This window comes from Panicum virgatum, chromosome 5N, assembly GCF_016808335.1.
Source record: "Panicum virgatum strain AP13 chromosome 5N, P.virgatum_v5, whole genome shotgun sequence".
In the NCBI taxonomy this organism is placed as follows: Eukaryota; Viridiplantae; Streptophyta; class Magnoliopsida; order Poales; family Poaceae; genus Panicum; species Panicum virgatum.
The window spans coordinates 43,325,420-43,386,367 of NC_053149.1; the positions used below are offsets into that span (position 1 = coordinate 43,325,420).

General features: G+C 49.6%; 2 protein-coding genes across 5 annotated transcripts in view; one reads left to right on the forward strand and one right to left on the reverse strand.

Moving 5' to 3' along the window:
• LOC120672764 (regulator of telomere elongation helicase 1 homolog) overlaps nucleotides 1-4,778 on the reverse strand; it is an 8,919-nt gene extending 4,141 nt beyond the window's left edge. For both annotated transcript variants that reach the window (XM_039953334.1, XM_039953335.1), the window contains exons 1-14: nucleotides 4,625-4,778; nucleotides 4,164-4,510; nucleotides 3,827-3,966; nucleotides 3,397-3,484; nucleotides 3,140-3,290; nucleotides 2,839-3,001; nucleotides 2,505-2,681; nucleotides 1,946-2,070; nucleotides 1,697-1,748; nucleotides 1,236-1,377; nucleotides 967-1,121; nucleotides 801-892; nucleotides 616-723; nucleotides 468-536 (exon numbers count right to left, since the gene is read on the reverse strand). In XM_039953334.1, the coding sequence (XP_039809268.1) occupies nucleotides 468-536; nucleotides 616-723; nucleotides 801-892; nucleotides 967-1,121; nucleotides 1,236-1,377; nucleotides 1,697-1,748; nucleotides 1,946-2,070; nucleotides 2,505-2,681; nucleotides 2,839-3,001; nucleotides 3,140-3,290; nucleotides 3,397-3,484; nucleotides 3,827-3,966; nucleotides 4,164-4,510; nucleotides 4,625-4,726 (1,911 nt within the window). In that variant the 5' untranslated portion in view covers nucleotides 4,727-4,778. The remainder of the gene's footprint in view (nucleotides 1-467; nucleotides 537-615; nucleotides 724-800; nucleotides 893-966; nucleotides 1,122-1,235; nucleotides 1,378-1,696; nucleotides 1,749-1,945; nucleotides 2,071-2,504; nucleotides 2,682-2,838; nucleotides 3,002-3,139; nucleotides 3,291-3,396; nucleotides 3,485-3,826; nucleotides 3,967-4,163; nucleotides 4,511-4,624) is intronic.
• A 21,005-nt stretch (nucleotides 4,779-25,783) lies between these two features.
• On the forward strand, nucleotides 25,784-60,712 carry LOC120672765. Of its 3 annotated transcripts, none has more exons than XR_005674301.1 (36): nucleotides 25,784-26,650; nucleotides 27,095-27,239; nucleotides 27,542-27,814; nucleotides 27,932-28,096; nucleotides 28,179-28,394; nucleotides 28,598-28,692; nucleotides 28,994-29,168; nucleotides 30,239-30,642; nucleotides 32,068-32,191; nucleotides 32,958-33,053; nucleotides 33,145-33,216; nucleotides 34,114-34,251; nucleotides 34,568-34,718; nucleotides 34,800-35,161; nucleotides 36,075-36,541; nucleotides 36,613-36,915; nucleotides 41,417-41,729; nucleotides 42,020-42,097; nucleotides 42,208-42,498; nucleotides 42,587-42,784; nucleotides 42,952-43,434; nucleotides 49,986-50,147; nucleotides 50,228-50,557; nucleotides 50,638-50,720; nucleotides 54,848-54,952; nucleotides 55,620-55,851; nucleotides 56,190-56,534; nucleotides 56,629-56,730; nucleotides 57,032-57,175; nucleotides 57,274-57,362; nucleotides 57,773-57,855; nucleotides 57,990-58,105; nucleotides 58,418-58,503; nucleotides 58,693-58,792; nucleotides 60,015-60,177; nucleotides 60,305-60,677. XR_005674301.1 is itself a non-coding variant. In XM_039953336.1 (35 exons), exons 1-35 carry the CDS (start codon nucleotides 25,935-25,937, stop codon nucleotides 60,078-60,080), a joined length of 7,308 nt encoding a protein of 2,435 aa, XP_039809270.1. In that variant the 5' UTR covers nucleotides 25,784-25,934; the 3' UTR covers nucleotides 60,081-60,712. The 3 variants fall into 3 exon arrangements, 1 of the variants encoding a protein (XP_039809270.1); XR_005674300.1 differs by having other exon boundaries at nucleotides 60,015-60,201; nucleotides 60,305-60,636; XM_039953336.1 differs by having other exon boundaries at nucleotides 60,015-60,712.
• The last annotated feature ends 236 nt before the right edge of the window (nucleotides 60,713-60,948 follow it).

The following is a 60,948-nucleotide window of genomic DNA, read 5'->3' on the forward strand; positions in this document are numbered from 1 at the left end:
CCATCTAGTTCTAAGATTCATAAGTATACTATTTGGCCCCTGCCATCATATTAAAGTAACTTAGAAAATTACCCCTGCCCCTTTTTGTCGTTAACTCTTTTCTGACCTGTCACCGGTTACTTCTATAGCTCAATGACTTGTATTTTATAAGATCAGAAATAAGCCTTACTTGTTCATGGTCTCGTGCTCCTGCTATCCGCAGGGCATTCATGAAATTTCAGCTTTATAAATGTAAAATACATATCATCATTACAGTACCCATAGATTTAATTCTATGATGTTAAGCATGTTTTATCTTTCAGCACATGAAAAAAAAAAGTGAACATAAGGGTTATAATAAATCTTCGAATCAAGCAGACTCGCGAAAAAAATATCATTCAACTCAAGAACATTGAAAACGAAAAACTAAAATCAAGAGAAGTTAGAATAGAAAGCAAAGGAAGCTGTTATAGTGAAAAAGAACAAACTTTGCCACGACAAACTGCAAAAAATATTGCCCCAGAAATAGAAGAATCGCGTAATTTCGCTGCATAATCCTGCAAATAAAATGGTTCACAATTATATGAGCATATGAAGTGTTTAAATTCATGTCGGTTTGGTAAAATGTTTCATAACCTCGATTGCACTTGGAAAGTTTGATGACTGCCTAGGCTCTATAACTGGCTGCTTGTGCTTACAGATTCGCTGCCAGATCGTGTTCTCAGATGCTGAATTTGAATGGTTCTGTAAGAGGTTAAATTATAAATGTCTAGGATAAGTACTTCAAGTGGTTAGAACTACCAGTCAGAAATTAGGAATACCCTAGTTTTCCAGAATTCGACACACTTATCCATCATAGAATATGAAGGGAAGAAAACAAGGAGTCCATCTGGCACAATGCGTGCAAAGTTTACTGCAAAACGAGCAAATAAGTCAGCAGAGTTATATCAGAATAAAAGCAGCTGTATTTTGTTACTATCGGCCTACCTATAGCAGTACCCAATTCTTGTTTATATTGTATAGTCTCACGCGTACGATAAGAAGAATTAAGTGCTTGTCCAGAAGGGCCAACAGGCACTACTCCAACCCATATTTGATCTGGGGAAATGACATGAGGATTCTCTAGTCTAACTGGGAATTCACTGGATTCATGGAAAACAATGTTATCTTGATAATCAACATCAAATAGAGAAATCAATATCAATAAGCAACCAACAAAGCTCAAAGTCAACGATTATCTAAATAGATTTACTTACAGGTTTAGTTCCATGGCGAGTGAATCCAAGGGAGATAAAGTGCCAGAAGTTAATATAATGGAGCGCACACCCAGCTTGAGAAATTCTTCCATCGCAAGCCCCGGGTTGAAACACCACCAACTAAGGGTTCTTGAAGATTTACCTGGGAATGCAAGAAAATTGTGGATAATTGGATGCATAGTTATTTAGTTACTGAGGAGACTAACTAAAGAGTACATTATCTTATTTGAAGGGACCGTGTCTGATGGGAATCAATGTAATTATTCTAGTCATGCAGTTTAGAATTGAGCAGTGAACTGTACCACGTGTCAAATGTGGTTTTTCCTATATCTGAAAGAAGTCAGTGGAGTAATACTATGCGTGCAGTTCATAGTGAGCAATGAACTGTATCACTGTATCAGGGATTAGACATTTTCGTTCATATAAAGAACATATATGTTACATATCAACTTTGGACTTACCCAGAACTTTCAATGCATCTCCAGATGTTTGCTGAGATTCATTCACATGAAACTGGAAAGATTAAGTGTGGTTGTAAGAGTCTTAAAGTATGCAAAGCTTATGCTGCAAATATGAAAAATAGGGTTGGATGACAAAAGAAGAGTGAAGCCAGAATTATGGGGAGGCATGGAAATAACTTAATTGAATAAACCAATAAAAATGAATGGAGAAATGCAATCAGAGAGACAAAGAATTGAAGAGAAACTTACACGATAATATTTTGCATGGTCTTGACCACCTCCCCTAAAAATTATGTCTAAAATGTCCCTAATTGACTCCAATCTAGACACTGTGGCCTTTGCCTGGGCACCTGGTCCAGTTTCAGCAGAATTTCCTAAATATGCAGGAACAAAACAACATTACGGAACCACTTCGCATGAACCATCCAGATATTTGTTAAAAGTTCAATGTGTTCAACTAAGTCCCTGTTCGGATCCTCCACAACAATGGCGCTAGCAGTCAGATCGTGTTTGGTGCAATACAGAAAGAGGGTAGAAAGGTCTTTAAACACCATTAGCTGGGAATAGCTGGGTTTCACCAGCTAATGGAATACTATAGTTCCAATTAGCTGGATGGCAATTAGCTATTCCATTAGCTGACCTGTTTGGATCCCTAACAGCTAAATTTAGCTAGCTAACCATTAGCTAGAGGATCCAAACAGGGCCTAACACAACAGAGCTCCAAAAGATGGACAACGTTGGACTCACTAATTATCAAGAATAATAGTGCACTGTAATATAAAGAATAATACAAGAAAAATCCAATTACCTTCCTCTAATAGCAGTGAAGCGCAATCAATTGTCTCAATTAGTTTTTTGGATGTGTCAGACGTAATATTCAGTTCAGAGAGAAAATCGTATATGTAACTCCCAGCTTTTGTGCAGCCCAACTCCTTGGATTCGATTACCAACTCACCAATTTTTTTCTCAAGTGCCATTAAGAGAGCTGGAAAGAATGTTTTGATATTACCAACAGGGAATCAGTCTCAAAATCGTCAAAGTGAAGGTACAAGCTTTCTACATAACAACAAAAGAAAGGCATAGTAGTTTAGAACCATATGGATCCGAGTACGGCTATGAGAGTTGAAATAACTTTAGCTCACCTTTGAGGATTGCATAATTTTCGGGGTCAAATTGTTTATCAGCAGAATTTTCAGTCGACCTCTTTGCTGAACACAGTTTGATGCATTCATTAGCTTCTGCTACACAAGCAGTTAGATTATTTGGATGTAAGTCAAAAGAAGCTGCATCTGCACATATACTCTCCTGCATAAAAGAGTTGTGCTCAACTTAAGTCTAGAGTATAGATGCTTTTACATTCAGAATCAGAATTTTCAATTTAAGTTTAAGGCTATAGTACTGAGAGTTCAATTGCCAAATAGATAAACAGAAGGAGGCCCTTACCAAGTTGTGTGCTTCATCAAATATAAGTACTGCATTGTCCCATGGTATGCTATTTAAGGAACGACGGTTTCCCGGATCAATAAGATAGTTGTAAGGAGCAAACAAGATATCAACTGACTTTGAAAGTTCCCGGGAGATGTAATATGGGCACCTTAAATGGTAAAGAAAAAGATGCCACTAGTGGGTCAAAAATCCATGAATATGTTTTCCATTGATCTGTAATAATGGAAAATACAGAGAGAAAATATGAAACTTACGGGCCGTTAGATTTCCCTTTACCAATATTAACTAAATCTTCTATGTCAAAAGGCTTGCTCCCAAAGTCAGGTTTGTTTTTCATGAACTCTGCAGGAAGTGCCCTTCATGAGTTATGTATTTTTCTTTAGAATAAAAACGAAAAGTAAGTAGCTAAAGGTGGATAGAACAGAAGTATTCGACCAGCATTGAATAGGTGGGTAGAACATAAGAATGGTCTCCCACTTGAATAGACATTTGCAAGAATCAAACAACAATCATGGCATTCAGAGAGATAACACCCTTTATCAATCAGAATGGATCAGGGTGCAGGCAAGAATTTATGCATGTCTGCGTCCTTTTATGGTTGCCATTTATTTTTTGTGCAGCAAGCAGCATGCAGAGCCAAATTTAAGGCTTATCTAAATGAGAATAACTCTCTGTTGCAATTACCAGAGACATTGTTATTATGCTGGCACCGGCGTTTCTTGCAGAGGAAGTGACAGGCATTGTTCTGTGCTCTTCCACGGAGTTTGCTCACTTCGCTATGGATGCACATCTGCTCACGGGAGCCCAGCACTGCCATTTTCGGCCTGTGAAACATTATACACCAAATTGATTATGAACCATCAGAGGTTATAAGATCAGTCAATTTACAAATGCAGCTACAAAAGACGTTTCCAGCCCTCAGCACCATGGAATTCATGAGAAATTACTTAACAGCAGACAGTCCGACAAAATTAGCTCTCAAATAAGAACAAGGTACTGAAGAACAAGTTCAGTTGCTGACCTGTAGCTGGTGGCCTTGAGCTCCTTGATGACCTGCCGGAGCTGGCTGTGCGTCCGGGAGGCGTATATGATCACGGGGTACCCCGAGTGCTGCTGCTGAGACACGGGGCACCCGGAGTGCTCCTGCGGAGACACGGGGTCCCCTGGCTGCTGGCTCCCGGACAGCTGGCTTCCATAGTGCGGCTGCTGGCTCCCGTAGTGCGGCTGCTGGCTCCCTCCGCCGCCGCGGCCGCCGCCGCGACCTCCCCGCAGGAACTCGCCGAAGGTGCGGCGCCACGCGAGCGAGGCGCACAACAGGCACAGCGTCTTCCCCGTCCCAGTCGGGCTCTCCAGAAGCGCGTTCTTCCCCTGCACATCGATCCGGCGGGGCAACGCCAACCCGAAGCAGTCAGAATCGAGCCAAAATTTGGGTAGGGTTTAGCACGTGGATTTGGAGGATTTGGCGGCGGGGAGATTGGTTACCTGTTGCAGGGACTCGATCACGCGGTCCATGTAGGTGATCTGGCAGTCGTAGGCATCGAAGGGGAAGTCGACATCGACGCCGCGGATGTTGTAGACCGGCATTTCGCCGCCGCCGGCGGTAGAGGCGGCGGCAGGAGGAGGTGTGGGGGCGGGAATGGGGGGGGGGGGGGCGCAGCTTGCGAGGGAAGGAGTCGGAGAATGCGCGCCGAAGAGGGAGGAGTCGGCTTTGGTCGCCAAAAGGCCGAGCCGGCGCTGTTGGACAGTCGCGGAAACAAACTTGGGCCGCCGCATCGCACGGACGGGGCCTGCTGCATTTCGTATCCCCGGTGTGAACAGAAACTATCTTATAAAAAAATGGGTTTGAACAGAAATTTGGCAAACACCGCAATGGAATTGACGTGGTACAAAATAAAATCTGGTAGCATTTTCTTTTTCAAGGGAAACCTTATTAGACTTTCGGCTTAAGTCTAAACATAGTCTATTTGTGCTAGAGAAACAAAAGTGGCTTTTTTACATGCCTTGATTATCGTAGGCCGACGAATATAAATCGTTAAAAGCACTAATTTAAGAGTGTAAAATGTGGGCATGATGCTTAACCGTCTAAAGAACTACCATCGTTTTTATCACGCTCCATGCTAAGAATATTGTAAGTACAACTAGATGTATTTGAGTAGGGGAGCTCTCTATGCACCAATAACCATGGTTTTTTTGTCTCACTTTGTCTTCTACTAGCTTTGTGTTAAAATTATAATTCATTTTAACTTTGTTCAAGTTTATAGAAGAATATCGACATATTCAATATCAAATTAGTTTGTTTTCTATTATATTTCACTATAAAATTATTTAAAATTAGATAGATTTAACTTAGGGTCTGATTGGATAGGTTAAAACCATGGCTAAACTTTAGAAAATTAAAAATAGCCTTATCGTGTTTAGAAACCTGAACTAAATTTTATCTATATATCGGTGTCCCGACTTGGGGCCTGGATCCCAACTAGTAATGCTACGTGTTTCCTCGTCCCAGATGATGATGCAAGAGGCAATCACAGTAACGCACGGTTTATCCTGGTTCCGGCCGCGGGGCCGTACGTCCAGCAAAGGGGGTGTGCGAGGGCACTGTATTATCTCGCACCCGGAGTGCTTGTAGTAGGGGGTACAAGCAAGGCGAGAGAGGGAGGGAAGCTCACAAGTCTCTGCTAGGAGTGGAGTCGGCTTGGGATGAGTGCTCAGTAGTCCCTGAACGTCCTCTTGGAAGAAAGAAACCAGAGAGCCCGCTACCAACCCGGCTAGAGGAAGCCCACCTCCTCCTTTTATAGTCACAAGGAGGGGCGGCGCACATGAGTGGGGGCATGGAAGTCGTCGTTTTCCCCTGAATCGCGGGGTACAGTGGTTGGATACTGTAGGAAGTACACTGTGGGAAGGCGGCGCGTGTCGCTGTCGTCCTGGATTTCGTCCTTGGTTCTGCGAAGATCGCGCCGGTCGTCCTGCAGTGTCCCTGCAGGTGGCGTGGTCGAGGTTGATGTATGGTTTATCCTATACGGCGCGGCGGCGCTCAGTGGGCCCAGCGGACCAGGGCCCTGCATGCACCAGCGGCAGCAATGGTGCGCGACGGCCCCTGACCCCTGGTCGGAGCGCGGGCGTGCACACTAGAAGGTCCGGGGGACACGTGGAAGTCCCGCACCCTTAAAGGGGAAGGTCCAGGACTCTGTTTATTTTGTACTGGGGGCCCCTCCCGGAAGGACACGTGACGTCGTCGGACCCCTTCCCCAGAGGGAGGCGGGTTCGGACGGTCGGTGTCGGCAGCATAGTAACGGGAGCAGTGCCGAGCCTGTCTTGTCCCACGTTGCAGGTCCCAAGGTGCTGCTACAGCATCCGGGATGGTGGAATGGCGACCGGAGTCAGCGGATGGGACGCCGGTCACATCCACTGTGGAAATGGCGGCCTGACGCCGCCCGCCCATGGTGCCGTGGCGGAGTGGCTGGCCTTTAATGCCTTCGTACGGCGGGCAGTTGGGCGGCGAGGCCGTTTGTCCCTTGTGCCGTGAGACGGCCTCGAGCGAGGCGGTGATGAGTCACCCGCTCGAGGGTAGATCCGCTACCCTCGAGCGAGGCGGAGATGAGTCACCCGCTCGAGGGTAGATCCGCTACCCTCGAGCGAGGCGGAGGTGTGTTGCGCGGTCGAGGGTCCCGAGGGGGGCCCTCGAGCGAGGCGGAAAATGAGTCACCCGCTCGAGGGTAGATTCGCTACCCTCGAGCGAGGCGGAGATTGTCCGGCGGGTTCAAGGGGGATGCAAATGGGCCGCATGCTGGGCTCCTTTGAGTCCTTTCCTTTCTTCCGGATGGGAAGCAGGCCGTGGGCCTTCGTGGGCCCAGTTGCCTTAACAGGTGTTTGTATTTTAAAGCGATCTTAGTACCCCGATTAGGGTGCCCCTAATCGTGGTACCCGACAGTAGTCCCCGAGGCTTTGGCCGAGTCAATGGATTCGACCAAAGGGTGATTCGGCGATTTCCCCTTTGACGTGATCAGTCAATGCTGCGCACCCGCCAGACGCGCCTAAGCGCCAGCCCGGTGGATGTGGCAACACGCCGGTCGGGGTAGTACGCCCGTGGGGGGAGTACTTCGAGGCGCGCGCCTCTTTATTTGTTTGAAGGTCAAGACGTGTCCGCTCGCTGAGAGGGGCCAGGGCGACGGTGGCGCCCGCTGCTCGGCAGCTGGTGCTCCCATCGCGCTGTCACGCACGTAGAGCCTTGGCCCCGACGTTCCTGGTTGCCTTGCGGCGCGCCGTTCGAGGGCAGCCGGCCAGAGCCGACACTGCCCCGCTTAGCGTCCAGGGCTCAGCTCCGCTTTATTTCGCTTGGTCATGTCTCGGCGCGGGGACCGAGGACATCCTTTGCTCGTGGAGCGCCGCTTCGTCACGGGCGATACAAGCCTCCGCTCTTTGATAAGCTTGAAGCTTTGTGCCCGGCGCAGCTATAAATAGGGGTCGTGGGGGTTCCCTTTCTTCTCCAACCTCCCAGCTCTTTCTTCCAGTATCACCCTAATTTTGTAATGTTTTCTCTGCCCTTTTGTGACCGGCCCCCGGATGGGGTGGCCTGGCTTTTTTCAGACTTTTGGCGCTAGAAGAAAGCTTGCGAGCGGTGGAGGAAGACCGGAGTGGGCGTGCGCACCATCCCTCAGCTTCAGTGGGATCAGCAGAAGAGCATTGGGCCCATGGGGTCCTGCTCCTGCGATGTCCCCTAGCCTGAAGGGGGATGGTGACGCCTGACCGTGGCGTTGGCGCCAGGTCCGGCGGCTGTTTTTCGCATCGTCCCCCCCCCCCCGGCGACAAGGTTGCTCTCGGGGAGACGGTGCGGAGGGCGCTGTCCGCCAGCTCGACCCCCCGCATGGTCTTCGGTGGAGGAGACGCTAGAAGAAGGCTTGCGAGGAGAGCGTCCCGCTGGACCTGTGAGGTCTGGGGGCTGCTTCTCGCATCCCTAGCAGCCTGGCCGTTGCGTCAGCCAAGGGCTTGGAGCCTTTCTTCGTCACTCGTTCCTCCCCAAGATAGGGAAAATTGCCACATAGGTGGCAATGTGTTTGTATCTTTCGATGGTTTCGTGCCGGTAACCCTTTGTAATCTTTACTTGCATTTGAGCAATAAAGTCCCCTTTCTCCTCTGCGGGGAGGATTACCGAGGGTATAGGGGTGTACATAGAGTTACGACCCTCGAATATGTGTGAAGTTATCCTTCGCGGGGGCGCGTCAGCGCACCCGCGGGTGTAGCCCCCGAGGCCTTGGAGGAGTGTTTGTGCTCGTCCAAGGGCTACAAACGTTGTCCCACTGGGTAGCTTTACTGGGGTGGCCGTCCAGCACCTTTTTCAGCCGGCATCGGCGCTTTTTCAGCCGGCCTCGGTACTCTCAGTGCTGGTACAGCGACCCGGCGTTCAGCTTAGCCGTTGGGGGAACGTACCTTAATAGCGGGGGGTTCGGTTATACACGTGGAGCTTCACAAGTGTCGGTTGCCGATTTATTCGAGGGTGCGGTTTTGAACCGTGGTGTGCGAGGATCCCCCGAGCCCAGGCCCGTATGAGGGTGTTCAGGGGAACCCTCGACTTTGATTACGACCCTCGTCACCCTTCCGCAGGGAGGAGGGGTGAAGCGCACCATGCTACCCATGCCCGGGCCGCGAGCTATGGCTACTTCAGTGAGCTATTAGCGGGTTGTTCAAGCGGACGTCCGTGCCCCGTTCGATAAGGGTCGGCTCGTGGTCCATAGACACGTCACATAGAGCACTTGCGAAGGTTCGCTAGGCGGGGCTCGGACCCATTCGGTAGGGTCCGAGGGCTCGATGCTCTCCCTCGATGGGATCCCCCTTCTAGGCACCCTCGACTGGCCTTGAACACTGCGTAGGATGTCTCGAACTCCGCGTTTGAGGGTAGCTTGTATGGCACATCCCTGCAGTCCCTGACTCTGGTGATCTAGGGCGCTTGTCGAACCCCCTGAAGGGCCAGGCTTCGACCCCCTGATCAGTAAGGCCTCGAAATGCGATTCCTTCGAGGGTAAAGAGACCCCTCGAAAGAATATTCCGTCGTGATTCGGAAATGACGCAGAGTCGCGAGTTATGCGCGCGGGTCTTCTGCTGGTGGTGGGCGACGTGGCCCGATCTGTGAGGTGCGGCGTGGGCGCGCCATTTCAGGCGACAGCCTCGGGCAGACGAAGCGGCACGGGCGGCGGCTGACGGATGGGATAGCGCAACAGTCGCGCCGTGCCCGCCGGTTACCGTGCCGCAGTTATTGTTGCGTGCGCGCGTGGGAGACTCCGCGGTCGTGGGGCCCAACCGTCAGCGAGAGCAAAATCTGCCGCACTCAATGCGGTAGATTTGGGCCGTGGCTGCGGCTGCGTCCGTCGTGGTGAAATAAAATGAAGAGGAATGGGTTGTTTGGGCTCACCTGGCCATTTGCCTTCATCCCTCTCCGTCTTCTCCGCCTCCTTTGCATTCTGAACCCGTAGCCAAGAGCGAAAAGGAGGAAGAAGGAGGAGAGAGAGAGAGAGAACCTTAGCCGTTTCGGAACCTTCATTCCCGCATCCCCCCTCGAATCGAAGACATGTCTGACATCCAGGAGCCTTTGCCGTGGGGGAAGTCCTCCGCCACCGTGGCGGTCCTGCAGCAGTTGGTCGCCGACCGACTGCTGCCGCGGATCACCGACTCAGGGGTGCCGGTGTGGATTTCCCCACATCCGGACGAGACCGAGCCGAAGCCCCCGCAAGGCTATGTCGTGAGCTTCGTGCGCCTTCACGAGCGAGGCTTCGGCGTCCCCGTCAGCAGGTTCATGAGGGCTTTGTGCGAGTACTACGGAGTGGAGCTGCACAACTTCAGCCCCAACTCCATCTCGCAGGCGGCGGTCTTCGTCGCCGTCTGCGAGGGGTACCTCGGCATCGAAGCCCACTGGGACCTCTGGGTCCATCTGTTCCACGGCGAACTCTTCGTCGAAAACGCGCGGGGCCAACCGAGGCGGTTCGCGCGCGCCGGGGCCTGACGCTCCACGTCCGCCCGACCCGGAGGAATCTTTACATCACGAGCAAGATGACGACAATCAACTCCGGGTGGAGCCGAGGGTGGTTCGACCTTCGGAACTACAGGGGCGCGCTCCCGGCGTTCACTAACAAAGTTCTTCGGGAGTGTCCGCCGAAGTGGGACTGGGGGGTGTCAAACCCATCGCAACAAGCCAAGCTCGAGGGCCTCACCGACGCGCTGGCGCGTCTGGTGAGGAAGGGGCTGACGGCAGCGGCCGTCATCGCGAACTTCCACCGGCAGAGGGTTATCCCTCTCGTGGAAAGGGCCCTGCCGATTTTCGAGCTCACCCCCGGGAGCAAGGTGGAGGGCTCGAGGACTTCGAAAAAGCTGCTTTCCCACACCGCCGCCACCCGGAGGGTGAAGTACGCGGTGGCGGACTTCCCTCAAAATCCCGAGGACCTCTGGAGGATCAAGATGCGCCCCGAGCCGGGGTACATTTCTCTGGTAAGTTTTGATTTCGAATGTGCTGTATGTTGTGTGGTCCCTTTTTCCTGACCCTATCTCGGGTGTGCTTTGCAGGGGTTGAGGTGCGGCTCCTCGAGGCCCCCGGTCCCGGAACAACGCCTAATCAATCGTCTCCACGCGGAGAAGATGAAAAGGCGGAAGGATGCAACGGAGGCAAAGGCCGAGAGGAAGAGGAAGAGAAAAGCGAAGCATGACAAGGAGTGCAAGCTTGCTTGTGCGGAGGGGAAAGCACGGCCCGCCACGCCCGAGTCCTCGGAGGAGGAGGAGGAGGAGGAGGAGGAGGAGGCCTCGGATGCCGAGGACCACGGTCTGGGGAGCGACGGGGAAGCCGCGGGCGCGAGCCCCCCACCGTTCTACCTGTGGGATGATGACGAGGGGGAGCCGGTGGCACCGGAGGTGACGAGGGCCATAGCAGAGGCCTCGGCGCACCCATCCCTCGAGGGGGCTGAGCGGGGGTCGTCGGCTCTGGCGGCCGGTGAGGAGACGCCTGCGCCCCAGGTGCTGGTCCGTGGCGACGAGGCTGCGGCGGGCGAGGAGTCGTCCGTACTGGCAGCCTCGAGTCACCAGGCTGACACGAGAGGGGCGCCCTCGGGGCAGTCTTCGAGGGGTGGCACGGCGACTCGGGCCCGAAGAAGCGCCACGAGGAAGCGGAGCATGAGTGCTCGATCTGGGTAAGCAGACCTCGCTTTCGTTTTTGTTGCGTGTTTGGTGGGTTTCTCGATCCTGTTGTCCTCTACTCGTGTTCTTCGATTTTCAGCCCCGGGGCTGTCCCCAAAGATGCGGTGCAGCTTGCCCCGGCCAAGGCTCTCAAGACCGCAGCACGAAGCACGCCGCACACGGCGCCGCAGCCCCTGCCTGCTGTGGACCTAGAGGCGGCGGCCGCGAGGCTACGGGAGGCCATGGCTCGGGGTGCCCAGGCGGCGCAGCAAGCTCGGGCACAAGGAGGGTGACGCCGGCCAGATCGGTGCTGAAGCAACCGCTCCGGCTTCCGACGCCGGGGAGACCGGTCAGGGCGGTGCGGACGGCACCACCCTTGCCGTTACTGAAGTTGAGGCCGGTCAGGGCAATGCGGCCAGTGCCGCCCGACCGGACACAGGAGGAGAGACCGGCGGGGGCGCGCAGGAGGCCCAGCCGACCGTGTGGAGGAGGAGACCCTCATCTTTGAGCCCCCGAGGGCCGAGGGCGAGGGCGTCGCAGAGGAGGAGACGGCGCAAGAGGCGCCGATGGTGGAAGGAGCTCCCGTCCCGGGGCCCGCGGAGGCCCGGGACGAGGGTACTGTCGTGGTAGCGCCCGTGCCAACGGCGCAAGGGGGTGTGACGGCGGTAGTGGAGATGCCAGACAGCAGCGAGGAGTACGGGGACTCGATGGACATCGACCCCGCTGCTGCGGCAAGCGCCGCCGCGCACATCGCCGAGTTCGCGTCAGCCAGCGCGGGGCATGCTCGAGGCGGGGACGTCCGTGGGGGGCCATCTCGGGGCGATCGTTCCATCCGGGGTCCCCTCGGAGTTCCTCCGCAAGGAGCAAGAGGAGGAGGAAGCCTGGAACAAGCAGATGGGCGTGGGTCGCGAGATCTTGCAAGCCCTCGACCGCGCCTTTACGCTTCACCAGAATGCGGATTACCAGGTCAGCCAGGTAAACTCCCCCCCCCCCCCGAAAATTGCTCGGATTCGGTTTAACTTTTACGCGTCTTCACCCACGTCCTCCCCTTTGCAGCAGCTGAGGGAAATCTCGCGCGAAAAGAGCGCCAAGATGAACCGGCGGTACTCCCAGCTGAGCCAGCTCGGGCAGCACAACGCCGAGCTGGTACTCAAGAGTATTGACGCTAACGCGAAGATGGCGGATCTGGGAGCGCGTCATCAGGCGCTGGAGGAGGAGCTGGCGCGGGTTGCTGGTGAGCGGGACGTCCAGAGGGCGGCAGCGGAGGAGAAGGCCCGGGAGGCCAAGGCACAAGCTGCCGAGCTGCAGCGCCTTCGGACGGCGCTCAAGGATAGATCTCGGGAGGCAGAGGCGCAAAGCGCCGAGCTATAGCGTCTCAGCACCATGCTCGAGCAGCAGAAGGCCGAGCTCCTCCACAGGGAGGTAGCCGTGGTTGCGCTCACCGGGACCCTCCAGGAACAGGGCGAGGCCCTCGAGGAGAAGGAGGTAGCTCTCCAGAACATGGGGGCTACCCTTAAGGAGAAGAAAGCCTCCTTGTCCTCGCTCGAAGAGGCCGCTCGAGCCCAGAGGGAGGAGGCGCAGAGGAACATCACGGGTGAGTACCTTCGATTTTTCGTTGATTTGTTACTTTTCAGTAACTGACGTTGGTTTCCTTTGCTCAGAGCTGAGGCAGAAGGTGGCGGACGAGACCGCGGCGAAGGAAGCGGTCCACACCGCGCTCACGACGGCGCAGATGGAGTTTGCTGAGCTGGAGCAGACCGCCGTGAGCGTGTGTTAAGAGCTCGAGGGGGAGGGTGCCGTCTCGGGCAGTTCGGTGATCAGCCGCCTGCGCGCGCTAGGCGGCCGGATTGCCGAACACGCCAAGAGCACCTTCCGTCTCGGTGTCCTGCGGGCTCTCGCCGTGGCCTCGACACACTACCTCATGGATCTCCAGAGGGTGTCGTCGGGGTACGTCGTTCCCGATGATGCGGATGCGGACGCCTCGTCGGTCATCATGGATGAAGCTAACGCAGCCGCGGAGGAGTTTGCCACCGTCCTCGCCGAGAAGCTCGAAGCAGACATCCCTCCCATCGCCGAATTCGACGCCCCTGAGGGCCCGCAAGGGGGGATGGTAGCCTGTAGGAAAACTGGGCCTCGAAGCCCATGTAAATAGATTAGTGTTTATCATAGTCGCGCTTTGTAATCGCATCCTATGAATATAAGAGATTTTATTTTCGTAATTTGAATGTGTGGCCCGTCGAGGCCTTGTGAGTTCGAGCCTATATTTCTTTACTTTATTTCCGTGTTCTTCGTATGCGACTTAGATAAACATCTGCGAGGAAGTTCGCGTTCATAAGCAACGTAGGCGTAGGGTGGTGAGGGGGGTGCCGTATCCCGGAGGCGTAGCTGGCCCCACGACTCGGCCAGCCCCGTACCGTAGTTGCTTACGCCTCACGTCCGTTTTTTTCAAGGATACGAGAAGCTTAGGGTCGAGACGGAAATATTTCGAAAAAACATTGACGACTTTTTGGGGACGTTCGGGGGTTCCCCCCGTAGTAGCCCCCGAGGGGGGCTCGGCTTTGCCGAGGGTAAAGCCGAGCGTACCTCAATGCTCGTGTGCATCCGAGCCCTTGAGGGTCCTGGAAGGTTCCCAAAAAGCAATAAGTAAAGCGTACTTCCTTATTATTTTGGGAAATTGAAAATGCGAGTACGAACAATATACAAATAGCTTGAAATGCTAAGAATAGAAGCGACGTAGCTGTTGTATGTTCCAAGCGTTGGTGTGGACTTCGCCGTTTTTGTTCGCCAGCTTGTACGTGCCGGGTTTGAGCACCTCGGCGATTATGTACGGCCCTTCCCATGGAGGTGAGAGCTTGTGGCGGCCCCTGTTGTCCTGTCGGAGCCTCAGCACCAAGTCCCCTTCGTTGAGGTCTCGGCGCCGGACCCTCTGCGCTTGATACCTTCGTAAGGACTGCTGGAAGCACGCAGAGTGGAGGAGCGCCACGTCTCGGGCCTCGTCCACTTGGTCCAGGGAGTCTTCGCGAACTCGCTGGTTTTGTTGCTCTTGGCGATCCATATTCCAAGTCGGTGGGGAGAATGGCCTCAGCGCCGTAGACGAGGAAGAACGGAGAAAAGCCCGTGGCTCTGCTTGGGGTCGTCCTCAGGCTCCAAATGACCGAGGGTAGCTCCGTGAGCCACCTTCGGCCGAATTTGTTCAGCTTGTTGAAGATTCTCGGCTTCAGTCCCTGGAGGATCATGCCGTTGGCACGCTCCACTTGCCCGTTCGTCTGTGGGTGTGCCACAGCCGACCAGTCCACACGTATGTGGAAACTGTCGCAGAACGCCAAGAACTTCTTGTCTGTGAACTGGGTGCCATTGCCAGTGATGATCGAGTTTGGGACCCCGAACCTGAAGACGATGTCGATGAAGAACAGAACTGCTTGCTCGGATTTGATCTTGCCGATGGGTCAAGCCTCGATCCACTTGGAAAACTTGTCGACCGCCACCAGCAAGTGGGTGAAGCCCCCGGGCGCCTTCTTCCGTGGACCGACGAGGTCTAGTCCCCACACGGCGAACGGCCACGTGATGGGGATGGTCTACAGAGCATGGGCCGGGAGGTGTGTCTTTCGAGCATAGAACTGGCAACCCTCGCAGGTCCGCACGACGTCGGTGGCGTCAGCGACCGCGGTGGGCCAGTAGAAGCCTTGCCGGAACGCGTTACCCACGAGGGTGCGCGGCGCAGCGTGATGGCCGCATATGCCGGCGTGGATGTCGCGGATCAGCTCCTTGCCCTCGGGGACGGGGATGCATCGATGCATGACGCCCGAGGGACTGCGCTTGTATAGCATGTCGTCGATTAGAACGAAGGACTTGGCCCGCCTAGCGAGGCGCCACGCCTGAGCGCGGTTCGAGGGTAGGACCCCTCGAGTCATCTAGTCTATGTACTGGACGCGCCAGTCTCGCGAAGTGGGGGCCTCGTCGACTTCCATTGCTTCGGCCTCATCAGTGGACGTGGTCCCGAAGTCAATGTCCATGGGCTGGACCCCGTCCGCCGGGGGGTTCCCTCCGTGGGACCCGGTGGACGAGGGGCCCGGCTACGCCGGATCTTTGAATTCGGCGGAGGGCTCGGTGATGTCGCGAGCGAAGATGTTCGGGGGGACGGTGGTCCACCCCGACGCGATCTTGGCTAATTCATCGGCGTCCTCGTTGTACTTGCGCGGGACGTGATTGAGCTCAAGGCCGTCGAATTTGTCTTTGAGGCAGCGCACTGCGCTACAGTACGCCACCATCTTCGGGTCATGACAACTAGACTCCTTCATGACTTGATCGACGACGAGTTGAGAGTCGCCGCGCGCGTCGAGGCGTTTGACGCCGAGCTCGATGGCGATGCGGAGGCCACTGAGAAGGGCCTCGTACTCCGCCATATTGTTGGAAGCGGGGAAATGCAAGCGTATCACGTACCGCATGTGTTCTCCGAGGGGTGAGATGAAGAGGAGGCCGGCACCGGCGCCAGTTTTCATCACCGATCCGTCGAAGTACATAGTCCAGCGTTCGCCCTGGATTTGTGGAGGGGGTAGCTAAGTGTCCGTCCACTCAGCCAAGAAGTCAGCCAAGATTTGGGACTTGATCGCCTTGCGGGGGGCGTAGGTGAGTGTTTCTCCCATCAGCTCCACAGACCATTTTGGCAATTCTACCCTCGGCTTCCCAGTTGCGGGCTATCTCTCCCAAGGGGAAAGACGAGACCACGGTGACGTGGTGAGCCTCGAAGTAGTGGCGCAGCTTGCGCCGAGCCAAAACCACTGCATAGAGCAGCTTTTGAATCTGCGGATAGCGTGTCTTAGTTTCAGACAACACCTCGCTGATGTAGTACACCGGTCGTTGGACGGGCAGAGCATGACCCTCCTCTTGTCTTTCGACCACGATCACCGCGCTGACCACTTGGGTCGTCGCAGCTACGTACAGATAGAGGGGCTCGCCGTCCGTAGGTGGTGTGAGAATAGGGGCGTGAGTGAGCGACGCCTTCAGCCTTTCGAGGGCTTCTTGGGCTTCGGGGGTCCACGTGAAGCGCACGGTTTTCCTCAAGAGTCGATACAGGGGTAAGCCTTTCTCGCCGAGACGCGAGATGAAACGGCTGAGGGATGCTAGGCATCCCATGACCCTCTGTACCCCCTTTAGGTCTTGGATCGGTCCCATCCGAGTGATGGCCGAGACTTTGTCAGGGTTGGGTTCGATGCCCCGCTGGGAGACGATGAAGCCCAAGAGCATGCCTCGAAGCACCCCGAACACGCACTTTTCGGGATTGAGTTTCACCCCTTTGGCCCGTAGGCAATCGAACGCGATTTTGAGATCGGCTACCAGGTCGTCCGCCTTCCTGGATTTTACAACGATATCATCGACATATGCCTCTACGCTCCGCCCGAGATGGTCTCCGAAAACATGGAGCATACACCGCTGGTATGTGGCTCCGGCGTTTCTGAGGCCAAAGGGCATCGTAACGTAGCAGTACATGCCGAAGGGTGTGATAAAAGAAGTCGTGAGCTGGTCGGACTCTTTCATCTTGATTTGGTGGTAACCGGAATAGGCATCAAGAAAGGATAGAAGTTCACATCCCGCAGTAGTATCTACAATCTGATCAATGCGTGGCAAAGGAAAGGGAACCTTTGGACATGTCTTATTTAAACTGGTGTAATCTACACACATCCTCCAGTTTCCATTCTTTTTCTTCACTAATACTGGATTAGCTAGCCACTCGGGATGGAATACCTCTTTGATGAATCCGGCCGCCAGAAGTTTCTGCAACTCCCCGCCGATCGCCCGGCGCTTGAGCTCGTCGAAGCATCGCAGGCGCTGCTTCACCGGCTTGGAGTTGGGTCGGACATCAAGGGAGTGCTCGGCGACCTCCCTCGGTATGCCACTCATGTCCGAGGGGCTCCACGCAAAGATGTCTGCGTTGGCGCTGAGGAAATCGACGAGCACCACTTCCTATTTGCCGTCGAGGTTGGCGCTGATCTGCAACGCCTTGTCGTCGGAGTGGTTCGGATCGAGGGGCACCTTCTTGATAACCTCGGTGGGTTCGAAGCTCCCAGCGTGTCGGTGCGTGGAGTCCAAGGCCTCGCTTGCCATTTTGTCAAGGGTGGCTGCGAGGGCCTCGTCCTCCGCTTGAGCCTCCGCGCGCTCAACGCACTCAACGTCGCACTCGTAGGCGTGCTCGAACGAAGAGCCGATGGTGATCACGCCCTTTGGACCCGACATCTTGAGCTTAAGGTAGGTGTAGTTGGGGACGGCCATGAAATTGGCGTAACAAGGACGACCCAGTATGGCATGGTAGGATCCTCGAAACCCAACCACCTCGAAAGTGAGTACCTCCTTGCGGAAGTTGGCTGCTGTGCCGAAGCACACAGGTAGATCGATCTGGCCGAGGGGTTGGACTCGCTTCCCCGGCGCGACGACGTTGAATGGCGACTTGCTGGGGTGAAGCTTGTCCAGTCCGATCCCCATGAGCTCCAAGGTAGGGGCGTACATGATGTTGAGGCTGCTGCCTCCGTCTATGAGCACCTTGGAGAAGCGAGTGTTGCCGATGATGGGGTCGACAACGAGCGGATACCGTCCCGGATGCGGGACGTAGTCGGAGTGGTCCTCGCGGCCGAAGGTGATGGTATCCTTCGACCAGTCGAGGCAGGATGGCGTGGCTTTGGTGACGGAAAAGACTTCGCGGCGCTCACGCTTGCGCTGCCGAGAAATCATATTCGTCGTTGCTCCTCCAAAGATGAAGAAGGCGTTCTCCACTGGGGGGAACTCGTCATCTCCACCTTTGTCACCAGCGTCCTTCTTCTTATCCTCCACGCGATGCGCGACGCGGTTGTAGTATTTCTTGAGCATTTCGCACTGCTCGAGGGTATGATTGACCGGGCCCTTGTAGTAAGGGCACGGCTTCTTGAGCATGTCGTCGAATTGGCCACCACCGCCTCGAGGGGGCCGCGAGGTCCTTTGCGGTCTGGGGCGGCGGCGAAGGCCTCCTCGGAGTCCTCTGCCTGCCCCGACCCATGCTGGTTCGGTGGGACCGGCTTCTTTCCCTTCCTCCCCCGCTTCTGTTTCTTGGCGGGGGCGTTGGGCTTGGCGTTGCTGCCCTTCGCGGGCACATCGTCCTTGCGCTTGCTCGATTTGTCGTCGAAGATGGCACCAACGGCCTCCTCACCGACGGTGTAGTTGGTGGCAGCGTCGAACAGCTCATTGGTGCTGACGGGTCGGTTTCTCACGAGCTCATGCACCAGGTTCCTGCAGGTCGTACCCTCGAGGAAAGCGTTGATGACCTCGACGTTGGTGACGCTAGGGAGCTCGGTGCACTGCTTGGAGAAGCGTCACACGTAGTCACGCAGGGACTCGCGGGGCTTCTGGCGATACCCTTTGAGATCCCAAGAGTTCCCAGGGCGCACGTACGTGCCCTGGAAATTGCCCACGAAGATGTGGACCAAGTCGGCCCAGTTGTGGATCTGATCCGCAGGCAGCTGCTCGAGCCACGTTCGTGTGGCGTCAGCAAGATGTAGAGGAAGGTTGCGGATGATGACCGCGTCCTCCGTCGCGCCGCCTAGCTGGCACGCTAGGCGGTAGTCATTGAGCCAGACTGTAGGATCAGTCTCGCCCGAGTATTTGACGAGGGTGTTGGGTTGTCGAAAGCACGGGGGAAAACACGCAGTTCGAATCTCCCGGCTGAACACCGGGGTGCCCGGAGGCTCCGGTGACTCACCCCTGTCGTGCTCAGGGTCGAAGTGTCCACCCCGTCGAGGGGCGTACCTCCAGCCGTCGATGACGTTGCGGACGTCGCCGTCGCCAGCGTGCCCGCGAGTGTCATGGATTCGCTCCCTTATGGGAACTCTCCCGATGCGCTCGTGCACCGAGGGCGCCTTCGCACCGGGCGCTACGGCTGCCTTGCCCTTCCCCGCTGGGGTTGTGTGCACAGAAACCTCGTAGTCCTGGTGCGCGGTCCCATCACACTGCTCCGGGGCTTTCGAGCGCATACGAGACGCAGAACTCTCGGCCTGCTGCACGGCAGCTTGCTCGATGAGCTCCTGTGCCTCACGGCGCAGGTTGCGACCCGAAGGTGTCGATGGCTCGGGCATAGCTTGGAGTAGGTAAGCCGCAGCGACGAGCTTCTCGCCCGCCATCTTCAGCTCCGGAGATTTGTCGACGTTGTGGTCGGCCAGGATGCGCTCCCGTGCAACACGTCCCGCCTCCTGGGCGTGTGCACCACGCGCGGTACGCTGCTGCTCGAGTGCGGTGCACAGCTCCTAGGTTTGTTGACGCTGCTCGTCGAGCTTGGCTTGAAGCTCATTGAGATGTGCCAGCTGAGCTTGTCGCGCCGCCGAACTTGATGAAGAAGGGGCTGCAAGCGGCACCACCGGTGGGTTTGCCTGCGCGTCCGCCCCGCCGTCCGCGTGGTTGCTCGGGGCGTTGTCGTTTTGCTCGTCCGCGAGGTCCGCCATGAAGCACTCTCGGGAAGGATCGAAATCCCCCTCGCTGGAGTCTTCGGAGCAGGTGAGGCAAGTAAGCCGTCGCCAGCTGGAACGTGCAGAGAGCGTCGGGGTCGCGGACCCCGGAGTAGTCCTCAGCCTCCTCGGCCTTGAAGTTGTTCATGAAGAAGCTGATGTCGTCGGCGATCGATCTCGCCGTCTCGGGGTAGGATTCGTCAGGAGACGACGCGATGAGGCGGCGAATCGACAGAAGATGATGACCCGGCAGACCCTCATGCTCGATGAAGTTAGCGCTGGTTGATGAGGCGTGGGCCGCAGCATTGTGCATCCCAAAGGGGAAGGGCGACGCCGAAGTTGAGCCCCCCCTGGGAGGCACTAGTGCCGCAGCAGGTGACAATGTCGACGTAGATGACGCCGAGGCACGTGATGACGAGGCGGTGGCCCCGCTAGTCGTGATGCTGAGCAGCGACATGCCAGCCTCGACCCACGTGGGGGAGTTGTGGCGTGCCGCACGACGCCGCTCCGCCCGTGCCTGTCGCGAACGTTGGCCCGAGCGCCTGTTGCGCTGGGCTGGTAAAGTCGGGGTGACGGGGTTGCGTCCGGGCGAGAGGAGCTGCATGAGGTAACCGTTGCCGGTTGCTCTGAACTCGTGACTCCCGAACGAGATCATGCGTCCCGCTGGGAACGGATCCGAAACGCCCATGGGGTATGGGTTGGATCTGCCCGCCATCCCTGGAGATCAAAAGGGAACAAGAAAGAAAAATGTCACGCAGCGCTTCCCCTACCAGGCGCGCCAACTGTCGATGTCCCGACCTGGGGGCCTGGATCCCAACTAGTAATGCTACGTGTTTCCTCGTCCCAGATGATGATGCAAGAGGCAATCACAGTAACACACGGTTTATCCTGGTTCCGACCGCGGGGCCGTACGTCCAGCAAAGGGGGTGTGCGAGGGCACTGTATTATCTCGCACCCGGAGTGCTTGTAGTAGGGGGTACAAGCAAGGCGAGAGAGGGAGGGAAGCTCCCAAGTCTCTGCTAGGAGTGGAGTCGGCTTGGGATGAGTGCTCAGTAGTCCCTGAACGTCCTCTTGGAAGAAAGAAGCCAGAGAGCCCACTACCAACCCGGCTAGAGGAAGCCCACCTCCTCCTTTTATAGTCACAAGGAGGGGCGGCGCACATGAGTGGGGCATGGAAGTCGTCGTTTTCCCCTGAATCGCGGGGTACAGTGGTTGGATACTGTAGGAAGTACACTGTGGGAAGGCGGCGCGTGTCACTGTCGTCCTGGATTTCGTCCTTGGTTCTGCGAAGATCGCGCCGGTCGTCCTGCAGTGTCCCTGCAGGCGGCGTGGTCGAGGTTGATGTATGGTTTATCGTATACAACGCGGCGGCGCTCGGTGGGCCTTGCGGACCAGGGCCCTGCATGCACCAGCGGCAGCAATGGCGCGCGACGGCCCCTGACCCCTGGTCGGAGCGCGGGCGTGCACACTAGAAGGTCCGGGGGACACGTGGAAGTCCCGCACCCTTAAAGGGGAAGGTCCAGGACTCTGTTTATTTTGTACTGGGGGCCCCTTCCGGAAGGACACGTGACGTCGTCGGACCCCTTCCCCAGAGGGAGGCGGGTTCGGACGGTCGGTGTCGGCAGCATAGTAACGGGAGCAGTGCCGAGCCTGTCTTGTCCCGCGTTGCAGGTCCCAAGGTGCTGCTACAGCATCCGGGATGGTGAATGGCGACCGGAGTCAGCGGATGGGACGCCGGTCAAATCCACTGTGGAAATGGCGGCCTAACGCCGCCCGCCCATGGTGCCGTGACGGAGTGGCTGGCCTTTAATGCCTTCGTACGGCGGGCGGTTGGGCGGCGGGGCCGTTTGTCCCTTGTGCCGAGAGACGGCCTCGAGCGAGGCGGAGATGAGTCACCCGCTCGAGGATAGATCCGCTACCCTCGAGCGAGGTGGAGGTGTGTTGCGCGGTCGAGGGTCCCGAGGGGGGCCCTCGAGCGAGGCGGAAAATGAGTCACCCGCTCGAGGGTAGATTCGCTACCCTCGAGCGAGGCGGAGATTGTCTGGCGGGTTCAAGGGGGATGCAAATGGGCCGCATGCTGGGCTCCTTTGAGTCCTTTCCTTTCTTCCGGATAGGAAGCAGGCCGTGGGCCTTCGTGGGCCCAGTTGCCTTAACAGGTGTTTGTATTTTTAAAGCGATCTTAGTACCCCGATTAGGGTGCCCCTAATCGTGGTACCCGACACTATAGTATTGAGAAAAGTCATCTATACTTTTATGCCAAGCGCATGCTGAGAGTGGATAAAGTTTGGGGTTAGTATTTTTGTATCGCTATCTGCTTCTAGAAACTAGCCCTCATCAGCTAGTTTCTGAGGGCTAATAGACTAAACTTTAGTTGGAGGTTAATCCAAATTTAGCCTCCCTATTTGGATCATCTAGAGTTGATTTTTAGCTGACTAAAAATTAGCCCCAGATCAAATAGACCCTTAGAACAAGATAAAGGAAATTATTATTTAAAATGGAGAGAGCATTAGACTACTCCCAAAGGGGTTTTCATTCTCATTAATTATTCTGGTAGTGTAACATCAGATTTAATAGGAGAGAGAAGAAACCGTTTTCATCTAGATGAAAACATTTGGACATGGATACCAATCTTGGTGAGTTATGAAATTAAATGCTTATGTGGAGTGGTTTATTTTTCAAACACCAATTCATTTCATTCCCGTTGATGCGGTTATTCTCGAAAACACTAATATGGAACTCTCCACTAGGATTACTCAAGCCACCCCCAATGAATTGTACCATATCACTTTCTCCAACATGTAATGCCATAAAATGGAAGTATGTTACTTCATCATTTTTCAAATGTGAGACGCGATTTCGCCCAATGTTGCTTCTAATGCCACACTTTTTTAGTTTTGACTGCTAATATAATATGATTTTGCTTTAAGTGTGAATCCAACAATAGTAATAAAAATTGTTAGTCAAGAATTTAAAGACATTTGAACCTTAGGTTGCGTGTGCAACTTGAGGGAGTGCAACTTACAAGTTACGTAGTTATTTTGGTGTTGTTTCATTACTAACCATAATTTATATTAATCATTATATATGTTGCTAAATTACTAACCCTATTTAAATTAATCATTACAAGTTGCATAGGATAGAATTTTAGCATTGCTTCTATCATGATGGATACAAAAGTGTCCACATCTTGTATTGGATACCAGAACTAAGTTGTTTCTCTAAGAATATATGATTTCTCTCTCTCTCTCTCTCTCTCTCTCCCTCTCTCCCTCCCTCCCTCCCTCCCTCCCTCTATTAACTCTATGCTATGTCATAAAAAATCATATGTGACATTTTCAATGTGCATGATAAAAATGTTTTTGGGACTAGCCTTGTACTCCATCCATATGATATTAGTAGGTGTACTAGATTTTTAAAAAGTCTTTAGAGACATACTGTGGCTCTAAATTTCTCATGTGATGTCTCATAAATTAATATGACTTACATCAATTATGACTTTTAAACATTAAGCATGAATATAATTTGACTATGAAGTTTAACTTCAAAATTCTAATATGCAAATTAATTTAAACTCAAAGAGTAAGCTTTAGCACAAGAATCCAACAATTTAGTGTATTGGAAATGCCTATGTTAGTACCTTTTCATCCCTGTTTTTCGATACCATAATATGAATTTGAGGTTATCATTTTATATATTTTTCAGATGGTTAAAAAGACTCCACATTAGTATGTATATATAATGTTGCTACTTTTGTGGTGTGCAAAACTATCAACCCTAATGATTGAAACACAAATGGGAAATAAAGGGTGTCTAGGTTGCAATCTAAGATTGATATAACTTTAGAGTGCAATAAACCAAATATATAAACTTGCTCGCAAAAAGAAAAAAAATCTTACCAGGACATGCATAACGGTATCATAATATGTCTTGTGCTATTTACATGCAACACAATGGACAAGACAAACAATTTTAAATGGCACATAATTGAATGATACATGACCATAGATGACATACAATATCCCTTTAATGGAAAATTTATATGCTTTTTTCTGAAATGTTAAATTGTTAATTACCAGATCATGTTTTACTCTCTTACCTCTCCGTTCCATGATGGATAAAATTCACGTTATACATACATTTTGGTAGGTTTTCCCAACCATTTGGTACGTGTCACAACTTATATGTCTAGCTTTTTATTCACTTGAACATAGACACCCTCAATAGCATAAGCCACAAAAGAAAGAGTGGTACTCAAATAAAAACAACATAAAGAATTATACTGATATCCAAGTCATACACTCCAGCGAACTTCAAGAATTCTTATATTTTTATTGATAGCATAGTACCTGACGGTGTACGATTACTGCTAGCAGGGATTACTGGTAACCCCCATTTAAAGATTCGGCCAGGGGTATAAACCGCCAAGAATTTCCCCTAAGGAAGCGGATTGAGACGGTAGATTTAGACAGGTTCAGGCCGCCCGGAGGCGTAATACCCTTCGTCCTTTGTGTGTATGGATTCGTTCTTTGGTGATCCCGAGTTGGAAAGCCCAAACACGGAACCAGTGAGCTAGTTAGGTCCCGAAAAGATCGGTCCCCTTACATGTCCTGAGATCTTTCTATTTATAGACCACATCTGCCTTCTCTGTTGCTCTCTAACTAATATGAACGCACCTTTTGCATGGTGGGCGCCGTCATCCAGACTGTCCTACCCCTGTCAGGCAGGCAGGCGCCTTGTCGGGCCCGCTGTAGCAGCCACCCAGGGCCCACCGGCGCCAGAGCCGTCCGAGGTTATCCCGGGAGAGCCCGGGGTGGTCGTAGACACTGGCCGGTGGGCCCTTCTTCCTGAGATGCACCGGGGCCTTCTATTTGATCAGAGCGTTCCGGGGCGCCCCTGAGGGCGGCATCCAGGGTAGCATGAGTATGGCCACGTGGTGGTCTCCGGGGTCGTCCAGTAGGCACTCCTGGCCCGGGGCGGCCCCGGTCAACCCCGGGGCTTCGTCCGGGGTGACCTCGGTCTTTACCGCGACAGGAGCATGGTAAATGGAGGTGGGTCCCAGCCACCGTCCACTTTAAAGTCGATGGGATGGGCAACACAGAGATAAATTGTCCACTGCCTATCGTCTTATCTTTTGAGCGCACGGCACCCCCTAATCAAGATGCTCTTACGAGGAAGTCGCGCACCCCCTCGGGCTCTATATAGAGTCTGGCGGCGAGGCGCCGTAACCGCTTGGTAAAGATTTTTTTTACCAGGTGGGTATCTTCTAGGGGAAGGAAACGTCCCCCGGGTTTCGCGCGCCGGGCCAGGCCCAACCTGCTCTTGGTGGATGCCCACACCCTGTGTGTGCACGTTTGCGGGGCCCATGACCGTGCTCAGCTGATGTCGCCGGCGGGCCCTGTCCTCCTTAATCCGGAGTTATGGTGACCCCATTCCCATTACGCTGACAGTACCCGTGCGTTGCTACGGGTAATATAATAGATCTACATAATATCACCAACTTTGTGTTTGTTCACTCTGTGTACAAGCTATGTCGTGATCATGCGAGATATTGATTGTCCAGAATCCGCTTGAGATTCCGACTGATTTGTCCGGATTCCATCATGATTTTGACTTATTTGTTCGGGTTCCAATTATAATTTCGATTGATGAAAGGTTATCGGATTAGCATACGAGATGGACTAAGACTCACCTGTCAGTGATACAAGATGGACCAAATCAAAATTTGAGGTGGAAACTTTACTTGCTTTAATAATAAGTATAGATATAAATATACGGAATTCGGATTCGAGAACTTCAGCTTTAATTTTTTTAGAAGGGATAACTCAGCGTCAGTCTCAGATCAACAGCCGTTCGAGAACGTGCGCTCCCATAAACATTCCTGATTCAACAGCCAGGATTGCCCCAGCTGTCGTCCAGCACCAGGAAGAATCACATCCATCCGTTGATGTTCAGGTGGGTTCTTGGCACAGCTCCTGGAGTCCTTTCGATCCCGTCCCACGCATCGCCTTCTTCCTCCGTCCCCGCGCTACCCAAAGCGAGCCCTTCACAAAATCGAACTCTCCACTACTCCTCTGCGCCGCGAAGCCACTGCCGCTTCTACCCCCACGGGCGCACCGCCATGCTCGCCGCCGCATCGTGATCACGAGCGCCCTAGCCGCCCTCGGAGATTCCTCGCCATGGCTGCGTCGGAGCGGGAGGCCGCGCTCCTCGCGCGCGTGGCGGCAAACCACCTCTTCCTCGCGCAGTTCGAGGCCCTGCGCGCGGCGCTCCTCAGCCTCCGTCGCCGCGCCGACCCGGGGCTCGCCGCGGACTTCCTCCGCGCGGTCGTCGCCGCAGGGGGCCGTGTCCCGGGCGTGCTCTGGTCCGCGCCCCCCGCCTGCCCGTCCCCGTCCCACCTCGCCTGGCTCGCCGCGCTCGAGCTCGCCGCCCTCCCCTCCACCCCCAACCCCGAGGCGCTGCGCCTCAAGGCCGAGTTCCTCATCCTCCTCCAGCCCATCGCCGACGACCCCGCTGTTGGCGCCGAGACCAGGGAGACCCTCACGCGGCTGCTGGATTTGGGGGTGGTGAGGCTGAAGCGCGAGGTCGAGGGAGGTGGAGGGGAGGCGGGCGCTGGTGCCGAGGAGGCCGCGGTCACCGAGGAGGATCTGAGGGGGCTATGGGGGGTGTTCCTCGATAACGCCCTTGTATTTGACGCATTGTGCGTGGGCGTCTCGAGGCAGATCGGCTTGGACGGGGGTTTCGGCGCTGATGTGCTCCTGTTGCTGCGTCAGAACGTGCAGCATGCCCACTTGGACGCCGTGAAGACACTACTTGCAGTGGATGATCTTGATGGTGCTGCTGGCCATCTCCGGTTTCTTTGTCTGGATCATGGTGTAGAGAAGGATGAGTACAAGTAATCTCCAAATATTAATTGACTATACATCTTTTTAAGTAACATTTCAACATCTGATAGGAAAGGATAGAAGTGCAACTTGAGCATCTAATAAACATGTAGAACCATTTGTGGAAATAGTAAGGCCAGTAGTAGCATTGAGTTGCAATCAGTGTTTTATATTTAAGTTGGCCAGGATTTAAATAGTTTTACAGCCATTAGTAGCAGCATATGTAAACTGGTAATGGCTGGGGCCATGCCATTCTGTAACCATTTGTAGGTTTTAAGAAAGAACCATCATATTCATGTTTCTGATGTCAGATAAGATATGTTCAACTGGTTCCAGATTAAGACCTGAAAACCACCAATCTAATTACATATCATGTATACTGGTGGTCTCAGTTTAGTGATGTATCTGGAATATGGGTGCAATTAATGGATTACTGAAATCAACTTCTTACACAGGCTTGTCATATCAGAGCTTCTCAGAAAGGGTTGGGAAAAAGCATCCAATTATGGTGGAAGATGGTCTCAGTTGCGGGATAGAATAACTAAAATGTACGAAGCAGCTCTTCAGTCTACTAGTCCCCAGCTCGTGCAACTGTTTCAGGTAATTATAAAATTCTCCTATCATCTCTTGCTGGCATTCTTCACTATGAAACTCTCTGCCTATTCCATTTGTTCCACCTTTTCCTTTTCTGATTGATAACCTGCACCTCATGTAATATAACGATTCTGTTCCCCCCTTTGTAACAGAAATTTGACTAGTTTGAATTTATTCCTTGAATTCCCATGTTACTCGTGACCGCAAGACCACTGCACCTACCATAATATCAATACTTACCTTCTAAATTGCATCTTTTTTGCATGATTACTCTTGGATGATTCTAATCTCGCTTACATTGTTCCTAGGCCATTCTGGATGACATTGTTTCTGAAGAAATTGAAGATCATAATATCTCTAATACTAATGGGATGCCTCTTCCTTTCACAAAATTTGTGGAAACATTGTCATTGGAGAGGGGTACTGACTCAGATGACAGGACCTTGTTGGATGCAGCTATAGCATCCTGCAAGAAAGATCTGTACCATTATTGTCGACTCTCTGGAAAGCATATGCTTGAAGTAGTCTTGGAAACTGCTCTGTCATCAATTAAGAGGGAGCAGCTTCAAGAAGCTGTTGATGTATGTCATTTTTCAACGAGATAACCCCATAGTTTTTCATGCTGCTATGAACATTTCATAACAAATTCCACCAGTTAGTCACCTCATTAGTATCTTCTGGCGAGTGGCTTTCTGCAGGTTGTTTCGTTGTTCCCCCTTCTCCAGCCATTGGTTGCTGTCTTGGGGTGGGATATTCTGAAGGGTAAAACAGCTCTACGGAGAAAACTAATGCAGATGTTCTGGACAAGCAAATCCCAAGCTCTACGACTACAGGAATATTCACATTACCGTAAGACAGATGAGGTACTTCCTTTCTTACTGAATTTTTTCTTCTATGGTAGTGTGCAGCAGAATATGCGAGGATTGTGACAATTTCTTTTTGCAGACATCCTGCGAGGAATACTTGTGTGATCTTTTATGCTTTCATCTGGATCTTGCATGTTTTGTTTCAAGTGTGAATTCTGGCCGCCCGTGGAATTTAAGGAATTCATTATTGTTTTCCCAACAGCATCAAGGTTCAGATGTTAACAATGCAGAAATATTAGATCCTTTTGTGGAGAACCTGATACTTGAGCGCCTAGCTGTTCAGACTCCCATGAGAGTGAGTTCTAATTTCTCTTGTATGTGATTTTTCTTATCTCATACATGTGCTTCACTTATTGCACACACATTTGCATATATCACCAGTTATTACTATTGTATCATTTATCCTCTTGTGTCTTGTTTGACTCGAAAGGAACCTTTCTTTTCCTAGCTGATGGCTTGATATTCTTTCATAATTACTTTTCCTTAATTATCACACAGGTGCTATTTGATGTAGTCCCAGGAATAAAATTTCAAGATGCGATTGAGCTTGTTGGTATGCAGCCACTTCCTTCAACAACTGCAGCTTGGAAGAGGTTCATAACCATATCTGCTGCGATATTCTGTTAGCTGCTATGTTTTATTTTCTTTAGTTTGGGGTTTATACTATCAAGACTATAATCTCAACTATTATGCTTCATGTGCCCTGATGCATAAATTTCTTCCCATATTTAGTATCCTTCTTTGAGTAGTTGTTGCATTGCCTTTTGTCTACATTGCTAATGCCTTAAGCCATGTTAGAAGTTTTCTCAATCTACAGTGCCAAAATAAGAAATTTAGTACCTCCACTTATGTTCGTCTTTATTTTTCTGATGAGTGATCTGTTTCATGTGACAGGATACATGATATTGAACTGATGCACATGCGATATGCTCTTCAGTCAGTTGTGCTTGCTCTAGGAGAGATGGAGAAGTGTGCAGGTGATGGGAACGAGTGTTATTATCATAAAGCGTTGTCATATCTGAGGGAGATGCAAAATTTTATGGAGGCTATCAAAAGTACTCCAAGAAAGGTTGGGTCTTCTGTGACATGTTCTTATGCAGGTGCATGTTTTTTTTTTGGCAAATGCATGTTTTTATTCTACAAGGTAGCAAAGCTGTGGAATAATCAGTTCGAGCAACCTAATTCTATTTCTTTTTACAAGGACCTTATGCTTTCCAAGATTCAGACTTTGTGATTTTAATCAATAACTAATCTAACAATTTGTTGATTTTGTGATGCATTGTATCATTGAACTCATTTTTGAAAGCACTTCCCTTCACGATTTTGTGATATGAACAATAGGCTATATGGGAATTTGATTGTAAAAGTTTAGTTTTGAAGATCATGCTGAACTGCGTCTCATGTTTCGTCATGGACAGTATATTAGACTAATATGAGTGTGGAAGACAGAACATGGTTCTTGTTTTATTTAAAATTTACTATGGATTCACACATGACAACAACTGTAAGTGAAGTGAATGTAATGTGTACTCTAGCACATAGGCATTTACTCTTATTAATTTGTGTGTGGGTGTGGGTGCGTGCGCTCTGATTGAGCTCATAGCCATTGAGGGATACTTTGTTTAAGTCGCTATTTTCTACCTGAGTGAGCCTAGCCAGTAGCTATGCATGGCAACGATCAAATAAATGCAAGCAAAGTAGATGCCTACATCATTCCTCAAATAAGATTCCTACATTATTTAATGTCCAGTAGATTTACAGAATTCAATTTATGACGAGTTGTTTCATGCAGTGAGATTTATCATTTATGAAAGAGCTGGGTGCTAACAAATTTAAGAATGTACACTAGTTTTTACTTGTTTGCAATGACAAAAGATAAATAATGAATCTTAAGATTCTATGCCTTTCACTGGCAGCTATGTTTGAACTGACTGAGTTTCTAATCTTATCAAGAGTTCTGTAACTTAACACTGTTTAAATCATCTCGGTGGATGGAATATGTATGCAAGTTTGTGATCGCTTAACTGTAGCTATATGATGTTGCTATCTTAATATTCAACATTTGAAAAGATCCTACAGATACGAATTCAATGGGGTTCCTTATGCTATTAAGCTTCATTTTTCCATGTTGTTTTGCAGATTTTCATGGTCAGCATTATATTGTCATTGTTACATATGGATGACTCTGTCAAACTGTCTCAAGCAGTCCCTTCTGAGTGCCATGTTACTCATGAATGCCATGATAATAATATCGAATCTGAGGGAAAGAACATGGTGGTATATTTTGTTGGGCTTCTACTTGATATACTTCGTCATAATCTCCAAGTGAAAGGCCCTGATATGGATCACCTGTCCAGTACTAGTCTGTCATCTGCTGGTAGGCAAGCCTTAGAATGGAGGCTCAAACATGCCAAACATTCCATTGAAGACTTGGATTGGCGTCTATCTGTTCTAAAGCGTCTTCAACCTTTGTCTGAGAGGCAATGGAGTTGGAAGGAGGCATTAGTTCTTCTACGAGCTGCTCCTTCAAAGTTATTGAATGTGTGAGTTTTTCTATGATATACTTTGTTTTCTTTCTATATTCTGTTGTGTTCACTTTTTTATGCTTTACCAATGGATTATGCTTTGGTGTGATCTTATTGTGTAATTCCCACTTTCCCAGTATAATTTTTAAGTTGAATTTTTTGAGGGGCTAGAAGTATTGCATACGTGCATGGAGGTTAACATCCCCGCCTATTCTCTGTGGCCCTGTCCTAGCTTTTTACCATTCCAAAACAGTTTTAAATGTTTATGTTACATCAATGCTTCACTGCATCAGTAGGCTGGGTACTTTTAGGATAATAGAAATGCCATTTGTCACTGCACAATTGATGGTTGCTAGCTTGGCATTAAATGTATGCTTATTTTCTCAGACGTATAATCTCATCTGAAACACTAGAACTTTTCTGTACTCATCAACAATTTGGTATGTTTGCTCATCTGAACCCTATTTAATGAGCTGCTGTGCTAAAATCCTGGGATCCTGGGAGTAGCTTACATTCCATAGGCCAGGGTTACTGAGATGTAACCGTTCTCAAGGATGTTGTGGACCGTGTCTTCGGCTTCAAGTATCAGCGCCGGAACAAGAAGATAGGCGCAGCATCTTCTAGTGGCTAGGATTAGCTCTTGTGATTTGGTTGGTTAGTCGATTGTTTAGGAGATATGCTCGAGAGTTTGTTAGAGGATACTTAGCCAAGTTTGTTAGGGCCGGCTCTACATATATTGAGCCGGCACATGGATTTGAGGGAAGCAGAAGATAAACCTTAAGAGTTCAGACTTCAGAGCTTCCAAGGGAGGGCGAACTAGGTGTTATCTCATCCGCTATCATGTTCATCTACTCGCTATTCTAGCCTCATCAATGGATGTATTGTATTCTTTGGGTTCTTCTTAATGCAATGATATGCAGCTCTCCTGCGTATTTGAGAACAAAAACTTTCTCAATGCGCCAAAAATAGTTTGTGGACTAATATGAAAAAAACATTATTCTGTTGAAGAAAATACTGATTTCCAGATTTTGTGGGGTTTCCTCTTGTTTGTTTGACGTCACTAAATGTTTGCACCTTTAATATTTCTTTAATCTATTATGTAATTTACTCTTGTACATTTGTGAGATTTTTTTCGTCCTGTTTCTGAGTTCCGCTCTGTCTGCATCTGCGCACATTAGGGATGCAATATATATATTGGGTCATTGGGTTGATCCAGAAAGTTGATAAAATGAACTAGAATGACATTCTGTGTAAATAATTTAAGAGGAGAAATAGACTAGAGTGGCATAACATCGTAATTAATTAGCTGACCCAAAAAGCACTATTGGGTACCCACTTGCATCCTTACCGCATGTGCATGTGTGCATACGTCTGTGGCATATGTCAGTATGTTATTGCACATGGTTGCGATGATATACTTCTCACCATTCAAATTTGTTACAGATGCATGCAAAGGGAAAACTATGATATAGGAGAAGAAGCTGTACAGAGATTTTCTCTACCCGCTGAGGATAAAGCTTCTCTTGAACTAGCCGAATGGGTAGCTGGCGCATATAAAAGAGCATTGGTATGCTTACACATGCCATTTTATTAGTTGCTTATACAAAATGCTTGATTTTCTTTTTCTCTGATGTACATTGCACATAATACTAAGTTACTCCTTGGCCACTCGTCTGTAAGTTTCTCTCCCAAACCTTGGGAGGAGAGGTATGGGGAAGATGTATCTGAAACAGGGAAAGCTTGAGATTTATGGAGTGCCATATGCTACCTTGGTTTCATTCATGCACAGTTGGCTAATAAACTATATCATAGTATATTTAAGACGTAGTAAGGGCCTGTTTGGATACATTGTAGTTTTAGAGTTCCGATAAGGTACTGAAAATACCATGGTATTAAAATTGAGGTGTCCTATAAACTGCACCGTACCAAATACCATGATGTTTTTTATGTGTTTTGTTCTTAAAAAAATGCACTCATGTCATGTTTCTTTTTAAAACTGACAAAAGTGTTCGCGAACTTGATATTCATGTATTCAATGCATGCCATGTTCAGTACTTCAGCTATCATGTCATAATTCTTTCTGCTATATTACATTCTTCTGTTCGTTTTTTTTTTGCTGAGCTAAAATATTGCATTGTGGTTTAAGGTTTTGGAACCCTGATCTGCAATAGTTAATAATATATTAGAATGTTTGGATTTCAAGTTTTAGGTACTCAGTTGATATTTCAAAATAACTGTAAAACAGTTTAATGTGATTATTTTATAGCAAACGTTGTGAACTTTGTATCGAGATCAGATGTGTCTCATATCCTTACTTTTGTTGTCCTTTTCAGGTTGAAGATGCTGTGAATCGTGCTACCGATAACACGAATGCAGCACAGGAATTGGATATTTTGGCATTACGTGCTCAGCTTGGTTCTCTAACTACGGTTAAGAATTTTCACTTTTGTCTGCATTGGGTAATGTCCATGATACCCATTCTTGATATTTGGCCTAAAAAAATAATATCTGAACTTTCAGATTCTGCTTTGTGTTGATGTTGCTGCAACATCTGCTAGGTCAGGTGATATGTGCCGATTTCTTCTTGATGAGGTAAGCACTACAGCTGTCCATTTCTGCATCATACTCTTGCAGATAGTATTGGAAACGATCATTGCTGTATCTTCTTTTTTGTGTGTGCTCTCTACCATTATAGACTCATATGGATTGGGTTTGACACTAATTTCACTCTTGCTTTGGAGCATAGTGTAGCATAGTGCCTCATCTTTCTATTTTCTTCTTTTGTCACCAAGGTTCTCTGTACTACATGTTCCCAAAGGCCACTGTTGCACGATGTCTTCTGTAAGTTGCAACAGGGAAAACTACAAATGCATGTGTATCCATTTGCTTGTGCAGTAGTAGATCCATAACTAACTTTCATTTTCTTAGAAGATTGAGCATGTGGAGGAATGAGTGTGCCATAAACGGGAATAACAGTTCCCCTATCTGGCTTGTGCATTTGATTATTTCTTGATACTCTGTTCCAAATTATAGGTCATTTTGGTATTTCTAGATACATAGCATTTGCTATTCACACTGTCTAGATACATACTACATACAATGTATCTAGAAAAGCCAAAACATCCTATAATTTGGAATGGAGGGAGTGCTTATCATCTAAAAGATTATGTTTCAAACCCTACCTCATGGTTTTGCTAGTCATAATCCTACACGAGGTAGCCAGATTATGAATAATTACAGTTGTTAGCAATGGAACCTACTGTGCTCAACTTCAAGCGTTTTCTGCTGAAGCTTGCTCCAACTATCAATTCGAACAAATGCTTTGAACTATTTCCTTTTTAGTTTGGTGCTTCGATTTCTTTTACACATTTCCCCCATCTAATGGTGTCCTTAATTGCAGTGTTGTACAATCTGCCCAATTTCAATTAGATGGCTTCATTGCTTTTGGCTTGATGTACATGAGTTTGACATTTTTTTCCTCATATACAGGCAACAAGCTTGCTATCTGAAATATTTCCAGGGAGCTCCCCAAAAGTAGGCGCAACTTACTGGGATCAGGTCCAAGAACTTGCTATGATATCAGTGATAAAGCGCATCCTTCAGCGTCTGCATGACATCTTGGATCTGGTAAGTTTTACTTGTTAGTAACACACCACTGGATCTTTGATTTTTTGCTCGACTTTTCCCCTTTTTTAGTTTTGTCTATTGTGCCTCTGAAAAACAAAGCAGTTACATTTCAGCACCCTTGCTTATATAGTTATATTAAGGGCTTCTCACTTCTTTACATACTTATTAGCATAATCCAACGAATTATATAAAAAAGCAGCACAAATTTGTTATGTTTGTGGATTCTATTCCTGTCATTCAGCATCTGATACAGCTAGAGAACTATATACTTGCTTTTAAAAACCAAAAATTTACATACTCTTCTGTTCTCATCTAGGAAGCTCTTCCATATCTTCAAGTGTTTTTTACCGAGATGAGCATCTCTTCATCAACTGAATCTAGCAGAGTTGGACAAAAGCAACGCCCTCTTGGTCTTTTGCACCAAATGATTGATGATGCCTTCAAAGGAAAGCGACAATTCTTGAGTGGTAATGTCTCAATCGATTCAGTTGAATGTTAAATCATTTTGCTCTGATGTTCTGGCAGCACGTTTGACATTTCTGTTTTAGGTAAACTTCACAATGTTGCTAGGGCTATTGTTGATGAAGACTTTGATAGTGTTTATGCAAAGGAAGGTGTCAACTTGGAAAAGAAAGATGTTTTGAGTTCTGAGAAAGGTGTAGTCCTTGGTCATGGGCTTAGGATACTGAAACAAGCATCTAGGAGTGACCTTGCATCTTCAAATGTTCTGGAAAGCAGTTCAGAACACAAAGGTTCTGCAAATAGATATATGGGTCCTCTATCTACCAAGCCATCAACATATTTATCGAACTTCATAATATATATTGCAACCATCGGCGACATAGTTGATGGAACTGACACAACTCACGATTTCAACTACTTCTCATTAGTCTACGAATGGCCAAAAGATGTAAGCTCAAATCTGTACCCTTTTTGTTTTTATGTTTTTTTTCTTGTATTCATATATTTGATAGTCCCCGGAGTAAGGGAGGCTCATTAAGACTTAAGATACTTCAAAGGTAGTTAAGGAAGTTCACTCCATCTGGAGGTCTATTTGAACCCTTCGTGGCCCACGATTACACTATTGTAATGGACCACTTGTCTTCAATTTTCATTAATTGGCAGTAAGGAATATGGAACTTTTTTTTGGTAGCAAACGAATCAAAGCTTTTTAAGGCTTTTGTAGGGTTCCATGGATAAGATTCTAGGTTTTCAGATATTGAATATTTTCCTTGTCCTTACCGTATTGTAATGGAACTATTGGCTTCTATCTACTTTAGTTACAGATACAAGGTAGTATTTGTAGCAAACAAATTGGAGCAGAGCGGTCCATGTCTCAATGGATGAGTAACTTTCCAGGCTTAGATCAAACCATCTTTTTTTTTATATAACAAAACAAATTTTAGGGTTTCTGTCACAATGTTACGTGGGTGAATCTCTTGATAACATTTACTGGAACATGCAATGGAAATTTTATGCATCAGAGTGAAATACCTAATAATTATCATGGTGTACTTTGGTTTAATTCAGCATTTTGTTAAACATTATCTGAAAAAAGCTTGCTAACCGAGAAACCACACATAAATTAAGATACGATTGCAAAGACTTTAAATGCATTGATATTTTTTGTACAAAATGAACTCTTACTTCGTTGTTTCAATGTCAAGACTACAATATAGCTATTTTGATAAAGCATTAAAGCTAGATTACCATCTCTTTGCATACCATTCCTGACATTACTACTTGGCTAATAAGTTATACACTTATACTCAGTGCTACTCAAGTGTCGGGACCCTTAATGTGTTTTTTTTTCCGGCATGCAGCTATTAACTCGTCTAGTTTTTGAGCGTGGAAGCACCAATGCGGCTGCAAAGGTAGCTGACACAATGGGTGTTGATTTTGTGCACGAGATTATATCAGCATGTGTGCCACCTGTTTTACCTCCACGAACAGGACATGGATGGGCTTGCATTCCAGTTGTACCTATTCTTTCTAATATTACTTCAGAAAACAGATCATCTGCCATTCCAAAGTCCCTTCCTCCTGCTCAAGGATGGAGTGCACATGATTCGTCATTGTCTTCTCATCAAGAACCTCTCTATCCTCTTCAGTTAAATTTAGTGAAGCATTTAGCCCAGTTATCATCAGTAAGAGCAGTTTTGGCATGTGTATTTGGAAGTACCATACTATCTGGTGACAACGAATCATCTCCTACTTATGGGCAAGATACAGCTCAAACCCCTGAAATCGAGAGGTCATTTTTCGAATTTGCTCTCGAGCAATCAGAGAGGTAATGATTAGGCATTTTAAACTATCACATGCTAATCTATTTCATTTTTTAATTATATAAGTTGTTTGTAGATATCCAACCTTGAACCGGTGGATACAGATGCAGTCTAATCTTCATCGAGTATCTGAGTCATCCGTGACAGATAAATCTGAAAGTGAAGTCTCTTTGCATCAATCCAAGGGAAAGTATTCTATGAAGCGACCCCGCGAACCTGTTAGTGATGGTGAGTCAGAGCTTGAAGATATTGTAATAAGCGGGAACACTACTTCAAGTCCGCTAGAATCCCCTAAACATGAAGACACTAGACTAGAGACAACCACTTTTATTTCATTTGATTGGGAGAATGAAGGACCATATGAAAAAGCTGTTGAGAGGTAATAGGATTACATGTTTGGCAGCTACTTGCTACTGCTATGCATCTTCATATAATATTTCATATTTTGCACTGATGTACCACTTGTAAGGGTATATATTTGTCTTTATGGGTGCCACCTTTACTATTATTATTTTTAATAATTTTTGGCTGCAATGCTGAAAATGATCTTTGGTGAATTCGCCTTTGGAACTAGCTCTGCATATTATTTTGGTATATCATGCAGTTTCTTCATAGTTGGCCATCTGTACATAAACATGGCATTGAAGAACAATAACTAATCATATGTTTAAAAAAATCTCTACTAGATAAGAAGAAATTGGCACCCAAATTTGAGGCAAAGAAGACTCAAACCTGGATGGTGTGGGTGTACATCACTACATCCACACCTCCTGCCAACTGAGCTTGGCTCGATTTCTATCTGTCCAAAGCCTAGTACTCTGTTAAAAGGCTATCTATGTTAATTTGTATAGGAGGGAATAATGGATGTATTCCTCCAACCCTAGAAGGGTGGGTATATATAATTCCTATACATGGGCCTCTAGATGGGCCTCTATACACATGGGCTCAATATACACCAACACCCCCCGCAGTCTGAACTACCGACACAGCGGTGTTCAAGACTGGACAACAAGAAAGCCAACATCCCCCGCAGTCTGAACCATCGGCGCAGCGGTGTTCAAGACTGGACAAGAAGAGAGTATAAATGGCTAATACCCCCCGCAGCCACAACTAGCCACCGGCTACGTTGAGGCTGGAGCGAAACTCCGAGAAGGTCGAGGATGACAGTCCCTTGATGAAGATGTCAGCAAACTGGGAGGTAGTCGGGACATGGAGTACCCGAACATCGCCGATAGTGACTCTGTCGCGCACGAAGTGCAGGTCAATCTCCACATGCTTCGTCCGCTGATGCTGGACGGGGTTGGTGGAGAGATACACGGCGCTGACGTTGTCGCAGTAGATGAGCGTGCTCTTGGCGAGCGGGCTGTGGAGCTCCGCCAAGAGCTGTCGTAGCCAGGACGCCTCCGCCACGCCGTTAGCGACAGCCCGGTCCGCCTCAGCACTGGAGCGGGAGACAATCGGCTGCCGCTTGGACGACCAGGAGACCAGGTTGCCGCCCAGGAAGACGGCGTAGCCGGAAGTGGAGCGGGGGAAGGCACCGGGGCCGCGCGTGGCGCAGCAGGAGACACCGGGTCCGCGCGCGGCACGACCGGAGTTCCGGGGGCCGTGCGTGGCGCGACCGAGGGCACCGGGCCCGCGCTCGGCACAACAGGGATCACCGGAAACGGAGCCGGTGTGCCGGGAAAATCTGCAGGGAAAGGACAGACAGGTAACGGTGGCTGAACCACCGGGTCAGTCGTAAACAGTGAATCCAACTCGGGGTCAGGAGAAGGTGTGGAAGATGTGGAGTAGGGGAAATCCGACTCGTCAAAGACGACGTGTCGGGAGATCAGAACGCGGCGAGAGGTGAGGTCAAAGCATCGGTGCCCCTTATGGTCAGGGGAGTACCCAAGGAACACACGAGTCGAGCGGGGCGCCAGCTTGTGAGAAGCGGTGGCGGAGATGTTAGGGTAACACGCACACCCGAAGACCCAAAGGTGGTCGTAACGAGGAGGGGTACCGAAAAGAGCATGGTGTGGAGTGGGAGCAGGAGAAGCTATGGACGGAAGACGGTTGAGTAAGTAGGTGGCGGTGTGGAGGCTCTCAGCCCAGAAGCGCGGGGGCAGAGAGGCCTGGATCAGAAGGGTGCGCACGACATCGTTCGTCGTGCGAATCATCCGGTCAACCTTGCCGTTCTGAGGAGAGGTATACGGACAAGACATACGCCGCTGAACACCCCGAGAGAAAGAAGGAACGGGAGGTGGAGTTATCGAACTCACGCCCGTTGTCGCACTGGACGGCCTTAACGGTGAGGCCGAATTGAGTGGACATCCAGGCAAAGAAGTGGAGGAGGGTGGGGAAGGTCTCGGACTTGGCGCGCAAAGGGAAAGTCCAAGAGTAATGAGAAAAATCATCAACAATGACCAAATAATATTTATAGCTAGACATGCTGAGTACATGAGATGTCCACAGGTCACAGTGAATAAGATCAAAAGCATGCGCAGCATGCAAAGAAGAAGAAGAAAACGGAAGTCTAACATGACGACCTAACTGGCACGCATGACAGAGGTGCTCAACAGGAGCCCTAGTACATGGAACATCGGTACTACGACTGAGCTGAGCCGAAATGTCGCGGCCGGAGTGGCCAAGCCGGCGGTGCCAGGTGGTGGAAGAAGGCGTCACGGCAAAAGCAGTAGACGAAGAAGTCGAAGACGGAGCAGCGGAAGCAGGAATTCGAAGAGTGTAAAGGGCCCCGGGCTGTCACATCTGAGGAGTGGACGCCGGGAAGCCGAATCCTTCACATTAAGACCAGAAGAGTCAAATTCGATAGAACAGGAGTTGTCAGCAGTAAACTAGCGAATGGAAAGAAGGTTATGAACCATTTGAGGAGCAACAAGAACATTAGAAAGAGGAGGAGCAGAACCCACAGCGGTGACAGGAAGGCAAGACCCATCACCAACCATGATAGAAGAAGGACAAGAGGGGTGTGGGGGTCGGACAGAAGAAAGAATACCGGCATCAGGAGTGGTGTGAAACGAGGCACCCGAGTCGGCGATCCACTCGGTGCTGACCGGCGGCATCAGTCCCATGGTGCTGAAGGACTGCGCCAGAGCGGCCTGGTCCCACCCCCCGGCCAGGTCGGCTGCTGGCTGGGCTGAGCGGGCGGGGTCCAGTACGGCGCAGAGAGGGGAGCAGCACCGGTGAACATGGCCGCCGGCTGGAGCTGAGGACGAGGCCCACCTCCGGACCCTGGAACGGCCACATCGAGATGCGCCCTGACCATGGGTTGCTGAAGGATGGCCAGGGCATACCTCCAGGGGCAGGGGCAGGAGCGGGAGTCGGAGCCTGGGCCGGAGGAGTCGGCGCGCTCCGACGGCTCCCACCGGTACTGGTACCCCCAGAAGCAGGGCCACCAGTGCCACCACCACCACCACGTCCCCCCGCCGACGACGTCCACGGCCCCCCCACCTCCGGTCTGCCCGGCGGGAGCAGCACCAAGGAGAGAGGTGGCAGGGGTGGCGGAGGAAGCCGGTGGAGCAGCGACGAGTGCGGTGGAGGTGGACGAGGGCGATCCGGGCGCGAGACCCCTGGTGATCTCGAGGGCGAGGTCGTCCCGGACCTGCAGGAAGGAGGGCAAGGGCCTCTGGCGGGCGATCCAGCTCTTCAGGTGGTCATAGGTGCTGCTCAGGCCCCGCAGGATATTGAGCACCAAGACCCGATCGGACACCGGATCCCCGAGGTCGTGAAGAGTATCGGTCATGCCCTTCATCCGCCGGCAGTACTCGCCAACGGAGAGGTCCCCCTGCACGAAGGTGCGGAAGGTGGCGTCGAACTGCCCCTCGAGCGCCACCCAGGCCTGCCGCGCGGTGCCGCCGTGGGTCCTGACGAGGTCCTGAAGATCTAGGGAGATGGTCCCGAAGATCCAGGACATGGCGACGCTGTCGAGGCGCAGCCTGCCACGTCCCGCGTCTCGATCGGCGTGTCGAGGAGGACGTGGTCGTCGAGGGCGTAGCGGCGGAGGGCGAGCAGGACCTTGTCCCGCCAGCGTTCGTAGGAGGAGGACGTCGGGTCGAGGACTGTAACCAGGGCCCTGATGTTCTGGACGCCGGCGGCCTGGAGGTGGAGCTGGGCGACCATGAGGTCGGTCGGGTCGTACCGGGCTCCAGATCCTGGGGGCGGGGCCTAGCGGGAGGAAGAGGCGCCGGGCTCGGGGTCGACGGGCAGCTGGCCGGAGGAGATGCAGAGGAAGTGCTCCGCCTCGGCGACCCGGGGAGCGGAGGCGTCGGCCGCGGCGCGCTCGCGCTCCCAGGCGAGGGTAGCCACGCGGACCCGCTCTTGGGCCGCCGAAGCCTCCGACTTGGCGGCGAGAACGGCGTCGGCCTGCTGCCCACGGAGGGCGGCGGCGGAGAGCGGCGCATCCGCGGGCGTCATCCCGAGGCCAGGCCACGAGGGATCGGGCGCGGCGTCAGCGGCGGGCAGCGGCGGGATCTGGCGGCGGGTGGGAGAAGGTGACCAGGGCGGCGGCCGGCCTGGGCCAGGCGACGGCGCGGCCCCCTGATCCCGCTGCCGCGGGAGCGGCCAGGAAGGGGGCGGCGGCGGCGGCTGCTGGAGCAGAGGAGGAAGACAGGGGAGGGAAAGAGGAAGGGGAGAGGGGGGGAGGTGCCGGCGGCCGGCCATGGCTGCCGGCGGCAGCGGCGGCGGCTGGGTAGGAGAGGGAGGAGGAACCCTAACCCTAGGCTAATGATACCATATAGGAGGGAATAATTGATGTATTTCTCCAACCCTAGAATGGTGGGTATATATAATTCCTATACATGGGCCTCTAGATGGGCCTCTATACACATGGGCTCAATATACACCAACAATTTGTATGTGGTGATTGGATCACTATGTTCCTGCAGGCTAATTAGTGAAGGAAAACTAACTGATGCTCTTGCTGTATCTGATCGGTGTTTGCGCAACGGAGCATCTGATAAATTGCTTCAATTGCTCATCGAACAAGAAGAAAGAAGTCTAGGCACAGGACAAATTCGTGCATATGGATCTCACAATCTTGGGAGTGATACTTGGCAATACTGCTTGAGGCTAAGAGACAAAAAACTTGCAGCTCAGCTTGCTCTAAAGTATCTACGCAGTTGGGACCTTGATGCTGCCTCTAATGTCATTACTATGTGCATGTGCCACTTACCTGAGAAGGATCCCATGCGGAGTAAGGTAGTTTCACTTGCGTTCATTTATGTTGAAGTTAACACTTTATATCTTGAAAGTTATACTGTACTCTGTCGGATCCAACCATGATTATGCATGCCAGCAAAAGAAATTTCAATACATATAGCTTGACTTATCTAGCTTATTATAATGTTTCACATAACAACCTGGGCTTGGGTGCTGTAGGCTGCTCTATCATGCCATGGAGCAACTGTTTTATTTCTCAAAATGTAAGCTTTATTAATCTGGTTTTAGCTTGTCTTTCTTGATAATTTTGGCTGGTCATTTCATAACAGGTGTGGCACATGAAGCAATCTTTACAGCGGTATGGTCATATTATGAGTGCTGATGAACACTACACCAGATGGCAAGAGGTAAGCCAATATATTCTTTTGCTGCATTATAGGACTGGCTTTGAAAAATATAAATTGCCTTTTCTTGTCATAAGCTATTACTGTAACTTAAGAATGTTAAATATTGTTAGGTTGAAGCCGATTGTGAAGATGACCCAGAGGGCTTGGCACTCCGTCTTGCTGCTAAAGGAGCTGTTTCCGCTGCTTTAGAGGTTGCTGAAAGTGCCTCTTTATCAATTGATTTGCGGAGAGAGTTGCAAGGCCGCCAACTTGTCAAACTGCTAACCACTGATCCACTTAATGGTGGAGGCCCAGCCGCAGCTTCAAGATTTCTGTCAACCTTAAGAGATTCCAATGATGCTCTTCCTGTAGCCATTGGTGCTATGAAGCTATTACCTGACTTGCGTTCAAAGCAGCTTCTTGTATGTTGCCAGATCTGATCAGTGATCACATGGGGTAAATGCACTATAGCATTTCCTGTTAGTTTGATACTGATTAATCATGTTTCAGGTACATTTTTTCCTCAAGCGTACAGTTGGGAGTCTTTCAGATGCTGAGATTGCACGGCTTAATTCATGGGCATTAGGTCTTCGTGTTCTTTCCTTATTGCCATTGCCATCGCAACAGCGTTGCTCTTCTCTGCATGAACACCCTCAGTTGATCATAGAAGTACTATTGATGATGAAACAATTCCAGTCTGCTTCTTTGGTATTCCATCTCAACTATTTTTGTTATTGTTCTCATCTCTACTAAATCTTGGAAAAATATTATCTATTCTTATGTAAGCTCTGTACATCTGCTTAACTTATATTTTGTTTGTGCTCATTTGTTTATGCTGCTGTGGTAATGGAAAATTCCATATTTTGGGGCTGCAGATTTTAAAAGAATTTCCTGCACTGAGAGATGATAGGTTAATTATTTCTTATGCCAAGAAAGCAATCTCCATTAATGTCAGTTCAACCCCTAGGGAACGGCGACTGTCCATCTCTGCAACAAGAGCAAAACAAAAAAAGGCCACCACTCCAGTTAAAACAAATTTTGTGCAGAGTTTTGGCAACTTCCAGAGAGAAGCACGCAAAGCATTCTCGTGGGTGCCCCGTGACAGTGGCACTAAAACACCCCCAAAAGATACGCCCCGGAAAAGAAAAAGTTCAGGTTCAGGTGGTGATAGATCCTCTTGGGATGCAATGCCTGCTGTACAGGAGGAGCAGACACCTGTATATCCTTCTGAAGGGCAAGATAGACTTCCTTTCGTCTCTGCTCCTGATGAGTGGGTGCTGACGGGAGACCCTGACAAGGATGACACAACACGTTCATCTCATAGATATGAAACCTCTCCTGACATCACACTGTTCAAGGTATGTCTTTTGTTCCATATCTGCAAAGTATTAGGCTTTTATGCTCTGCCAGTGCTGCTATTCTTCATTAGTTTAATTTGTGTAGTCTGAATTATCTGAAGTTATCTTTCTTGTTAGGCAGTATGGACCTAACTATTTGATAGCCTGGCAGTGTAATCTTACGATACTGACTTCTTAATATGTAGTATTGGTGGTGCCATCTATATTGAAGTTTTGCTAAATTGAACTAGATTTTATTTGTTCCGTCGTACAAAAAACTCAGTTTTCTAGTTTTGTTTGTTTCAATTTTTCAGTTCTTGTATGGTGTGGCATATATGTTTAGGTATTGTGTAATTAAGCTTGATGCTCGATGTTTTATTCTAGTTCCTTACGGACTGCAAGTAGGATGGTGCTCATAAATGGGAATTTGATGGATGTGATGATGTGATAAAAATAGAACCAATGATATTCACTAAGAAAAATATATATCTTGAACTCAATGTAGTATTGTGATAAGGCCGTGGTTTAATTTACTGGTTTAGTGATTTTCAGTTTGGTGTTGCTGATCCACAAACAAAATTTCTGTTACCTAATTTAAATTTATCAGCCTTAGTTTGACATTTTATATGTTGTGGACTCATTTGTGGGCCGCACATATGAGAGGAGGAAGAAAAATGTGTGAGAAGTGTTATGGGCCGATCCAGGCCCACGAGTACTGTAGCGCGTGCGTGAACAGTGCCGAATCCTATTTGATTAGGTTAATTTGGTTTATTAGGAAAGAGATAAGATAGATTGATTCGGTTAGGATATTGCTTAGGGGTCAAGTCAGTCGTCTCGATAAAAGAGACTATCTTGTATCAATGAAGAACAAGCAAGATTAGAACCAAATACTTCCCAGAGCCTCCAACGTGAGGGCGGGTAGCCTCTAATCCTGTTATCTACCATATCATCTGGTATCACGATCCTCCGATCCTGCGCCTTCAACCCCTCCACCAACCCTAGCCGCCAAAACCCCTACACAAACCATCCCTGCGCCTCCAGCCATAGCCGCCAACCCCTCCCTGCGCACTGTCTCCGCTAAACCCTCAACCCGGCGCCACCTCTGTCCACCATGGCCGACGCCCAGGTTCCGGCGGACATCAGCACCAAGCTCGACCTCCTCCGCGCGGTCGAGCTCAACACCCATGAGATCAGCCAAGTCAAGAACCAGTATTCAGCACTGGACGTAGCCGTCAATCGGATCCAAACCCGGGTCCTGGAGAAGTTTCCCACAACCAGTTCGAGGCCTCGGGATCTGACCCGCCATCCCCCCACCCATCGCCCGCGAACAAGCTCAAGTTCCCCGACTACTACGGCAAGGACGATCCGGCAATCTGGCTGCACAAATGCGAGCAGTGCTTCCAAGCCTATCGCACCCCGGAGGTGAACAAGACCTGGACGGCATCCTTCTACCTCCACGAGGCAGCCGCCCGATGGTACTTTCGGCTGGAGCGTAATCGCGGCGTTCCATCGTGGCCGGAGTTCGTTCAGGCCATCAACCGTCGCTTCGGGCCGTCCATCCGCAGCAACCCCCTCGGCGAACTGGCCCAGCTCCGCCGGACGGGTACGGTCGACGACTTCATCGACCAGTTCCTCACCCAACTCGCCCGCTGCGACGACGTCTCCGAACGGCAGCAGAGCGACCTGTTTATGGCCGGTTTGGACGGCACACTGCAGATCGATGTGGAGATGCAGCACCCGGAGCACCTCGAGGACGCCATGAATCTCGCTCGGGCATACGAGCGGCGTTCGACTTCGATCGCCACGGAGTCGCGCTCTGCGTGGCGCCCTCCCCCCAAGGTTCCAGATCATCGTCAGCAGCGGCGTCGCCGGCCGCCCCAGCGTCCGCGGCGGCCTCCCAGCATCAGACGGCGCCCTCTGTGTCCTCGGCCGTCCCTCCACCGCCGCCAGATCCTTCGCCAGCGGCCCCGCCGTTTACACGCTCCCGGCGGCTGTCCGCAGAGGAGATGGACGATCGCTGCACCCGCGGCCTGTGCTTCAACTGCCCCGAGAAGTTCGCTCCCGGGCACAACAAGGTGTGCAAGGGCAAGGGGGTCTACACCATCGAGATATCCGAAGACTTCCCCCTGGAAGACGATGCCTCCGACAACGACTCCGAGCTGGCCGTCGAGGTGTCCATGTGCGCCATGACGGGCCTCGGCAGCACCGACACTTTCCTCCTCGAGACCGACATCGCGGGCGTCCCCATCACCGCCCTGGTCGACTCGGGATCCACGCACACCTTCATGGCGTCATCCACAGCAGACCGTCTGGGCTTATCTCCAGAGCCCTTGAGCGGCGTCCACGTCAAAGTAGCCAACGGCGAGTGGCTGCAGTCATTCGGGGTTTGCCGTGCGGTCCGCGTCATCATCGGCGGCGAACCCTTCAACATTGACGTCTTCGTCATCCCACTGGAGGGCTACGAGCTGGTCTTGGGGTACCGTTGGCTGCGCTCCCTCGGCTCCTTCAACTGGGACTGCGCGCGCCAGCGCCTATCCTTCTGGAACGGCGGCCGACGGGTGCACCTCGTGGGCAAGGGCGCTCCTTCTAGACCGCGCCTTGCTGCGGCCGTGGCGGCGATCGACTACCTCCAGCTCCTCCTCGACTCGTTCGCCGACCTCTTCGAGCCGCCGACAACTCTCCCACCGAGCCGCAACTTTGACCACCACATTCACCTGCTGCCCGGGACGGCTCCAGTGGCGGTTCGACCGTACAGATACCCCCAGCTGCTGAAGGACGAGATCGAGCGCCAATGCGCGGACATGCTGCGGCAAGGCATCATACGACCCAGCACGTCCGCGTTCTCCTCCCCGGTCTTGCTGGTGCGCAAGAAGGACGGGACATGGCGATTCTGCGTCGACTACCGCGCCCTCAATACCGTCACCGTCCGCGACATGTTCCCCATCCCTATCGTCGACGAACTCTTGGACGAGCTCCGCGGCGCCGTATTCTTCACCAAGCTCGACCTGAGTAGCGGCTACCACCAGGTCCAGATGTTCGCCGCCGACATCGACAAAACGGCCTTCCGGACCCATCATGGCCACTTCGAGTTCTTGGTGATGCCCTTCGGCCTCACAAACGCGCCGTCCACGTTCCAGGCGCTCATGAATGAGGTACTGCGCCCTTTTCTCCGTCGCTTCGTTCTTGTCTTCTTTGACGACATCCTCATCTACAGCAAGACATGGAGCGAGCATCTGCAATACGTCCGTGCCGTCTTTGACACCCTCCGGGCGCACGGGCTGGTGTTGAAGCAATCTAAGTGCTCTTTCGGCGAGAAGAGCATGGCTTATCTGGGCCACATCGTCACCGGCGATGGCGTGGCCATGGATCAGAACAAGGTAGCGGCTGTTCAGGCCTGGCCGCTGCCTAGGACACTGCGGGCGCTTCGGGGCTTCCTCGGCCTCACAGGCTATTACCGGAAGTTCATCAGCAACTACGGCGTCATCGCGGCGACCCTCACCGGCCTCCTCAAGAAGGAGGCCTTCTGCTGGACGCAGGAAGCAACGGACGCTTTCCGCGCCCTCCAGCACGCCCTCACCACAGGACCCGTGCTACAGCTTCCTGACTTCGACAAGCCGTTTGTCGTCGACTGCGACGCCTCCGGCTCGGGCTTCGGGGCCGTGCTACATCAGCTTGACGGCCCCATCGCGTTCTACAGCAAGACGGTCGCGCCCCGTCACATGAAGCTGGCGGCCTACGAACGCGAACTAATCGGTCTTGTGCAGGCGGTGCGTCACTGGAGACCATACCTGTGGACGCGCCCATTCATCGTCCGGACTGACCACTGCAGCCTCAAGCATCTCCTGGACCAGCGGCTGTCCACGATCCCTCAACACACGTGGGTCAGCAAGCTCTTCGGGTACTCCTTCACGGTGGAGTACGGACCGGGGTTCCAGAACGTCGTCGCCGATGCTCTCTCCCGGCGCGACGAGGATCAGTGCGCCATCAACGCCTTGGCGCTGTCCCGACCAGAGTTTGAGCTCTTTGACAAGCTCAAGTAGGAGGTGGCGTCCCTCCCCTCCTTCAATGCCAAGCACAAGGAGATCGCCGACGGCTTGGCCGGAGCAGCCTGGACAGAGCTGGACGGACTGGTGCTCCACAAGGGACGCATCTTCGTCCCCGACGACTCATCCTTGTGGCCGGTTCTTCAGCATGCACACGGGACCGGCCACGAAGGGGCCCAGAAGACGCTGCATCGCCTGCGGACAGCCCACACACGTCCAGACTCGTCACCGACTACGTCCGCAGCTGCGTTGTCTGCCAGCGCAGCAAGACAGAGCATCTTCACCCAGCGGGCCTGCTGCAACCGCTGGGGTTGCCAAGCTCGGTCTGGGCAGATATTGCCATGGACTTCGTGGAGGGTTTTCCCAGGATCGGCGGCAAGACGGTGGTGCTCACTGTCGTCGATCGTTTCTCCAAGTACGCCCACTTCATCGCACTGGGGCACCCCTACACGACGATCTCCGTCGCCCAGGCCTTCTTCGACAACATCGTGAAGCTCCATGGATTGCCGTGTTCCATCGTGAGCGATCGCGACCCTGTTTTCACCAGCAAGTTTTGGACGGAACTCTTCTCCCTCGCCAGTGTCAAGCTGCGCCTCAGCTCTGCCTTCCACCCTCAGACGGATGGGCAGTCTGAGGTCACAAACAGAATCTTGGGCGTCTATCTACGGTGCCTCGCTGGTGATCGACCACGGCAATGGTTGCGGTGGCTGCCATGGGCCGAGTATTGCTACAACACCAGCTACCAGACTGCGCTTAAGACCACGCCATTTGAGGTGGTCTACGGGCGTTCTCCACCGACTTTGGCATCTTACACTCCAGGTTTGGCGCGGGTGGTGGCCCTGGACCGCCAGCTCTATGAGCGTGACGTCTTCCTCACCGACATTCGTGATCGCCTTCACCAAGCCCAAGACATCATGAAGGAGACGGCTGACCGCTCTCGCCGTTTCGTTGAGTTTGCTGTCGGAGATTGGGTATGGTTACACCTCAACCATCGGGCTGCGGCGGGCATTACATCCAGTGCGGCTGCCAAGCTGGCACACAAGTTTTATGGTCCCTTTCAGGTTGTGGAGCGCATTGGGGACGTCGCCTACCGTCTACAGCTTCCAGCTTCAGCCCGCATCCACAACGTCTTCCATGTGGTCTTCCTCAAGAAGCATGTGGGCGATCCTCCTGTTGCACCAGTACTCCTACCGCCGATCGACCACGGCCGGGCTGTCCCTACTCCTCAGAAGGTGCTGCGCGCAAGGCTCAACCGTGGCGTATGGGAGCTTTCGGTGCAGTGGCTCGGCCTTCCGGCGGCCGACACGACCTGGGAGCCCTTGGAATCGTTCAAGGAGCGCTATCCATCATTCCAGCTCGAGGACGAGCTGTTTCGAAAGGAGGGCAGAAGTGTTGTGGACTCATTTGTGGGCCGCACGCACATATGAGAGGAGGAAGAAAAATGTGTGAGAAGTGTTATGGGCCGATCTAGGCCCATGAGTACTGTAGCGCGTGCGTGAACAGTGCCGAATCCTATTTGATTAGGTTAATTTGGTTTATTAGGAAAGAGATAAGATAGATTGATTCGGTTAGGATATTGCTTAGGGGTCAAGTCAGTCGTCTCTTGTATCAATGAAGAACAAGCAAGATTAGAACCAAATACTTCCCAGAGCCTCCAACGTGAGGGCGGGTAGCCTCTAATCTTGTTATCTACCATATCATTATAGGTAGAATAATGTTCAAGGAAACGCTAGGCGCTAGGCAGGCACTAGCCTACTGACTAGCGCCTAGGAAGGTTAAACGTAGACGTTAGGACTCCGTTTAGCATTTAATCTCGATTAAACGAAGTTTAGTAATGTTTTTTTGAACCTTAAGTAGATATTGTTTCAGCCTTGTGCTATGTGAAAGGAATTTTCCTAAGATAAAACTATGGTATATATATGTGCATAGTTTATGTCCTATACACTTCCAATCATCCTACTAATATGTAATACAAGTGGGATTGGAGATGATTTTGGCAGATGAGTTTTTTTTAAAAAGCTTTTTACCATAGTCATCGCCACTAGGAATCATCTCTAGCTTGTGATTTACAAATATGTGATAAAATAGGATATGTCTGATAAAATAGGATAAAATAGAATATGGTTAATGGTTTGAAATGGATCTGCATATTGCAGTTGTTTTGTTCCTGAAAGTCACTGAAAATCAGACAGTGGTAAGATAATGACTGCAGTGACTTGTGTTATGATTTCATTTATTTCCTTATGCCTCTCCAAAGTTTTTGTATCTGGCTTTACATTGTGATTTGTGTTCTCCAGACAAGATAATTGAGCACCGACTGCTCCTATAAGTAATTTCTCTAATAGATTGATAAAGTTAGAAAAAGGATCTTCTATTACAATCCTTTTTTCTAATAAATTTATAGATGGTATAATTTTATTTGGACATAAGTGGTAGTGTCTGGGAATCTATTTATAGGCATTGTCTCCAAAATTTACAGTAAAAATTTTATGATATATTTTCTATAAGCATTTGTGAATCTATTTGTAGGCATTAATTTCCTTGTGCAGCGATGAGTCAGTAGCTGCAAAAGGTGCACTTGAACTGTGTATGACTCAGATGAAGGTTGTACTTAGCTCCCAACAATTGCCCCTTGATGCCTCTATGGATAACATAGCTCGAGCTTATCATGCAACGGAAACTTATGTGCAGGTTTGAAAAATGACTAGCAAAATGACACTTTGCGTAACATACTTTATATTAACTGTAACTCGGTAATTTATATTTTTCAGGCCCTCTCTTACGCAAAAAATCTACATAAGAAGCTCGTTGGGAGTAGTGATTTGTCAAGTGGTTCTGAAAGAAGTAGGGATGTCGATGATATTTCTGTGGACACTAGCAGTTCAAGTGCTGGGAGCCAGTATCTAGATGAGCTGTCTGATCTCCTGGCTCAAGCAGACATGTGGTTAGGGCGTGCAGAGCTTCTTCAAAGCCTGCTGGGATCAGGTATTATTGCCTCGCTTGATGATATCGCTGACAAAGAATCTTCAACTCGTCTACGTGACAGATTGGTCAGCGATGAACGGTACAGCATGGCTGTATATACTTGTAGAAAGTGCAAGGTATTGATTTTTACAACTTCTTTCTCGTTCTTCCTGTATACTGGATAATAAAGGCAATGTATTATTGTGATCGATTGCAGATTGACGCTTTTCCGGTATGGGTTGCATGGGGCCATGCTTTAGTTCGAATGGAGCACTATGCTCAAGCCCGTGTGAAGTTCAAGTAAGGGAAACTTTTTCTTGTACACGATTACAGAAAGAAAATGATAGATATTGGGGGGAACACAAAATATGTTCCCATTTATTAGAAGAGAAGAGACATAAGTTAAACAATTAACTTAATAATTGTATGCGAGACTGAGTTGCCAAAAACCAATTATCATTTTTCTTGTTTGGTTTTATCAGTGGAAGTGTTTTTGTCCCATAGCATTTTCTTAGTTTAGGGTATTGAATATACACAAAGCACAACTATAACAAATATTTCTAACAGAAAAATTACTTATACATCAGTATTTACGTATATATTGTGCCCCACCTTATCTATTCATTTTCAAACCATTTTCCTGACTTGCAAGTATATTCTGTTTACATCTACTAGAAAATATACTGGTTTCCCTCCCGCTATTGTCCTTGCTAGAATAGTGTCTGCTTAGTCTTCTTTTCCATAAGCGTGCATAGATTTTCAGTTCAGTGTTTTTTCCTTTTCCTTTCAGAAAGATGGTGAAATGCTTATATCTTTAATTTAATTCGTCACTGAGCTAAGAAGGCTACTGAAAGCAATGAAAGGCTTGGGAAATTGATGATTGATTCTTGAGAGTACAGGAGTACATTATATAGGCAAGGGTCGGTCTAGGATTTATAGAAACACCCAATCAATGGAGATCCTTGCCTAATACACATCAATTACCATAAAACACACCGGCAGCCCAAGCACATAATGCCGGGCACCACAGCTGTTTAGGATTAATTTCCTTGTATTCCTCCAAACCCTAGAGGGTGGGTAATATACCTGTACATGGGTCTCTAGATGGGCCTACACCATACACACCAACACCCCCCCCCCCCCGCAGTCTGAACTACCGGCGCAGCGGAGTTCAAGACTGGAGAACAAAGAAAGCACACACAGGGACAACACCCCCCCCCCCCCCCCGCAGTCACAACTAGTCACCCGCTACGTTGAGGCTGGAGCGAAACTCCGAGAAGGTCGAGGAGAGGAGACCCTTGGTGAAGATGTCGGCAAACTGGGAGGTGGTCGGGACATGGAGGACCCGAACATCGCCGATAGCGACCCGGTCACGAACGAAGTGCAAGTCGATCTCCACATGCCTCGTCCGCTGATGCTGAACGGGGTTGGTGGAGAGGTACACGGCGCTGACGTTGTCGCAGTAGACGAGCGTGCTCTTGGCGAGCGGGCTGTGGAGCTCCGTCAAGAGCTGTCGAAGCCAGGACGCATCCGCCACGCCGTTAGCGACAGCACGGTACTCCGCCTCGGCACTGGAGCGGAAGACAACCGGCTGCCGCTTGGACGACCAGGAGACAAGGTTGCCGCCCAGGAAGACGGCATAGCCGGAGGTGGAGCGGCGAGTGTCCGGACAGACAGCCCAGTCAGCGTCGGTGTAGACAACCAGCTCAGCAGAGGAGGAGCGGTGAAGAACCAGGCCGAGGTTAACAGTGCCACGGACATAGCGGAGGAGACGCTTCAGCGCAGCAAGATGTGATTCACGGGGATCATGCATATGAAGACAGATCTGCTGAACGGCATATGTGAGATCCGGCCTGGTGAAAGTGAGGTACTGCAAGCATAGGCGGAGCTGCCCATACCGCACGGTGGGGCAGCTGCCCCAGCTACTCCGCGGCACGAAACTCCAGAATATCAATTGCATACTGCCGCTGGTGAAGAAGAAGGCCAGACGGGCGAGGCTCAACACTAACACCCAAGAAGTGATGTAGCTGACCAAGGTCCTTCATAGCAAACTCCTGCTGCAGAGAGGAGATGATGTGCTGAAACAACTGATGACTGGAGGCTGTGAGCACAATGTCATCGACATAGAGCAGCAGGTAGGCAGTCTCATCCCCACGGCGGTAGATGAACAGTGAAGTGTCAAACTTGGCCTCGGTGAACCCAATGTCAGCAAAAACGTGGGGAACCGAGAATACCAAGGCCAAGGAGCCTGCTTCAGACCATAGAGAGACTTGTTGAGCCGGCAGACCATGTACGGACGACTGGAGTCCAAAAATCCCGCTGGCTGAGAACAGTAGACTGTCTCTGATAGAGTGTCATGAAGAAACGCATTCTTCACATCCAGCTGGTGCACATGCCAAGAGCGAGAGAGAGGACCGTGCGCACTGTAGCAGGGTTCACCACTGGACTGAAGGTCTCATCATAGTCCACACCAGGCCGCTGGGTGAAACACCGGAGAACCCAGCGAGTCTTGTAGCGATCCAGTGTGCCATCAGCCCGACGCTTCTGCGTCCAGATCCACTTGCTAGTGACCACATTGCAACCAGACGGACGCGGCACGAGGTCCCACGTCTGGTTGACAAGAAGAGCGGCGTACTCCTCTTCCATCGCGCGACGCCAGTGAGGATCCGCCAGGGCGTCGCGGACAGAGAAGGGTACCGGAGAGATCCGCGGCTCTCCCTCGGTGGCGGAGAGAGTCGCGGGCTGAGAAGCCATCCGCCGAATCACCATGGGATGAATATGACCAGAGTCCCGATGGAGCACGGGTGGGTGGTACACCACCGGCTCATCTCGAGAGCGAGGCAGTGGAGGTGGCGGCGGCGACGGCTCCGGTGGAGGTGGCAGAGGTGACGCTGGAGCCTCCGGAGCCGGAATCAGCGCCGGTGTCGGCACCGAACGATGCCGATACACCTGCACCGGCTGAGCGTAGCGCGCAGGCACAGGAGGAGGCACCGGGGCCGCGCGTGACGCGGCGCAGCAGGTATCACCGGAGACAGTGCCGGTGTACCAGGAAGACCTGCAGGGAAAGGACAGACAGACAGAGGTGGCTGAACCACCTGGTCAGACAAAAACAGGGACTCCAACTCGGGGTCAGGTGAAGGTGTAGAGGAGGTGGAGTAGGGGAAATCGGACTCGTCAAACACAACGTGTCGGGAGATAAGGACCCGGCGAGAGGAGAGGTCAAAGCATCGGTACCCCTTGTGGTCAGAGGAGTAACCAAGAAACACACAACGAGTCGAGCGGGGTGCCAACTTGTGAGAAGCAGTGGCGGAGATGTTAGGATAACATGCACACCGGAAGACACGAAGGTGGTCGTAGCTGGGAGGGGTACCGAAAAGAGCGTGGTGAGGAGTGGGAGCAGGAGAAGCTGTGGACGGAAGGCGGTTGAGCAAGTAGGTGGCGGTGTGGAGATTCTCAGCCCAGAAGCGGGGAGGCAGAGAGGCCTGGATCAGAAGGGTGCGCACGACGTCGTTCGTCGTGCGAATCATCCGCTCAGCCTTACCGTTCTGAGGAGAGGTATACGGACAAGACATGCGCAGCTGAACACCCCGAGAGAGGAAGAAAGAACGGGAGGTGGAGTTGTCGAACTCACGCCCGTTGTCACACTGGACGGCTTTAATGGTGAGGCCGAACTGAGTGGACACCCAGGCAAAGTCAAAGAAGTGGAGGAGGATGGGAAAGGTCTCAGACTTGGCGTGCAAAGGAAAAGTACAAGAGTAATGAGAAAAATCATCAACCACCACCAGATAGTATTTATAACCAGAAATGCTGGGGATATGAGAAGTTCACAGGTCACAGTGAACAAGATCAAAGGCATGCGTTGCATGCGAAGAAGAGGAAGAAAAATGAAGTCTAACATGACGACCAAGCTGGCACGCATGACAGAGATGCTCAGTAGGAGCCCTAGTATAAAGAACATCGGTACTACGGCTAAGCTGAGCTAAAACGTCGCGGCCGGGGTGACCAAGCCGGCGGTGCCAGGTGGTGGAGGATGGTGTCACGGCAAAGGCAGCAGAGTGTCACGACGGCTCTGATACCATGTTTGGAATTAATTTCCTTGTATTCCTCCAAACTCTAGAGGGTGGATAATATACCTGTACATGGGCCTTTAGATGGGCCTATACCATACACACCAACAACGGCCAATGGCCAGCCCACTAGGTCACGCTGACAGCTACAAAAGTTGCAATCCGGATAGAATGAGGGAAATTTTGTTTGAATAGCTTGCATCCATACTGTGAAAGAGATGAGGGTTTCAAAACTGCTCTCAAGCATGCTGACTTTCACCTCTTTGTTTACTTGAGCATTTCACTTAAATTGTCAACCAAGATTGTGCTTTTCATTGTTTTTTTATGTATAACCTTTGCATCTGTATATTTTCCTTCCAGGCAAGCACTTCAACAATACAAAGGCGATGCAGCTACTGTTGTTACTGAAATCATTAACACAATTGAAGGAGGACCTCCGGTTGATGTTTCTTCTGTCCGTTCCATGTAAGGCACCGGCATCAATGTTTCCATGTTTACTATTCCTAAGCTTTACAATTTGTTGGTGTGCTGCAGAACTGGCATCCTCATTAATGATAATATGATTAATTATGTTTCTTGCAATGCTATAAAACTTCCATAAAAATCATGTAAGCAGTACACCTAAAGTTAACTAATCCTACAAAAGTTTAATTTCAAAATAATATTTGATTTTGAAATTTGAAAAGAACTAAGTTCTACTGTAAGCACATAAACAATGCTGAACTGACAGCTTGTTTATTTTGATTCTTGACATCTAGGATGAATTACTACTTTTTTGCAGGTTTACCTGACCTTTATATGTGCTACATACACGATTTTTTTACAAATATTTGAGACGCTGCTACATGGTGAATTTGCGAACTGTCACACTATAACTTGTGGATAAGAAATGCACTCTTAGTTCACTTTGGATTTGCTGCTTACTACCTGATAATGCAGTAAATGTCGTTTTGAATGTCAACAATCCCTTCAAAATGCAACTTTGACAGCTAATTCTCTGTAATTTATTTACTGAATCCAATAAGATTGTAATATCATAGAAGTACCTTTTGAAGTAAATCAACATATGATTTTTTACATTTTTTGCAATCTAAATGCACACATGATTCTGCTATTGAATGTGCAAATGCAGGTATGAGCATTTGGCAAAGAGTGCAGCAACCATCTTTGATGATTCCCTTTCTGCTGATGCTTATCTTAATGTTCTGTACATGCCATCCACATTCCCACGATCTGAGAGTTCCCGACAGTCCAGAGATCCTATGGACAACCAATTCACATCTGCTAGCTCATACCTTGAAGATGGTCCTCGCAGCAATCTTGACAGTGTCAGATATGCCGAGTGTATTCATTACTTGCATGATGTAAGATTTATACCCAATTAGTATGTACTTCTCTTTTTGCTTACTTGATCAAACTCTGTTCTACAGTGTCACCCTAGAGTTTTCACTTTCTAGATTCCCTGTTTCCACCATGGAACAGCTCAATATCTTTCTCTGTAGACACCGGAATCATGTATTCTTCTCACCCTGCTCATCTCAATTTCCTACAGAATCTCGGCAATAAGAGCCAATCTTGAGTCCTATTTAGCTTTTGGTCTTGTTTAGTCCTTTTGTATCCATTTGAGAAATTGGTTCTGATTCAATAATCCATCAGTTTTATATTGAATTATGGATTAATTATTTCTTCTGGGTACTTGCAGTATGCTCGGCCACAAATGCTGGCTTTCATGTTCAGGCATGGCCATTATGCTGAAGCATGCTCTTTGTTCTTCCCTTTTAATCAACCAACCACTGAAGGGGAAACTTCTGTGTCTTCAGTTCCATGGAGTGACCCGTTAACAACTGACTATGGGACAATTGACGACTTGTGCGATCTATGTCTTGGATATGGTGCCATGGCTGTTTTGGAGAACACAATACGGGCAGTAACACAATCGCCCGCATATCATGAGACACCTGTGATCCAGTACATGAACACTGTTCTCACCCGCATTTGCAACTATTGTGAAACACATCGGCATTTTAATTATCTCTACAACTTTTTGGTACTGTCAATATCTATATGAATCACTCCTTTGGATTCTACTAATTTCATCACTTCATGGCAATTAATAGTTACAATGGAACATGCTGTGTCAGGTTCTAAAAGATGACCATGTTCCTTCTGGCCTTTGTTGTATCCAATTATTTATGAATTCCATGTCTCAAGAGGAGGCTTTGAGGCATTTGGGACATGCCAAGGTATACTTGCATCTTATTTTCATGGTTTTTACTATCACAATGCATTATATGGAAATCATGCATGACGGCACAGCTAACCATGTGTGTTGACTTGTATTTTGGAGAACGATTTTTGTCTAGCCAGCTGATCTGAACATGATTCCTGTGCATATATCAATTGCAAATCTGTAATCAAAACACCTTGTACTCTAAATCTATATCAATATGGAAAGTAAAAAAGTAAAGGAAAACGACCGGACTATGGTGCAGTACGAAAATAACTATTTGGTTGTGTTTATGCCTTGGCTTCTTATGATTGCAGACACATTTTGAAGAAGCCTTATCTGTACGAGATAGAACGATGGAGGCTACAAAGTTGGTATTGCGGTCTGCTCGGAATAAGAGCACACCAGGAAAAATGACCAGAGAAACTATAATGAAATATTCCACTCGTGTTTCCTATCAGGTGAGGTTAATGCAGACTCCTTTTTCTCATGCATTGAAGTAATTTTCAATGTATTTCTGGTTCAAAAGCTAACCTAATTGCACATATCCGCATTGTAGATGGATGTAGTGAAGGCCCTCAACAATATAGATGGTCCTCAGTGGAAAACTTCCCTTTTCGGGAATCCTACTGACCCTGAAACTATGAGGTTTGTATCTTCTACCTTTTAAGGTTGAATCCTTTGAATTGCTCTAGGGGTGACTAGTGGCAAAGATGGATTTGCATTTGTCAGTAATTTAGCTTTAATGTACCTTTGCTGACCACCTCTGGCCATAAGCTCCACCCCTGGAATTTAGTTCAGCCTCCTCAATGATCCCATTCAGACTAGGCCTAGTGCTTCAGATTCTTCTGGTTTTATCTGTTCCTTTATTTATGAGCTTTATTTATTGGAACATAGTTTTGTTGTATGAGGACTCACTGCTTTAATTTTTATCCCAGTATTGTGTATATGGTTATCGTATGGTTATTGTTTTGACGCACTTAGTTGACTTTGTCCTTTTCAGCTCGATGAACCTATAGTTTTTTTTTTTAAAAAAAGTTTGCAATCATTAATTGCAGGCGAAGATGCATGGTTGTTGAAACTCTGGCTGAAAAGCATTTTGATTTAGCTTTCAGAATGCTTCATGAGTTTGATCTCCCAGGTATAAATATTGGATCCAACCTTTCCTCATTATGTTGATATCATACTCAGCATCTCAGCATTGATGCTTTTCTGATACACGTTTGGAAGTATAAATATCAATACTTAAATTAATTTAAGCTTGTTTTGTTCCAGCTGTTGATATTTATGCTGGTGTAGCTGCATCCCTTGCTGAAAGGAAAAAAGGTGGCCAACTAACAGAGTTCCTGAAGAACATAAGGGGTACTATAGATGATGATGAATGGGATCAGGTGACAATTCTTTTTTTTACAGCCTATTGGCCTCCAGTTTACCTCACAGGATTTGAATGCGAGGAATAATATATATATATATAGTATATATGTGTGTATTAGATTTTAGTTATTATATTCATATTCATGGCAACGTTTGGAATTATAAATTATGCTTGTTAGTATATGAGCTTTATTGAGATGTGTGAAATATGTTTCACTATTAGCCCAGTATTTCAAATATTTAGCATAATAACCTTATTTTGTGCTATATGAAATGGGATTGTTTTGCTGATTTCTCTGCTGGTATTATTGTTCACTTGTGTTTACTAGGTTCTTGGTGCTGCTATAAATGTTTATGCCAACAAGCATAAAGAAAGACCAGATCGACTTATTGACATGCTAATCAGCAATCACAGGTAGCCATCGTTAACAAAGATACAAATTTTCTAATATGTGTCTTGGATGAATTTATTACCTAGACTGTAAAACTAGCGTTTTATTGTCTGAGTCCGAGCTCACTGTTTCATGCCTGGACAATGCTTACTATTAGTAAGCATTGATGCTTATGACCTGTGCTTTTCTAAAAAAAATTCTAAACTTTGCAGGAAAGTACTTGCTTGTGTTGTCTGTGGGCGTCTAAAAAGTGCATTCCAAATAGCCTCGCGAAGTGGAAGTGTTGCTGATGTTCAATATGTTGCTCATCAGGTTGGTTTCCTTCACAGATTACAGATTTTTCCTACGATGTATGTATTTATGTGTGTCATGCTGCATCTCTCTACAACCAGCGATGAGTTAGAAAGTTATAACATCTTGCATTTATCAGTTGCTAGAAGTAATGGTGGGGGCATCTGGTTTGGTCCCTTAATGATAAGATCATCTGAACATTTTCTAGGTTACTCCCTCCTGTTCCAAATATAAGTCATTTAAGACTGATAAGGTGTCCAATATGACAATTTAACTTGCAATATATGTAAAAGTATACTATTTGGAATAGTGAATATTATGTATTATGAAAATATTTTCCATGATAAATCTAGTAGCATCAACTATGTGTGGTCAATTGATGTAACTTTTTCTTATATTGATGGGCCAAAATAAAAAAAAAGTTTGGCGAACTAGAATCCTAAAATGACCTATGTTTGGAACTGGAGGGAGTATTAATTTGGTCTGTAAACTTTAAAGATCGCACCATTGGTCGCTTCCATTAGAAATGTCATTAGTTTTCCAACAGAAAATGCTAAAGCCTATGAAGGTTTCTCGAGTAATTGACTCAAGTGAGGCCACCTATTTTTATTGCTTGATCGTTATCTAGATTTTTTGATTTACGTATGACTTAAAAGTCTCAAAATAATACACTTGAAAAGTTTAGGTTCTGAAACAGATCTACCCTCAAAGCTGAGAGCCTTTTTTTGTGGAAAGACCAAAGCTGAAAAAAACTAAGAGTCCAAATGTAAGACTTCCCTCATAGGTACGGAATACTGTTAGCGCGCCCCACCTAGCCAACCCGACCATAAAACCCAGATGTTATAGTGAGAGGGGTGGGGGTTTTTATCCATGGTCCATCATTCCCCCTACGGCGTGCGAGCCCGGCGTAGCCCGCAGCAGGTTCTAGTGCCCGGTGTAGCCCGCAGCAGGTCTCAGCACACGAGAGGCGCAGGGGAAATCGCGCAGCGGAAATGCGTGGCCGGGTGGGTTCGAACCCGGGACCTCGGCTCTGATACCATGTTAGCGCGCCCCACCTAGCCAACCCGACCATAAAACCCAGGTGTTATAGTGAGAGGGGTGGGGGCTTTTATCCATAGTCCATCAAATACAAGTAAACGAAGCCATATATATTGTTGTGTGACAGTGAGCTCATTACTTATAACCCTTCCCCACAGTATTTTATTTGGTTCTGTTTCCTGACTTCATTTACTCTTTCTGATAGGCATTACACGCAAATGCATTGCCGGTTCTTGATATGTGTAAGCAATGGCTGGCCCAGTACATGTGATCCCAATTGCTTTCACCCATTAGATGCGTAGGGAGTTTTCAAATCAAGTCAGAGAAAACAAACCCATGGAAGCAAGGAACCAAATTATTCTCTGGGGGTAAGACCACTCTGGAGGGCAAAGGTGTTCAATTCTCGTTCCTCAGTTTGACATGTTTCCACCACTTCTGCGCGGCACCATGTCTCCATGTATATACATGCTCTCATGAGTTGGCTGTTCCGCACAGGGAGAGGGCTGCATCTTTGGTCTCTAGTGTGAAGATGTTAAATTGCCTTCCGCATCCAGCGAGATGAGTATTTTCACTATGAGCGCTTGGTCCATAAAGAGGCAGGGCCAACTTTTCCTCTTCCCATTCCTAAAAAGAAAAGGTTTCCCTCTTCCCTCACCGATCCTTTAGAAAATTTTGCCCAATTCTCTCGCACAATGTATGTGCTGCTTCAGTAGCTTGAATGAGTCCTGGTACTGATAGAGTGATGGTATAGCATGCTGTATACCTGAATGAGCTGCCTCATAGTCCTCTCGTCTCGAGGGATCCATTTTTGTATGGTGAATACAATTGTGAATATAATTAAAAATTTATAGCTGATGTAAGCACTATATGTATGCTGGTTCAGTTTATTTGTTTTGTTTTGTTTTGTTTGGGAAGTTGTTCCATTAACGGATTAACCTATTGGGTTGCTCGAGCCATCAACCACTGGCACGTGTACATTATTGTTTGGTGATCGCGAAACTAGTGCCGGGGCCTCGAAAACCTTGTCCTGTCAGCTATGCTGCCTGCCTGCCTCTGTTTCACGCCTATACCTGGGCATTTCTCGGGTCGGGTCGGGTTCGGGTCGGGCCGAAAAAAACCCGATAGAAAAACTCATGGCC

What these genes read in the sequence shown, in the direction of transcription:
- LOC120672765 (XM_039953336.1), top strand. Translation starts at nt 25,935, where the DNA reads ATGGCTGCGTCGGAGCGGGAGGCCGCGCTCCTCGCGCGCGTGGCGGCA. An exon ending in CTGTTCAGACTCCCATGAGA is followed by an intron (nt 28,395 to 28,597) that starts GTGAGTTCTAAT and finishes ATTATCACACAG; the next exon opens with GTGCTATTTGATGTAGTCCC. An exon ending in TTCAATATGTTGCTCATCAG is followed by an intron (nt 58,793 to 60,014) that starts GTTGGTTTCCTT and finishes TCTTTCTGATAG; the next exon opens with GCATTACACGCAAATGCATT.